The 72,089-nt window shown below is 35.4% G+C and overlaps 2 long non-coding RNA genes, 1 other non-coding gene and 2 pseudogenes across 3 annotated transcripts; 2 read left to right on the top strand and 3 right to left on the bottom strand.

Annotated features, from left to right (window-relative positions):
- Nucleotides 1-46,976: 46,976 nt before the first annotated feature.
- On the bottom strand, nt 46,977-47,971 carry LOC149101025 (uncharacterized; annotated as a pseudogene).
- LOC149101024 (uncharacterized) lies at nt 47,923-52,168 on the bottom strand (annotated as a pseudogene).
- Nucleotides 52,169-58,135: 5,967 nt separating this feature from the next.
- Trnat-ggu (transfer RNA threonine (anticodon GGU)) lies at nt 58,136-58,208 on the top strand. The gene has a single exon. It is a non-coding gene; the product is annotated as a tRNA-Thr (tRNA).
- Nucleotides 58,209-64,399: 6,191 nt separating this feature from the next.
- On the bottom strand, nt 64,400-66,045 carry LOC149101022 (uncharacterized). The gene is made up of 2 exons (XR_016203092.1): nt 65,970-66,045; nt 64,400-65,523 (listed from the first exon to the last, which is right to left on the bottom strand). It is a non-coding gene; the product is annotated as an uncharacterized LOC149101022 (long non-coding RNA).
- LOC149101021 (uncharacterized) lies at nt 65,992-67,776 on the top strand. The gene is made up of 2 exons (XR_016203091.1): nt 65,992-66,564; nt 67,337-67,776. It is a non-coding gene; the product is annotated as an uncharacterized LOC149101021 (long non-coding RNA).
- Nucleotides 67,777-72,089: the final 4,313 nt, after the last annotated feature.

Genomic DNA, 72,089 nt, shown 5'->3' with positions numbered 1-72,089 from the left:
TATTGTAGACTTGTAGATTTGTAGTATTGTAGAGTAGTACTGCCAGCATCACCCTGCCGAATTTAGCAGCAGCTGGTCATAGCAGTTAAGCCACAACAGTGACAATGAAAGACTACCTGTAACATTTTTTACCATTTGTAGGGACAAGATCAGTAATAAATAGAGGATATTGCACGGTGGCATGAATATATGAAATTTATTTTAAGTATTAAAAACATTTTACAAACAAGCACAGTACAGTAAGTGCGTAAAATATTGCTCTCAACAGGAGAAAATAAAATGGATATCTTCAAGTCACTAAGTAAATTTCTTCTTGTTATATAGACAAACTGACTGCTCGGGCAAACAACCCTGAAAAAGTGGGAAATGACGTCATCAATATCCTCACTAGTGAGCACATGAAAAATATGTCACTTGGCTTCCAGATGTATTTTCATATGAATTTCACGAGTACTGTATTTTCCACTAAAACGCCTGTGTCTCTTTAACAAATAGATTTCATGTTGTTATGAATCAGTTAATTGATCACAGATGACATCAAAATGTGGTAAGACCAAAAAAAGTGGCACACAAGGTAATAGCCATGTAGTCATGAAGAATGGCTCCCATTTTTGGCTGTCGGTAACCTGTTGGTCAATTGTCGGCTAACAGGTTACCGACACATTACCGACTGTGTTAAGTAGACCAAAAATTGACCAAAAACAGAGTCAAAACTTTTCCAGTTGAACATCATCACCAAATGCCTCTTGATGGAGTTTACTCCAGTTGAACTCGTCAAGGTAACCTGGCAGTTTGGCTTTGGTTTTCCCATTCTCACCTTCATTGCGCACTAGTCTGGTTACCAAGGTCTCTCGCTGGCGATCTGGAATGCAAAAAACTAGACTTCTCCCAGTATCTTGCTTTACCATTCCAAACACCCACTGGCCCTCAGAAACATGTCCACGGGGCAAAAGCCGTAGTAGCTATCGGAAGTGCTGGGCAAGGTATCTTTTTAAATTGACTTTTCCCCTTTCTATGTAGTTTTAGAAGCAATAGATAAGTAAATGTTTAGGATCATTTCAGTTTATGACCCACCGACAGGTTACCGATAGGTTGCCGACAGTTGGCCCAAACTTTGGCCTGAAACATAATGAGAATTGTTGGCCGTCTGTCGGCAAACAGTTGGCTGACAGCCGCCCAACAATATCTCTTGGCAACTGTTCTTCACTTTTACCAACAGGTGAGTGAATCACTGATGTTTTTACTACATTTTTTCCTCTTCTGTGATTAATTGCTGAGAAAATGAACAGCAGAATCTATTTGTTTTATGTTACAAAGAAACAAAAAAGATCATAAGTAAGAACCAATCAAAATGCAAAAACAATTTGAATATTATAAAAGTGATAATTATTCTCTACCAAACAAATGGAAAAGTCATCTTACCCTTGACATTGATCTTCACAGAAGAGCGGACCACAATACCTGGTCTGTTATGTGCTTCACAAGAATATTCACCACTATCACCCTCAACAACTCCCTCAATAAAGAGTTTGCTCAATTTGCCATCTAACTGTGTATCAATCTGTGCTCTCGGGATTACTGCATCATTGTCTTTCTTCCATATGATCTTCACAGTAGCTTCATTGACTTGACAAGTTAATCTGAGCTCATCTCCTACTGAAAGTTTTGGATAAGGCCTTGGGCTTACTTCAGCACTGGGTTTTTCTTTAAAGACAAACACCACCAAGCAAACAGTAAAGTTTAACAGAAAACAGTCAAATTCCGATAAGTCATGGGCTTATATCAATTTTGTTCACATGGTGTTTTGGGGTATTTATTATCAGGAGTGCTTAATATTTTCATTCTCTATTTATCTTCACCAAATTTGAGCTTCATCTCCCCTACATGTAAATTTACTGAGAAAAGAGGTACAATTCACCTTTTTCTCAACATGGCAATGCAAGTACCAAACTCGCCATAAAAAGAATTTAAGCATGTGAGTTGATTCAGATTCGCCAATCAGCACAATCTGTGGCCATAAGCAGTTTATGGATATACATCCATTACAAATATTTGCCTCTGGAGATGGGTAAAAATGTTGACATGTTTATACAGTTGAGCCCGTCTCAAGATATGAGTTAAGGTGGCTGAACACAGTTTTTGATACCTGTTTCATTCACCTTTTACTCGAAAACCCTTGATCCCTTGATCGCCAGAAATGGCAGCAAGCAAGTTAACAACACAAACTTTGGTTTTTTGACAGTTAAGCTGATGTGTGTACCGTTGCCATGGCAACATGAATAAATATAAACAGGTCTTTAAAATCGGTTTTGTTGATTTGTAGAAAATCTAGTCATTAGATTTTCTTTATAATTTGCATGCAATAAGCTTGTAGCGATTCTCACAAGTTAACACCACTTTACTAATAATTTAACAGAGAGATTTTTAATTATCCCTTGTTGAAGGTTCCCTGGAATATCTAGAATTTCCTTTGTTAAAGTTCAATTATTTTCAATACTCCAGTTGCTTATTTCCTAAAGTATTTTCCTACCAAATTTCATGAAATTCTAAAGAGTGGTTCTCGAGAAATAGGCATATTCCCGAGAGTGCAATTTTTCATTCAATCACAATTTTTTGACTTACTATGCATGCGCTGCATTTAACTGGGTTCTTTCGGTAACAAAGAAAAAGCTGAGAATTGCTGGGTTCTTTGCATCGTTACCTTTTCTAACATATCGTTGTAATAAAGGACTAAAGCCATCAATACACTGCACTCAATTATAGGGAAAAATAGTTCAGATAGCGCGGGCATTCAGTAAATAAAATGATCGCTCTATTCACGGCATGTTTGTTTCTTGCAATCCTTGTGTGCGCACTGAATTGTATCAGCAAAAGCACGCACGAAGACTGTGTTCGGCCACCTTAAACAAGATATTCAAGAGAAAATTATTGGAATTCAAGATACTAGGAAGCTGGAGATCATAAGTGAGGTTCAAATGTGGCACAAGGTCACAAATGCAGTTGTCTTTATGGTGAGAGTACTAAACCGACTCCCAAGAGGTCAAGGTTTCAAATCCCTTTTAAGCCTGACTTTCTTTAGGATTTATGTTTGCAGCTCTCAGAAACAGCTTGAGTTGCATTCATAACTGTGATGATCTTTATTAAAGTATACTATGTATTGTTCTATCCTTACCAAAAACATGAAGATAAGCAGAGGAAGTCGTTGAGTTAGCTCTATTTTCTGCTGTGCACTTGTAGCTGCCTTCCATTTGCTTCGTAGTGTCAGGCAACTCCAGAAATGATCCTTCACCAAGACTGTTTTGATTGACACCTGATGGGAGGTCCCCATCATTAAATGTCCAGGACAATGTTGGCTTGGGAACACCTGTGGCTTTGCAGCTGAAGTTTGCTGGGTAGCCCTCAGTAACAGACTTGTTTCTTGGAGAAACATAAATCTGAGGAGAGACTTTTTACCAACAGATTCTCTTTTAAACTGGTGGTCTCAGCTAGCGCAATCAAACAATAAAATAAATCACGCAGTCATTAACCCTTTATTTGGCCTGAATGTGCTGTTTTGTGAGAACGGAGAATTTTAGCTTGAACAACTTTAAACAATCTAAAATCTCACAAAACAAAAATTGAAACTCAACTTTGAACAAAACTTCCTTTGAAAACAAGATTGTCAAAGAAGCGTCAAGGATCATAAACAAATCATTAGCCCACCTTACTTTTCACGGAAAGTCTCCAGGCTTGACCACGATAACTTCAACATCTTTCAAGTTAGTTTGAAATCAGCGCATGCGCTTTAGGACCCCTCCAAGCTCAATAAGAATACTGAATGATAGGGGTAAGGTCAAAATATTTGCTTATAGCCTCGACCCTAGGTTCAGCATTTTGTACTGTGTATTTTCCACGTTTAATATAATAATTTATTTCAAGACTGAAAGCAATACTTCTAACAGTTATTTATTACTTACATGTAACCTAAATCTTATGAGTTTTAACAAAAACAGTGCATCCATGCACTATAAAGTTCAGAGGGTACGCATAGCCCCCATAAAAATAATATTGATCCTCAGAGAGTAGACATCTGATTTCCATAACTTGTTCCAACAGTTCAAAGCACTATCTTTTGCCAACTGCTAAAAAACAGCTTCCCCTTAAACTTAACCGTAAGAGTATAAAGAGTGAAAAAGGGAACAGATTCTTCAGAATTTCCATGAAAACAAAAAGGACTCGAAACAAAATCAATCCAAGATGTCCTTTTCGCTAATTCCTTAAAGTAGCAATTCCCTGAAAGTAGGGAGAAAAGGTTCCTTTATTCAAAGTTGTGAGGATAGTTGCTTTTATTATTTTTATAGGAAATTAAAGTTAGTCTTGCTCGGTATAACACAATAGTTACAAGTTTAAAATGTTAAATATCCAACAGAAGGCAAAAATGTGAAAAACTATTGATGCCATTACTTGATTGAGAAGTGCACCAACTTTGAACAACTGAACCAAACGTGTCATTAAACCGGTTCGGTTATTGATTGGAAACCATGGTTTTAATAATTTGATACCTTACCTGTTACGTCAATCCAAAATAAAGCATGTGTCTTTCCCGCCCAGTTTTTGGCCATACATCCATACAAGCCTGTGTGGTTAAAAGTCATGTGATCAACAGTGTATGTGTTATTGTTTCTGTTACCAAGATCCACACCATTCCTTGTCCAGTTAATCAGTAGCGGCCGATCACCTCTCACAGTGCATGTCAAGTGCAGTGTGGAGTTCAATTCAACAGAACGATTCCTGAGTTCCGGATTCAGTGTAGGTGGAGCTTGAAAAGCAAAAAAAGTAAAGGAGTGAATTTGCTGTTTTCATGTAATTTCCAATCATTTGTTACTTTTAAGGACTAAATAAGTACATGTATACTGAGTTAAATTCAAAAGAGCATAGCCAGAAGACATAGATTACAATGAGGTGGATGTTTTTCACTTAGTAAAACCCTTGGATATAAAAGTTGTATGCATGCAATTGTACATGTACTTTCCAGTTAAAACAAATGTGCACTGAGTGGAGGTATCAGCTAGTGCATGGCTATATAGAATATTTCTGTACTACATTCAAACCTGTACAAAGTAGCCACCTTTGGGAAATGTAAAGGTTGCTTAAAACAAATCTCAAAAATTGGCAGTTTCTAGTGTAACTTACGAGAAAATAAAATGATCATCATTAATTTTAGTGACATAGGAATCACATCAAGACAACAATAAAGATGTGACAGTTTTCATCATCTTCGTCTTAGATTCTCCAGACCCTTGCCTGTCGTCATCTTTTTAAAACCAAGCCCGAACTACAAGTATTAAATTATTGTCGGCTGCTTAAAACAGAGATAAAAACAATTTAAGAACCCTGACTTTATTGACCACAACAACTCAATGTGTTTTTTCCAGAAAATATTCATATTCCTCCCATGGAAGACATTTTGGTTTGGACCACCCTCCCCTTCCCCCACCACCTCTCCTTTTGGCTTTTGAAACTCTCAACCCCTCAGAATGTCCAGTGACTTGTGCATAACATAGGTATACTTGGATTAAATTTTCTGGAGTCAAACAACAGAGATGGCTGATTTACAGGGTTTCTATATTTACAGTATTGATAATGACAATAATTTCAAGACTATATCACAACTCATCCTTTAATAGGAAGCCCAACTTTATACTGTCATCAATAAGCAATATCTTATTGAAGAAAGTTAGCAAAATAAATTCTGATGCTTTCAATTGTTGGTATATTCATGACAATTTTTATTAACTTACTTTTAACCGTGATATATATGCTGCCAGTGAAACTACCACCAGCATTTTGTGCTTTGCAGGTGTACCTTCCCTCGTCACTGTCTGTTACATTTGTTAAGATCAAAGTTGTCTTCATATCCTGAGACAGACGTTTTCCATCTTTAGACCAGAATATTTGTGGTTCAGGAAAACCTTCAATAATTTTACAAGTCAGGTTGACACTATCTCCTTCTAGCATGTGCCTTCTTGCTTTTAACAAAACCTTTGGGCGAGCTATTGAAAAGAACAAACAATTAAACAGCATTAAAAGATAAAGTTTCATAATTTTTATAAACCCTCCCCCTGCTGAACAAGGTTTAATATGGGGAGCCTTCCCCCAAGGTCTTAACTGTACCCTTTTTATATGCCAATTCAATTCAATTGCCATTCATGTCAGAAAAAGGACCCCTCTCATGTACCTCTGTAATTCAAAATGGTGCTCTTTTCACACATACCTACATTAATATTATGCACACTACATTCCTTTTCTATAATCATGGATTGAGTAACCTCTTAACATACTTTTTAAAGGGCTTTTAAAATACTTGTTCATGGGAGTTCTTCTTACCCTTCCATACCATTGAGCTCACCAAATCCCAGCCCAGAAAAGGTATCCCTCTCATCGTTGCCTCACTCATTAGAGGCAAGGCCTGAGAAGGGTGTTACGAAAACTAAGACCCTTGAAAACTAAGACCTAAGACCCGAAGCCCAGTTTTAGACACCATCATACTACGAAAACTAGGAAACCCGATGTAAACCGGTCAATTTGAATGCTGTGTAAAAGTTTACTTACGTGAGGACCAAGGGTTGTGTGAAGGAACATAATACTAAGGATAAGGTTATCTTTGCAAATCCTTAAATAATGCTTGAGTTATATATTCTATATTCAGCAAAGCATTTTTGGTGAGAAATTGCTGTGAATACTAAGTGGCTCTTGATCTTATAGGAAAACCGAATAATAAAACAATCCGGGATTATTTTATTTTTGTCATTTAGTGTTTATCTCAGTTGAGTGCTCTTATTTTACTAGCTTTGACTGACAGGAAGTCATGCCAACATTGCAAATTCTTGTCACGTGATGGCCGCGCGTCACAGCGAGATGGCGTGATGGCCCTGTCACAACAGCCATAGGGATGTTTTGGCAGGAAAAATAACCGCAAGGCATCTTTCTTGTAAGACTGGGCCACTGACAATCTTGAAGAATGTTGATGCTTTGGTAGTTCAACCTACCTGAGCTTGTAAGGACTGACAACAGAATTAACGAAAACATCCCACACTTCAATTGCAGCCAATTGGCCTTTACACAGCAGTAAAATGTTGCATAACCCAGAATTTGATGGTTTACATTGGTTAGACTTCAAGTAGTCCTTCTTGCTCAGTCTGTCGTGCATGACGTGAAAGAAAACTGTGAGGAAAAAATCGCTGTGTGAACTCCTGGGGATAAGAAGCACGCGAAAGGGGGTCTACCACCTAAGCCAGAGAATTTGACCTCTCACGGGCAAGTGATTTTTCAGTGTAAATTTTTAATCTCACCACACGTATCCAATAGGATTCCTTATCTTGACATGCTCTCATTATTGCCTCTTGCCAATGGCCCTGGGAGATGTCTTGAATAAAATCGCTCTTCTCTTCAAGTAGGAAAACAAAACCATGCCGTGAAAAATGTAACTTCGTTATGGCGTTCATCAAGTGAAACTGCTTAAAAAGTTTTGAAAGAAGATGGCAAAGGAGGCATCTTGTAACAATTTTTTGTCATCTGTAGGTTTAAATTTTAAAAGTCATTGCGAAATTTTCAAATGCAGGGTTCAACTGGAATTTACATTATGTATTTGACATAGGAGATCATCGAGTCTATCTTTTTGTCGAGGGTTGAGGGTCCCATATCAAGGGTCGAGGGTCAAGGGTCGAGGGTTATATTTTTTCTGGGTTTGTTGTTTTACTCCTTGTTTTAGGCTTGATTTCCGCCGCTCAGTCGAGTCTGGTCTACATGTTCTTCCCCGATTTGGTTAAATGTAGTCTTCTCGATTCAGATATCTTTTTGGGTCCCATGTCGAGAGTTTAAAAATATATCACAGACCTGATTATTTATCTATAACCTTCTATAACATTCAAAGTCCGGTTTTTCATGTGACTTCATCACGCTGGATGCTTTGGCCGATGTACTAATGCCATCAACTTTTGAATGGCTATCCGCATAGAAATAAATCTAAACATTAAGTTTTGCAGTTGTTATTTCTTCAACAAAAAGATAACACATAGGGATAACAGAATGTGGTTCGCGTTAATATTTGTATTGATAGTGACAATGTTGTGTCAAAGTGCCTCACTCGCTTCGAATTTCACATTTTTAGCTTCAAATTTTTCACTGTGGAAAACAAATAACAACGCCTTCCTTGGCTTCATTTGTGTACCTTTTTTTCTGTCGCTGTACTGAATCGTTTAGGTCGTGTTACTACCAATGCGATTTCGTGGAGTGTTGGCTTCATTGTTTTCCAGTGTTATCGACGGGCCGCGATGAGAAATATTTCTTTGCCATCTATCAAACAGGAAATGTACCGGTAGGTGAAATCTGGAGGCGATGGAAGCTTTGGAAGCAAATTTACGGCTATTTTCTTCCTTTGGTAAATTTGCTGTCGAAAAAAATATCTCTAAGTTTTGCAATCTAAATTACACTCTCCTTCGGTAAACTTACAGGGCTTTGCGATTGGTCGCAATGAAAAACATCTGTGAGATTTGCGAGCTTATTGACCACGTTTAAAGGATGTAGCTTGGCTAGAAGACACTCGGTTTATTTTTCTAATTTTCCATACATTTGTCTGTAAATTTGGCCGGGTGGACGCAATTTGTGGGAAAAAAAATACAGACAAATGTGTGGAAAATTAGAAAAATTAACTGAGTGTCCTGTCCTGTCTTCCACCTGGAATTTTATACCTGGTCAGAATGAATGATAGGAAATAAATAGAGGAATTTCAAACATATTAAACGTATTCATGGAGAAACTTTTCAAGCAAAATTTCCTCTACGTGTCTACTCAAAGAACTACTTTCACTTGGGAGAAAGCCAGTTCAAATCCAGTTCTATTTTCACAGCAGCCATTTCTAATGCTGCTATTTCCCTTTTTTTTTTCTTGAAAATCCTGTTTTTCATCTGGATGCCTACCCAACCATCCAAAGAAAAACACTGACTCACATTTTGCCATTCGGCAGGTGCGAACTGTGTGAATTCTTTCATGACAATTATGCTTACATAGCGTTGACCGGTATTTCCAAGCGCAGAAGCTGCGTCTCTTATCTTGGCAGAGGTTTCTTCAAGTTCTTATCTTTTAGCGCTTGCTTCCTTATTAAGGCTGGATTTCACTAGAACATAAGCACAAGCACAAGCATAAGCATAAGCACAAGTGAAAACAGCCGCAACAAACATAAGCATAAGCAGAAACAGAAGAAGAACGAACCCACTTATTTGTCTTATGCAGTTTTCAGTAGTGACGCGCTCGACATAAGCACAAGCATAAGGATAAGAAAAACGAACAGTTCCGTTTTTCTTGTGCTTATGCTTATGCTTATGTCGAGCGCGTCACTAGTGAAAACTGCACAAGACAAATAAGTGGGTTCGTTCTTATGTTTCTGCTTATGCTTATGTTTATGTTGCGGCTGTTTTCACTTGTGCTTATGCTTATGCTTGTGCTTGTGCTTATGCTCTAGTGAAAACCAGCCTCTTGCCTATTTTCAGGGGCAGCCAACGACCGTTTTCTCTCAAATGCTTTTAAATGCTGTTTTAGGCTATCTGGGGTACTTTTAATTTTAAGCTCTGTAGGTTAATTTTAGGTTGAGCTAAAGAGATTTTATCTGTTCGGTTATTCTAGGGGAACTTGAGTATTCTCGAATTTATTAGGGCTTTTTTGTCCATTCCCCTAAAACCTTACGTCTTGTCGCCTTTCTGAAAATGATAGCTGACCTTTTTTTGGTACCCAAAACGACATTTTTTACAATTCGAAAACAACTTACATGATATTTCTCATATCAGGAAAGCTCGAGGTGACAATTCTCTTCAGAAAATCAGAGGGGATTAAAGGCCTCCCGAACAGATAATTTACCGAAACAATCCGTAGGGTGCCCCTGTCTTTTCCTCAATGAACCTTTCACATGGGCTGAGTAACTGACACCTGTTTATCGGAAGAGAAACGTCGCTCGTTTTCGGTAGTCAATACTCGTCTGCATCGTTGTTCAGTTCAGCCCGACGTGGAGACCTTTTTTCGTGCAGATTTTAAATTTGATTCAGGGCTTTGTAACTGCTGTGTTGATGCTGTTTGACGCTTCAAACTTCTTTTTACTCTCTTAGGCATTGTTAGCCGTACAATCATGTTCAAGACTAGTCTTTTGTTACCTTTTGTGGCCTTCAGGGAGAAAATGAAGATCATCTTCAGCTAGATACTGCGCGGACAATGTTGAGGTGAACCCTGGCCTTTCTTCCTTAATTCCCCTGCATATTGTAAAAGATCACAGTCGATATCCGACAGAAATTCCTCTATAAATTTCCTATAATTCATTCTGATTTTCAAAACTGCTAAAGACAAAATGCCCGTACGCGTTGCTGATTTTCCTCCTCTTCACGTGTTTGCGGAGAGGCGCCAAACCGTTCCCAAGTGGGCGGGTAAACTTTGAGGTTTGATTGTCAAAACTTTAAATTTTGATTGATCGGCAGTTGCAAGCGACGGTAAGACCTTTTTGAACGTTTCCTCCACCGGGCTCTTCCCTTGTAATAGCTACAATCATGGACAAAAGTCTTGGGACAAATTTGCACTTGTGGCCCTTTTTCACACGCGCCAAACAAACAGTCACGCGTGAATTCAACTACACTTGCTCGGCCCCTCCCCCCCCTCCCCATACAATGTTGGACATTTCTCAAGAGTTTCAACATAGTATGGGGTCGAGGGGGGGAGGGGCTGAAACGAATTTCGAAAAGAATAACAGCGCTTTTTCAAACTCCGTTTTAAAAACACAGATAATTCACGCAATGACCCAAGTGTCCCAAGGAATTTTGTCCACCATTGTCTGAATTTCACGTATATGCGCGTCTCGAGGGAAAATTCACAACTGGGGTGTTTTACAGGCCTATATGTTATTGGAACACGACTATATGAACATGGCAGATTAAAATGACATTTCTGAGACCTGTTTTGCAGCTTTTCGCAATTTTTTTTGGAATGTTTCTGGTTCCACCGGTAAAGGAGTTGATTTCGGAAGAAATAAAAGGTCTTGTACAGTGTATGTAATCTCAGTGATTATGGCGTCACTTGATTTGCAAACTCAGCGAATGGTGTACATGATAACGTACAGTCGAGCTGACACATCAAAGTTTCCAAGTTAGAACGAGAGAGAGCTTTAGTCAAGCCATCATAGAAGCGTGGAAGTTCTATGGCATTAATATACTGCACTGGGTAGTATGCGTAGAGGCTCATGCTAATTTACACTCTGAAAGCGGTGATGATCTTAACTATTATCATTTCCACATGGCTGTGAAATTAGAAAAGAGAGGTCGGTGGCTGCAGGTCAAGAAGTACTTGAATGAAAACTTCGGCATTCAAGTCCATTTCAGTGATCACCATAACGGTTACTATGGCGCATATAAGTACGTCACCAAAGAAGATACTGAGGCACTACACTTTCCGGGGCACCCTGACTTGACCACAGTACCTAAAACACAGGCAGCTATGGCAGGAAAAAAGCGAAAGGGGAAAGAAGTTTCTGCTGGGATAAAGAGGAAACGAGACGAAGAACGATTGACTGTCTACGACGTCTCTGAAATCATCGAAGCAAAATCGATCACGAGCAGGCTTCAGTTGGTTTGCCTCGCGACGGCTCAAGAAAGAGAAGGGAAGCTGTGTTTGGCGCAGTTCATTGCTAATCATGGCCATAAAGCTGTGGACGAAGCCCTAGCTTTAGCGAAAGAATTTTCTACAGCTCAATCGCTAATGGCACATTCTAAGAAAACGAGAGTGCAACTCTTGGAAGAAGCCAAAGATGGCGAATGTGTTATGGGGTGTGCGGGACAATGGTTCGAGGCAGCTGTCCAGGTTCTGGCAAACCAAGAAATTATGCCATCAGTTTTTTGCGGAGCCGTGTAAGAGGCTCTCTCCAAGGGAAGAGGAAAATTCCGCAACATTTATGTCCACGGAGGCTCAAATTGTGGTAAGAGCTTTATTTTCTCGCCGCTGAAAGTCATTTCCAACACACTTTCGAATCCAGCCACGGGCTCTTTCACCTGGATAGGGGCAGAGCAAGCCGAAGTAATTTTCTTAGATGACTTTAGGTGGGACCCAAAACTTATTGCCTGGGCCGATCTTTTGCAGGCGCTTGAGGGAGGCGTAGTTCACCTCCCAGCCCCTAAAACATTTTGTCAGAGGGATTTAGAGTTTACAGCGGACACACCTTTCTTCGCAACGGCTGACGCTCCTATGGTGTTAATTCGCGGGGGATCAGTAGATCGAACGAATACAGAAATGATGGATGTCCGTTGGCGTTTTTTTCATTTTTGGAAAAAAATCCCGCAGGAACAACAACGTCAGTTTTCTCCATGCAGACACTGCTTTGCTCGTTTCATCTTGACAAATGTAACAATGACACCCAGTGACGTCAACATTTCTCTGGCTTCACCCATCAGTTCTCGGCGACAAAAAGAGACTGTTTTGTCAATGTTAAGAAAGTATAACTAGTAAAACCTAACTAAAATACCTCTGTCAACGCGAAATGTATCGTATTTCTTCGAAATTGGTCTGCGAAAGGCACGCTGATAGTGAATACGACATTTCTCAGTTGATTCAAGGTGGAAGAGTTAACTATAAAACACTACTTAAGGAATGCAAAGTGAGAACTGTGCTTGTAGAGCTTCAAGTTAAGATTTTTCGCGCAGTAATAGTGTAGAAAGATCGAATGGCAAATACATTTGTCTTCAACGTGTCTTTAATGTGAGGTTTAGCAACTACATAGACAGATTTTAAAGTTTTAAGCTGAAAACTGTCACTGAGAACTGTAGGTTATGCTAATACAGCAAGTGCACTACGCGTCACAAGTGTCACGCAACATGATTTCATGAATAAAGAACAGGAAATGACTTCCAATACCTGGACACAATTTTCTAATACTTGGTTCGGTAACCTTTGGAATAAATTATGGCATCAATCCTATTGTTCATGCTTTCAATAGTGCGATCAATAAGATCTACAGGAAGTCTCTCGAGAGACCTGAAGACGCGGTCACAAAATTGTTCAAATGTCTCCGATGTAATGTTTTCACAAATTGCTTCGTCCTCGAGGTCCATCCTTAAGAGGTGGAAAATAGATTGAATGACGATATCCGGTGAACGGGGAGGTATCTCGTGCAACACCACCTCAATGTCCTCAAGGGCCTTCTCTGCAACCTTGCTCCGTTGATTGGGATCATTGTCCATGATGAAAAGTCGTTGCCCGTTTCTTTTTGGCCCAGATCGTGCAAACGCGATGTTAAAATGTTCCCGAATAACCTGCCCATTCATTTTTTCGTAGGCCTCTTTAAGAGCTACACCTTTACCGCAAGCGATAGCTACTATTAAATGTAACTGACGTCCACAGCCAAGTCTTTGCTGCCTTTCGCCGTAAATTTCAGGCCCTCCCCTTTTTTCCTCCATACTCTGCTTTTCGTGCCGGTTGCCGCCTGAAGGGGATTTTGTTTATGTACGAAAGAGACACCATCTAAATAGAACGCAACTTCATCTCTGAAGAACTCCGAATTTCTCGCTAGTTCACGTTTCATTTTTCGAGCGTATTTCAGGCGTTGCTTTCGGTCTTTTCCAGAAACGATTCCTTTCCTTCTGACTACAAAATAGCCGTATCCTCTTTCGTTGAGAAAGCGAGAAAACGTTCGGCGATGTGCCATTTGCAAAGAGGACCCGCTTTCTTTCACTACATTTTTCACGGCAATGTTCGCGCCTCTCGCACGTAATCTTTCTAATGCACGACAAAGGGCACGGCCATCTCTCTCGGTTATTTTTCTTGGCCGACCTACTTTTCTGGATGAGCTGTTGGTCCTAAGCGAGGTCCGTGTCGTGGATAAATGACATATTCGTGCTACAGAGGACTTTGAGATGTGACATATCGGCACGATTTCCCGGTGTGAAAATCTTGTGTTTTCCTTGAGAAAGCGGGCTTTTACTCGCTTTTCGGCAGAGATTTTTCTCGAAAACACCATGATCTTAACTGCCCTTTATTCCCTTTACCGTTAAGCACGTTTATCCTTTCAAATACTGCACGCGCGAGTAAACAGAACGAGTTTGGATGTACACCACGCGTTTTTCCAGCCTTCCGAAAAAAAACCGTTAACAAACCCCAAAATAGTTCAAAAATAGTTACTGTAATACGATCTATTAACAAAGCTGAGGAAAAAACCATCTAAACTGTAGAAAAACACTGAAAAGTGACATTTTCTTTTCTAACTAAAATTCAGACAATCATGGACAAAAGTCTTGGGACTAATTTGCACTTGTGGCGCTTTTCCACACGCGCCAAACAAACAGTCACGCGTGAATTCAACTACACTTGCTCGGCCCCTCCCCCCCTCCCCATACAATGTTGGACATTTCTCAAGAGTTTCAACATTGTATGGGGTGGGGGGGGAGGGGCTGAAACGAATTTCGAAAAGGATAACAGTGCTTTTTTAAACTCCGTTTTAAAAGTACAGATAATGCATGCAATGACGCAAGTGTCCCAAGGAATTTTGTCCACCATTGTAGTAGTTACAGTGTAGTTACGGCATGTATTTCAGAAAATTTATTGAAAAGTTCGACTGATCGTGTGACAGGAAGTCACACCAACATTTTACCAAATTAGGTTTGATGTTGTGATAAATTAATAAAGATGGTAAATTTTAAGCTCAGTAATGAAACGTGAAGATGAATTAATCAACATGATACGAGCCTTACCTGTCATATATGAACTCAGTTAAATGACCTCGCTCTCCATGAGTTCTGGCAGCTCAGTGGATAGAGCGCCTGCCTGGTGTTCGGGAGGTCATGGGTTTGATTCCTGTCGGGGACTCAGAATTTTTCTTTGTCCCACGCTCGTGTCATGTTGATTAATTCATCTTCACATAGGTTTGATGTTAATGACAAAGCAAACACACTTCAATGTAGTGAATAGGGTTGGCAAGCCTCCGATTCACAACTCCTACGATTTGTGTCATTTGCAAAAAAAAAAAAAACTCAGAAAAAAATATCACCCTGGACCCTCGACATGGGACCCTCGACAAAAAGATAGACTCAAGATCATCCAACTGTAGTGACATGTTTGCCGATAGCAGTGGAGAGTTTCAAGTGAATGTCCGTTTTAAGTGAAAGTCCAGTTCAATCTTTCAAATGAACAGCAGAAAGGCCAAGCTCAATCAATTCATATTTAAGGAATTGTTCTTCGACGATGCAGTTGACCTGGTGTTGAGCGGCAAAATCACTAAGATGTTCGCATTAAGATTCGATGCAAAAAGCTTTGCCAAACAAAACAATTGATAAATTTAACTCTTTCCATAGCCTGTTTATTGGCAGAATCTCTAGCCCATAACAGTCTGTGAGACGCAGTTCCAATGCTTTGATTTGCTCCAGTTCCAAAACGTCCTCTTTTAAGAGAACGAAATAAACATTCCTGCAGGACGTCACACGTATCTCAAATGGTGACAACCTGTTGTCAATGCTCCTAACATTATTTTAAAAAAAGCCAGTCATATTTTTGCGTTGTGAGGGCAACCCATAATTCAAATTTCATGGCTTACGCGTAGTCACTCCTTTCGCTCGCAGCTCGCCCCCAGGATTTTACATGGCCATTTTCTCCTCATGATTTATTTATGGTCTCACTTGACAGACTAAGTGAAAGAGGGACTTCTCATAGTCTATACATCGCTTTACATTGGGATCTTTTGTCACAGGACAAAAACTAAGATGGGTCTTAGGTCTTATGTCTTAGTTTTCAAGGGTCTAGCTGCATAGCAATAAAAATGTCCGCTCCCTAATAAATTGGTTAACTCGGAGGTAATTAGCAAGTACTGTTCACCTCTGAACAGTCGGCACGAGAGATTATAATATTTCCAACCGCTTGTCACACGTAAAATAACGTTTTGGTCCGCTAATTATTCAGCTAGTGTGGTATATACTAAAACAATTATTCACCTCAGTGTCTGTGAAAGTGATGGATATTTACCCCGCCGCTTCGTGGCTTGGTAAATATCCACCACTATTCACCTCCACTTCAGTGAATAATTGTTAATCATTTCAAAAACAAACGATTCCTATCAAGTTATCACAAAAAATTTTCATAAATCTCAGTCTAAGCAAACGTTGCATGGAAGCTAGTGCCTTCTAAATACAGCTGTTTATTAATATTATTAATAAATTTGTCTGATAAATTTCTTTGGTTAATTTTGTTACTCACTTATGACTGAAACATTGATGGCTTCTTCTTTTGTTGTAACCCTTTTACTTCCTTTACTTTGTCTGAAGGTACAGATGTATGTTCCACCGTCTTGTGGGCGAACTGGATTAATGTTTAAACTGCCACGAGAATGCTGTATAAATCTTCCCTCGTCCAGTGGTATTCCATCTTGTCTCTTCCACTCAATCTGTGGAGTTGGAGTTCCTTCGGCACTACAACTTATAGTCCCAGAAGAATCAGCAATAATACTTTGTTGAGGTTTCGAATCAGTAAATCTTGCTGTTGGAAGAATCAATAACATTGGTTTTTTTGTAAGTTAATTTTATATCATCTTTTGAGTGAGCTATTTGCACTTAATATAAAAAAGAACAATAAATGATATTGCTACCGCATGACTTTTACGTAAATATGGCTGCACTTTAAAAGCCTTCAATTACTGTCTATCTGCAAACAAGTCTATGAAGTTAAATTCTATCCCAGTGTTTATCAATTTTGGATTAAATTTTATTCATGGATTTACTGAATGCTTTACCTTAATTCTAATAATTAAAAACAAAAACTTCAAATTAATGTAAATTATTGAAATCACACTTGAGGACATCAAATCATCAGCTTTGTGGAATTCTGTTGAGAAAATGCAAATCTTTGGTGAAAATTTATTGTTTATCACAGGTGTCATTTTGTTACGAGAATTTATAGGTTCATTGAGGTTATAGTGTTCACATAAACTGCAAAAAGACAAAAGTATGATTTTTGGTGTTTTAGAAGTTATTTTTGCCGGAAACCTGTAAAAATAGTGCATTAAATATTGTACTTTCAGCGAACTTTAGATCTTACACCTGGATAACTAACAATTTGTATGTGCGTTAAATAGAATGAATTTATTGTCGCTGATTTCGCGAAAGAAAACGCAGCTGACCGTACACAGCTTTCTAAGCTGAACATATAAAATGAAAGCTGCCTTTACACAGCTTTCAAGGGTGAAAATACAAATCTACTAGCTGCCCTAACAAAGCTTTTTAGGCTGAGACTACAAATAGCAGGTGTATATGAGAAACTAGCTTGGTTGGGATCACCATTCATGAGCTGAATTTAGCTAGGCTTCAAGCTTGCTTTATGCACCTGAGTTTATTCAGGCTACTTTCAGGTTTCAAGCTGACTTTATTCAGCCTTCTTTCAATTGTCCCTAAGATGATACAATCTTGTTCCTCAATCACTAGTACATGTATAAGTGTAAAGTACTCTTATCATTGTGATGCGATTTACATCTCCATGATTTACAATTTACGTCAAAGTTGAAGAAAGAAGAATAGACGTGTGAAGCACAAGTTCTACGAGTGTCCTTATTTCCAGTTGTAGCAGATCCAATGGTAGAAATTGCTCAGAATGCAAAAAGTTGGTCCGTCAATTAGACTTCTGGACTAAAAGTGGATGAAACAAAAAAACTGTATGCATTTACATGCAACCATCAAGAAAAACACAGATGCATGGTGAAGCAGAATACTCAAAATTAATGATATTCTACCAAGTAAAAATAAGTTGGCCTACCATTGACATAGATGGTGTAGTATCGGATGTACTCTGCATTCCCTGCCCTACCCCTGCATTCATAGGTTCCTCCATCAGACAGCTGAATGTTTTCAATGGTCAGTGTACCTTTGTTTGCTTTCAGCCTTGTCCCAGATGTAGAATTTAACCTCTTGATGTTTGTTATTGAACCATCTTACATGTGTGTAGGTAGTTCCATTGTCAAGAGAGCACTCAATAGTTTCAGTGCTTTCAACACTGACTTCTTCTTTAACTGCATCCAACACTTTTTTGTCCCCTGAAAGATAAAGACTCATATGCGGACAATGTTTCCAAGACCCTCAAAAATCGACTTGTACTGCCAAGTGTCTCAACACTTGTGCCACCCATTGTAGATATGAAAAACAGGTAACAGTCATATTGACCATCTAATTTGCCATCTCACTGATTACCATGCTATGATTGGTTGAAAAATTCTGATTGACATCAATAACTGCACTTTTGCCATTTGAACTTTGACTGTACACAGATTTATCTTGTCCCAAAAAACTGTTGAAGGGTTGTGACAGGATTTGTATGTTAAGAACATATGGCTGGTAAGACAATGTCAGAATTAATAATAATGAATTAAGTGATATTTAACTTGGTGTCAAGTTATGGAGGTAATGCAGTGTGCACATGCAGCAACTAACACAGTTCCAAGTAAATACCTCCTACTCACTGTTGGTCTTATGCTTAGTTTTTGCATGTCTTTTGATCCTTAAAAAGCTCTTAGTTTTTACAGTTTGGTAAATTTAGGATAATGCATACTGGTACATATTTGCTTTCTTACAACAAACCAATATTTCAGAGATAACAATGATCTAGCTAGTGCAGTGTAGCATATTTTAGATAATGGATACATAAGTGGCTATATGACTTATATATACCATACTTAAAAAATGGATGGACCTCTTTAAGAAGTGGAAATTGTCATGCCACTGAATTCAAGCTGAGCTTTTAATCTCTAGATCATATTTCATTAATTTTAGATAATTTATCAACTACAGAGGCTAAAAATGAAGTCAAAGCCCACTAGTATTGTTAACAAATAGTGCAATGTACAACTGTAAGAGAATACATAAGGAGATGTGACACCGCAAAGGCAAGAGGTCAGCCTTGTCTGAGATGGTTACCACAAGGAAAGTTAACCACTTCTTATCCGACCATCAAGCTAAGCTTTAACTACTGGATGTGTAACCAAGTAATAAGACCACTGCATTTCTGGTTGTCATTTTCTTTCCTATTTTTATTACTATTATTGACTATTTTTTTTTGTTGTTTCTCATTTTCCCTGCCAATATAAGTGATTTCCTTCCCTCACATTTACTTTCTGACGGCTTCTTTATCTAAGAAGAGTTTGACCACTATTGATATAAGTTTGGGCGTAATTTATCGTGCAAATGACGTCAGTTGAAAGTGAAGCTATACCTGAGTCATGCCATCCCTAACATTTAAGGTCAGTTTTCCCAGGATTTAATTGGTTTTCAAGTTTCTTTTTACGGGTCTTAGTATTGGTAGATGTTGCTTTTCGAGGTCTTAAAATTTTGTATGTGAAGGTCTTAGAATGAGAACTTTAATTTGTTTTTAATTACCAGGTGTTGGATCGAAGGTCTTGGGTCTTCGATATAACAGTCTGTTAGAGTTTGTTGTTGAGGAAAAGGCACTTCATTTATGATAAGAACACTAGCTGCTACATGTGGATGGTATGGCATGGGGCTGAATGAAAACATTCACAACAGTTTTGCTTTCGATTTCTTTTGATCAGCATGCAACCATGAGACAAATTAATAATGGACCCTTATTAAACCCTCACTAAGGGATTTGAAATCTCCCAAAACCGGCAAAATTGACAATTTCTTTCAATTTACCTCACATGTACAGTACATTGTACACTAAAGACAATGATCAAGGCAAAATATAATTCTGTTTGATGATTGAGTTTGAATTTAGTTTATTTCCCACACATACAGAAATGCATGTAAACTTAAGATATGCATGTACAATTAAGAGACACTAGTGGCAAAGAGTGGTGACGAGGAAGAAACCATGCCTCAGAGGTTTACAATATTAGTTAGACCTCTTCGTTGCAATTCTAACTATAACAATACTTGACTATTAAGTAAGTTGATGGCTAAACTATGCTAAAAGATCACTTACTTTTTGGTTCACACAATGCCTGAGCACCTGTGTCATCATTTTGACAGTCAACATTAAGATTTCCATCAGTTCGCGGGCAGGATGCCAGCTTGGGCTCATCTCCATTACAGGCTACATTAGACATTATAAAAGGAATGTCTTCATCCTTGATATCGTCCGCAACAAATTCAGCCACTGCACGTTTAAAGCCAAGTTGACGACAGATAACCTTCACATCTTCAAAATTCCATTCTTTACGGCAGATCTTTCCCCACTTTCCCTGGTAAAAAACTTCCACTCTTCCACCATAATCTACTTTTGCACCATATAAGCGCACAGGAACTTGTGGAATTACAGAATTAGAAATTAAGGATAGGTTAGCAATAAGTTTAAAAAATATCAATTGGTTTTCTTTATTGCTTCACACATACAACATGGACTTTGTTGGAGAAACAAAGTTTAAGGCAACATTTGTCCTTGCAAATGTAGGGACAACATAATGTCCCTACGTCAAACCCTTTTAACCAAATAAATGAGCATTCTCTATCTCAAAACTTTGTTGTTCATAGCCAGTTTCACATATAAATACAGGATCAACATGAACTTTAAATCCAAATTACTGTTTGTTTCTCGGTCATTTTCAACATTAATTTGTAAATAATTTGAATAACGTCAATCTGTAACTTAACATTAGTAATGAAACAACAACAACAGAAAAGAACTTTGCAAGCTTATAGTTTCAATCAAGGGTTATTGCATGGCAATTGACTTTGGAAGAATCATTAGGCCAGGTGGGAAAACTAAGTCAAATGGGCTTTGGATTAACATCCCTTAGCTTGGTTATGGCTTATTCAATGAGACTTAGTATTGTCCAAAACTAAGAAAGGCAGAAGGGGGATAAGAATTTATACCAAATTAGAATACTTTTTACATAACACATTAGCTTTAAGGTTGGGCCAGACTAGGTCATACAAAAATTACCTGTACATAATTGTGTTTCCCTATCAATGGTACTTCCACATTCCGTCAGTGCTGTACAATTATAGTGGATTGTGTCAGAGGCATTGTTGCTGTCTGTGTACCACGTACCGTTACCATAACCAATAAAGTTAGAGTAACCCATGGCCGTGCAAGTCAAAGTTTCTTCATCTGTATCCCAACTTCTGGTACAAAGTTTTTGCCAGCTACCATTTTTGTAGATTTCCATTATGCCACGAGACGGGTTCTCTGCTGACTGAAAGCGTAGTGGAAATGCTGATGAAAGAAAGTAATAGAATATTTATATTTTTAGTCCAATTGATTCTCTTCCTTCTGGCAAATTCCATCCACATAATGAATTGCTCATCTTTGTCTACCTTCATGACAGCTGGACATGTTACTGCACTCCCTCACGACTGCTCTGGTTCCATTGCAATTCTTTCCACCATGTGCTGGCTTTGGATCAGCACATTCTCTTGTTCTTGTTTGTATGCCACTGAATGTCTTAGTACAGATACTCCAATGGTTCCACAGGCTCCAGCCACCATCAACTTACAAATAGGAGATCAAAACAAGCAGAAGCATTTTACAATACATGTGTATCTACTTTTAAAATACTTGCAGTACTTACTAAGGTTGTAATTTTCCTTTTGTGACTTATGTCTAATTTACCAAGAAGTAAATTTGCACTTTCTTTAAAATTTCCAGTAAATTTATCATCCAATCAATAAATTAATCATTAATCGATCCATCAGTTAGTCAGTGAGTCAGTCAGTGAGTCAGTCATTCAGTCAGTTAGTCGGTCAGTCAGTCCATTGGTCAGTCAGTCAGGCAGTCCATCCATCAATCAATGCAGAGTTTTATCCATTAACAGGACATGAAAAAAGTAACTGATATGGTGAGGGTTGCCCAATACACCCAAAACAAGTTGATTTGTTTTGACTAACTGATTTGACTGAAAGTCAATTTGAGGTTACCTCTCACGGGACAGCCTCTCCAAGGCTCTGGGCGTTAGTTTGCCCACACCTTTACTGGGCTAAAATGCTCTATTTATAGTTGTCCTTGTTGTTTCTTAAGATTCAACTTTTTTCAATAAATCAATGGCCTTGTATATACTCATGTACATAGCCGTTACACTGTAAGCCCAATTGTGGTATTTTATTTTGTACCAGGATTAGAACTGTTAGGGCCCAGTAAACAGAGTCCAGTCAAAAGAGATTACACAAGCTAGGGAAGGACATTTAAAAATGAATTATTTACTTGCGAATAAAGTGTTTATGTCACTTACTGTCAAATATTGTTGATCTCTCAATACAAATTTAATGCAGTAGAAGTTAGGTAATTAACTTAAGGTCACGCGTGTAATGGTATGAGGGAATGTATCACATGATTACACCTTCTTTTAATCTGTGTCGACCCTCTGCATTGCTTATAGTTTGCTGGTAAACAAATTCTGCTTTTGGTTTGGCATTTCAAAAGTTTGGCCCTCTTTCTCCCCTAACCATACCTCAATCATGATCTTCATACATCAGCTATATATGCTGGCATTAGTTGGCCCATGCCTTTACTGAGCTAAAATGCTATATTTAGTTGTACTTTTTGTTTCTTAAAATTCAACATTTTCAATAAATCAACGGAGTACATAGCCATTATACTGTAAGTCCAGTTGTGGTATTTTATTTTGTACTGGGATTAAAACTCTAAGGGCCTGGTAAACAGAGCTCAGTCAGAAGACATCACACAAGGGAGGGATGCAGAGTGAATTCATGTCTCATGATACTGCCAATCTGAACAATCTGTCCTTCTCGAGGTGGAAATGTCATGCGACAAGTCAAATTGCAGGACACATAGAAAGCATTGCGAAAGTTTGAGACAAATTTGCACTTTTGGTACTTTTGCACACAAGCCAGACGTGAATACAACTTCACCTGCTTAACCTTTTCCCCCACCCCACATACAATGTTGAAAACTAGTACCTGCAATTTTTCCTGATGTTCAACATTGCATTGGGTGGGGAGCAGAACAGCAATGCGTTCTTAAAAGGATAGCAGTACTTTCTTCAAACTTCAGTTGTAAGTGTCCCAAGGACTTTAGTCCAAAATTGTTGCTACAAGAGACCGTTGAAAAGATTGTCAAAAACATTACCAAAATTCCAAAGTCAATTTGCAAAAAATTTAAGACAAAAAGTTAAGAAAACATTATGCAAAATTTTACCAGTGAAGGTTGGGAGTGTTGTCAAATTGATTCAATTAAAATCTAATGATTCGCTAGACACTTAGAAGACACTTCACACCTTGCTATAAGGGAAAGTTGAAAATGTTAATTTGATTTTGTTTCGACTCAAATAGAAAAATTTATCTCAAGTGAAGTTATCCCATCATTTGCATGATGATATGATTGAGTATTTTGAAAACTATGGTGACTAGACTTTTCAGCTCGATCGATCTGTACATTGATCATTTGTATGTCTTAATACTTAAATTGGATAAACAAAAACCATCAAATTTGACACCATTTAGAATGGAGTACAAGGAGTGTTGATCATAAATTTTACTGCCAATACACTTTCAGAAATCGAAACATCTGGTTCTATTTTTTGGCACTGTCATAGAAGTGTGACACAACAAAACAGAAACAATAGATCACATTCCATGCTATTTATTATCGATTCATAAAGAAATAAATGTATCGCATTTATTGCAACCTGCAACGAGGGGTCTTAAGAGCTTCCACCTTATCAAGAGACCCAGCATTTCAATGAGAAAATATGGTACTTCATTCTCACTCAAAAATTATCCCAGTAGAGATAAGTATGAAAAAAATTATAAAAAATCAACTTTACAACTTCATGATCATGTAAGATTGAGCCCAATAATTACTGTACTCTTACTTAATAGACAACTGTACATATACATGTTCCTGTTGCCCACTGGCACATGTATCTGAGTTCTTAGCAATCACAGCCACCAAATCTAGATGTGGGGCACTGACTGACTGACTGACCGACTGACCAACTGATCTGTTGTATTGTAAACAGAAGGCTGCAGAACTTGAAGACTGAGTTAGGGTGCATTCCTTTGGGATGATCCAGATCATGGTAAATGTTTCAAGATCACTCGAACATTGTGCTTTGAAGGAACCCATGCCAGTGAATCCTACATTGTAGTTCAGGGTGGATTCAAGGGCTCCTTTGATGCACCATAATTCAAGTGACCTTCCATCATTGATCCCAAAGGAATGCACTGCAAGATCAACTGATTTATGACTGAGGCATGGAGGTCTTCTTACTTGGACAACTGTTTGCGTTGCATGACTGGGACTCAGAACGCATTCCTTGGCAATCACTGCCACCGTTACGTGGGGGAGGATTGGTACATAACCGCTGTCGAGTTTGAGATCCGCCACCACATGTCAAAGTACACGTGCTCCAGTCTCCCCAGGATGACCAACTACCATTAACTAGAAAATTAACATTTTACACAGATTAAAAAAGACATGAGGGAATCTTAAAGAAGCTAGATATACTCAACAATTATTCATTGATATCGAGGTAAATATTCTGCTGCTGTTCACCGAGATTGAAAAGAACAATTGTTTTAGTACATGTACTGTATAATGCACACAAAGGGATCTCAACAACAAATGGAAAGGAAACCATTAAAAGTTGATTTAATTGACCTCTCAATTCATGGGTGGAAAATGTGCATGTGGCAGGAGGCATGCATGAAACTATTTACAGAATCTTCAAACATGGCAAATCTAGTTAAACTTCAATAAAATCCTCATCACAACCTAGCAAAATGGTCTTTTAACACCTTTCAAATCAGCAATGTTAATTGAAAGGCTGCTTGCAGAACAAATTCACTGTGGTTACTGATGGGCTTATCTCTAACATAAATAGGATGGAGATGGGCCAGTTCCTTCTTCCTACACGTTTCAATTCTGCCTGGCTTTCTCAGACAGAGACTCTAGGTGACACCCTTTATATAGAAAGTGATCTACGTACTGAGCTTTATTTGCACATCTCAACCAGGAACTTGGAGGTTGAAACTCCAACATTCAACAAGTCACAACCCGTAACCCAAAACCAGCATACTGCAACCCGCAAACCTTATTTCCAACTTGCAATTTGCAACTCCAACTCCACACTACACACAGTATGCCTTAAGATCTTCACACATTATAAAAGACCTTAAATGTATTTATGACAGCTGCACTGTCTGTTTTCACATCACACTTCAAATTGCCGATAACTAAGTCAAATACAACAAATTCTAACTAGAAACATATGTAGTTTCTGGTTATTTCTAATATTTTTACATTGACATGCTCTGCTTTTAGTATTGGTGGTTAGAAAACATCTACCTTACAAGATAGCGTGAGCTAAGAGCTGTACTTGTATCATAACTATACAAATAATATTAACTGTTAAACCTGTGACAAACACAAAAGTAATGGGATGGTGAAAAATTTCACCTCCTTTTCAACATTGTGGCTTGACAAAAGGCCAAGTCACAGCATATTTTTAACACAGATATGGGGTAGAGGGGGAATATAAAACCTCATGGGTTAGGGTTAGCTTAGTTCAAATTAAAATATAATTACTGCAATTACAATCATCTTAACAACATTCCAACAACCCGTATCATTGGTTGTAGTCACTGAGTAATTTAGTTCAAAAGAAATTCATGTGATTCACTGAATAGATAGTTTTCCTCCCTCCACAAAAATTGGACATCTCCAAAATTCCAATTTGACCAGGATATAGGGGATGTGCCTTCCTCGGCTCACTAAATATAGTTTGTAATTTACTTATTTTTTGGAATTTTATTTGCATATTGCAGTTCGAAGCCAGCAAAAAATGCTTTTAGAGCGTCTAGGTTATTGTTAATAATTACTACATTATTGAGTTATTTCAGATTCAAAATAGTTATGAATCAAAAGATATGATTTTCTTTCTTATAATTAGCTTGTATTAACCGAGCAGGAGGTCTGTATGGGAGAATCGCGACCGAGATTGTGAGTACAGATCGAACGCAGTGAGGTCTGTACACACGACCGAGGTCAAGGTTCTCCCATACAGTCCGACTTAGCTCGGTAAGTAAGACGTTTATTATATGGCAGAGAAGAAAACTTTAATTCGTTTAATGTACCTGATTTGCTGACATTTTGCTTGCAAACGGAAATGAGCTTAACTTAAATCTGCCGAAATTTGCTTGTCCTCTTTCCTTTTTCTTTTTTTTTTTTGTCATGAGGCTTTTTGGCAAGTTCATACATGAATGAGAAGAAAATAAAAGAAAACGGTGAACATGTTTGTATTTTAGTTTGCTACTTTTTCAATGCAAAATGAAACTGGCCTAGATACTGGTTTAGATGGGAAAATCTAGACCGCGGTCAATATCGATTTCAGCCAATCAAATACGTTAATTCGGTAGTTCCCAGTCCTTGTGAGACAAAGCCATATAATAAAACATTTTATTAAAGAAAAAGAAAAACAAGATCACTTGCTTAGTTTACATTTATTTTAGAGTAAGTAGATAACCTAAGCTTAAGCATGATGTGATAAATTGAACAGGAAAAATAATTATACTTACCAGCTGATTTGTTCCCCGACATCAATCATAAGATGGAAAAGATGAAAATCAATTATTAACAGGAATCAATATTGATTTTATAGTTAATAGGAATCAATATTTGCATTATTTCAGATTTAAAAGGACTTTTAATTGAAAAACCACCAGGTGCAACAGAAAAGAAAAGATGAAAATCAATTAATAACAGGAATTAATAAGTTATTGTACATAAAAATTAATTAGTTATTGTGTTATCTCAGATTCAAAATAGCCTGCAGAAGAGGCAAATTAACGGGGCAGAGAGCGACACGCGATACATGAGTGCGGAGCGTGCCTATGAGCGCAGAGCATGCCCCCGAGCATAAAGCTCGAGACAAAAAAATATAAGCCTGTAGTCACACCATTAGTTGTGCTCTTCCAACTGTTCGCCTGGTGAACGGTTTTTACTGATTGGTTACTTCAAGCCATGTGACGTCAGACGCGACAAAAAAACAAAATGTGTTAAATTGGGGTGACAGGCCTACACGGACTTCTAAAGCTCATGACATTTCTACATTTGCATTCTTGTATAAATTCCAGCCTCTCAACCTTTTAGTTTGCTCCTCATTTGTTTCTGAAGGGTACTTTTTTTTTACCAGGAGGACTATGTTAAAAGTAGCTTAGAGCTGTCAGACCGTTAGAGGTCACAGCTCTGTATGGTTTCTACTGTCATCTATTCCTTTGTAGAGTTTGACACCTCTGAAATTTGCCATGTGCAGAAGTATAAAGTGTGGTTTGTCTTGCTTCTTTTCTATTGCAGATATGTGCTATGTTGTATCTCTTTTTAATTATTTGCTCTGGAGGAACAAAGTCGGTGATCACGTTGATTACTTGCATTCTATATTGTGATGCCCGGCCTGGTTGTTAGGTTAAAACTATGTTAAGTTACGTGGCTTGTTACCACAGATCATATTTAGCTTTGTCCGGCGTCAGCAGAGACTGCTGCAGTGTTTACCATTCTGAATCTGTTCGAACTTTTTGTCTCCTGAGTTCAATGTGTAAGTTTATGCCTCTGTTGTTCGTTCTGGCACCACATGATTTAAATTTAGGTAAATTTAGATGTTCATGTCTGTTGACTGTTTTGCATCATATATACATTTGTAAATTGGTTACTTGAGACATTTTTTTGCACCAATAGATTGAATTGGTTTGTTCTCTCTCATTCTTTCCTGCCAATCATGTCAAGGGGGCGGTAGAGCATAAACAATAGTGTGACTACAGGTGGATTTTTTTCGTCTCACGCTTCTCACTCGTGTATCGGATTTCGCTCTCTGCCCTGCTTATCCGCCTGTTCTGCAGCCTAGATTTAAAAAAAGTTTTCAATTAAAAGGAAATAATTTTCCCTTTGTTTTGAAGAAAGTTAGTAAATGAAAAGATACACAAGACTACTATATCTAGGTAGCGTAACACTATTAAGTCATTTGGTTCAAACTCTTCTGTTTTCTGTGGTTTCTGCAGTTGAAGATCTCGCTCATGACTGGTTATAACACAATAACATTCCAGTACATTGGTTCAAAAGAAGTTGTCATGATTTGAAAAATAAAGAAAATGATACCACCTGATTAGAAACCCGTAATGATAAAATAAAATGGAAAAGACGAAAATAGATTATTAACAGGTTAATATTAACAGAAAAAAAATATTATATTGTGTTATTTTAGATTCAAAACATTTAATTGGAAATAATATTTCAAAAATAAACACAAGACCACTCACTAACTTTACATTGAGTACATTAGTTCAAGAGAAATCGATGTGATGAGATTAAAAGTAGAAAATCAATATTTACATTAGCACACTGATTTGTTCACCAAGATGGTCAGTAACAGAAAAAGATGAAAATCCATTATTAATGGCAATTAACATTATTTTAATTGTTAATAGGAATTAATATTTTACTGTGTGTTATTTTAGATTCAAACTGCCTTTTAATTGCAAGATACTACTCTCGTCCTTTGCAGAAATTCATCAAAGAAAAAGAAACACAAGACCACTATGTAACTTTACATTAATTAAATTAGTTCAAAAGAAATTGAACATTAACAGGAAGTAATACTAAATTGCTAACAGGAATAAAATTTTATTGTATTATTTAAGATTCAAAATAATTTTTAACTGAAAGATAAAACTTTGTCCTTGGGAGAAATTCGCAATAAAAAACAAAAAACACAAGACCAACAGGTGCTGTAACTTTACATTATAAGTACAGTGAAACCGTTATTAAACACAGAGCGAGCCTATATAATGAGGCTGAGGTGTTCAGCCTGCCAAACACACATCCCAATGGGCCACCAATGCTCCTTAAGTATGTGACTGCATTGGTTTACTCACTCAGGTATAATTTTTGCACATACCGAGTTGCCACAAAATTCTGGCCAGCATTCAGGTGTAATATTTTGTTTTGCCTTAGAAGCACTGAATTCCGTTTGAATTAAATGAGTGATAGCTTCAGAAGAAGAGTTTAGAAAGACAATTAACTGTTTTTTAATTTTAAACTCATCAGTTTGTTTTCCCACTTACGAAAGCATATCATTTGTTTTCAAGCTCTTTACTTAACTTGAAATGCTGTCTTGTAATTTTGATGCCAGAAAAGAAACTGGAGTCTCTTTGCTCCTTCATGAATTAACGCGGTTAAGAAGTAAGTTTGGAAACTAAAACTTGTAAAAGTCGTAAGATGAAAGCTGACTGTAAAGGTACTAATGTGTAACATGATAATGTGGGCGGTAATTATAAACTTGGTTGGATTTGTACATCGCAAAAAAGTAAACAGATTTAAAAAAAGAAAGAATAAAAGACCACCTGATAACAAACAAGTAATGAACAAATAAAATGGTGTTCCCCAACATTAATAATGAAATGGAAAAAAGAAACTCTCAATATTTTATTGCTAACAGGATTAATATTTTATTGCATAATTTAACTTTGAAAAGAGATAACGTTTTCTTCCTTAAAAAAACAAATTATCTAAAAAAGAAACACAACACCACTAACTTTACATTAAGTAGATTGGGTGAAAAGAAATTGACACAGTGCATTACAGAATAGAAAGAATGATACTTAACACGCTGATTTGTTCTCCAACATTAATAATAAAACGGGAAAAAAGAGAAAATCTCAATATTTTATTGCTAACAGGAATTAATATTTCATTGCATAATTTCAGATTAAAAGAGAGAACGTTTCCTTCCTTGAAAAACATTATTTAAAAAACAAACAAAGGACCACCAACTAACTTTACATTAAGTAGATTGGTTGAAAAGAAATTGACACAATGCATTCAAAAGTAGAAAGAATGATACTTACGACCTGATTTGTTCCCCAGCATCGACAATAAAATGGAAAAAAAGAAAATCTCAATATTTTATTGCTAACAGGATTAATATTTTATTGCATAATTTCAGATTTAAAAGAGATAATGTTTTCTTCCTTAGAAAACAAATTATTTAAAAAAGAAACACAACACCACTAACTTTATATTAAGTAGATTGGGTGAAAAGAAATTGACACAGCGCATTACAGAGTAGAAAGAATGATACTTAACACGCTGATTTGTTCTCCAACATTAATAATAAAATGGGAAAAAAAGAAAGTCTCAATATTTTATTGCTAACAGGATTAATATTTTATTGCATAATTTCAGATTTAAAAGAGATAATGTTTTCTTCCTTAAAAAACAAATTATTTAAAAAAGAAACACAACACCACTAACTTTACATTAAGTAGATTGGGTGAAAAGAAATTGACACAGTGCATTACAGAGTAGAAAGAATGATACTTAACACGCTGATTTCTTCTCCAACATTAATAATAAAATGGGAAAAAAATCTCAATATTTTATTGCTAACAGGAATTAATATTTCATTGCATAATTTCAGATTAAAAGAGAGAACGTTTCCTTCCTTGAAAAACATTATTTAAAAAAGAAACACAACACCACCAACTAACTTTACATTAAGTAGACTGGTTGAAAAGAAATTGACACCATGCATTTAAAGGTAGAAAGAATGATACTTACTATCTGATTCGTTCCCCAGCATTGTTAATAAAATGGAAAAAAAGAAAATCTCAATATTTTATTGCCAACAGGATTAATATTTCATTGCATAATTTCAGATTTAAAAGAGATAATGTTTTCTTCCTTATAAAACAAATTATTTAAAAAAGAAACACAACACCACTAACTTTACATTAAGTAGATTGGGTGAAAAGAAATTGACACAGTGCATTACAGAGTAGAAAGAATGATACTTAACACGCTGATTTGTTCTTCAACATTAATAATAAAATGGGAAAAAAAGAAAATCTCAATATTTTATTGCTAACAGGAATTAATATTTCATTGCATAATTTCAGATTAAAAGAGAGAACGTTTCCTTCCTTGAAAAACATTATTTAAAAAAGAAACACAACACCACCAACTAACTTTACATTAAGTAGATTGGTTGAAAAGAAATTGACACAATGCATTCAAAAGTAGAAAGAATGATACTTACTAGCTGATTTGTTCCCCAGCATTGATAATAAAATGGAAAAAAAGAAAATCTCAATATTTTATTGTTAACAGGATTAATATTTCATTGTATAATTTCAGATTTAAAAGAGATAATGTTTTCTTCCTTAGAAACAAATTATTTAAAAAAGAAACACAACACCACTAACTTTACATTAAGTAGATTGGGTGAAAAGAAATTGACACAGTGCATTACAGAGTAGAAAAAATGATACTTAATATGATTTCTTCTCCAACATTAATAATAAAATGGGAAAAAAGAAAATCTCAATATTTTATTGCTAACAGGAATTAATATTTCATTGCATAATTTCAGATTAAAAGAGAGAACGTTTCCTTCCTTGAAAAACATTATTTAAAAAAGAAACTCCAGACCACCAACTAACTTTACATTTAGTAGATTGGTTGAAAAGAAATTGACACAATGCATTCAAAAGTAGAAAGAATGATACTTACCATCTGATTTGTTCCCCAGCATTGATAATACAATGCAAAAAAAGAAAATCTCAATATTTTATTGCTAACAGGATTAATATTTTATTGCATAATTTCAGATTAAAAGAGAGAACGTTTCCTTCCTTGAAAAACATTATTTAAAAAAGACACACAAGACCACCAACTAACTTTACATTAAGTAGATTGGTTGAAAGGAAATTGACACATCGCATTCAAAAGTAGAAAAAATGATACTTACAACCTGATTTGTTCCCCAGCAGTGATAATAAAATGGAAAAAAAGAAAATCTCAATATTTTATTACTAAGAGGATTAATATTTTATTGCATAATTTCAGATTTAAAAGAGATAATGTTTTCTTCCTTAAAAAACAAATTATTTAAAAAAGAAACACAACACCACTAACTTTACATTAAGTAGATTGGGTGAAAAGAAATTGACACAGTGCATTACAGAGTAGAAAGAATGATACTTAACACGCTGATTTCTTCTCCAACATTAATAATAAAATGGGAAAAAAAAGAAAATCTTAATATTTTATTGCTAACAGGAATTAATATTTCATTGCATAATTTCAGATTAAAAGAGAGAACGTTTCCTTCCTTGAAAAACATTATTTAAAAAAGAAACTCAAGACCACCAACTAACTTTACATTAAGTAGATTGGTTGAAAAGAAATTGACACAATGCATTCAAAAGTAGAAAGAATGATACTTACCAACTGATTCGTTCCCCAGCATTGATAATAAAATGGAAAAAAAGAAAATCTCAATATTTTATTGCTAACAGGATTAATATTTTATTGCATAATTTCAGATTTAAAAGAGATAATGTTTTCTTCCTTAGAAACAAATTATTTAAAAAAGAAACACAACACCACTAACTTTACATTAAGTAGATTGGGTGAAAAGAAATTGACACAGTGCATTACAGAGTAGAAAGAATGATACTTAACACGCTGATTTGTTCTTCAACATTAATAATAAAATGGGAAAAAAAGAAAATCTCAATATTTTATTGCTAACAGGAATTAATATTTCATTGCATAATTTCAGATTAAAAGAGAGAACGTTTCCTTCCTTGAAAAACATTATTTAAAAAAGAAACACAACACCACCAACTAACTTTACATTAAGTAGATTGGTTGAAAAGAAATTGACACAATGCATTCAAAAGTAGAAAGAATGATACTTACTAGCTGATTTGTTCGCCAGCATTGATAATAAAATGGAAAAAAAGAAAATCTCAATATTTTATTGTTAACAGGATTAATATTTCATTGTATAATTTCAGATTTAAAAGAGATAATGTTTTCTTCCTTAGAAACAAATTATTTAAAAAAGAAACACAACACCACTAACTTTACATTAAGTAGATTGGGTGAAAAGAAATTGACACAGTGCATTACAGAGTAGAAAAAATGATACTTAATATGATTTCTTCTCCAACATTAATAATAAAATGGGAAAAAAGAAAATCTCAATATTTTATTGCTAACAGGAATTAATATTTCATTGCATAATTTCAGATTAAAAGAGAGAACGTTTCCTTCCTTGAAAAACATTATTTAAAAAAGAAACTCCAGACCACCAACTAACTTTACATTTAGTAGATTGGTTGAAAAGAAATTGACACAATGCATTCAAAAGTAGAAAGAATGATACTTACCATCTGATTTGTTCCCCAGCATTGATAATACAATGCAAAAAAAGAAAATCTCAATATTTTATTGCTAACAGGATTAATATTTTATTGCATAATTTCAGATTAAAAGAGAGAACGTTTCCTTCCTTGAAAAACATTATTTAAAAAAGACGCACAAGACCACCAACTAACTTTACATTAAGTAGATTGGTTGAAAGGAAATTGACACATCGCATTCAAAAGTAGAAAAAATGATACTTACAACCTGATTTGTTCCCGAGCAGTGATAATAAAATGGAAAAAAAGAAAATCTCAATATTTTATTACTAAGAGGATTAATATTTTATTGCATAATTTCAGATTTAAAAGAGATAATGTTTTCTTCCTTAAAAAACAAATTATTTAAAAAAGAAACACAACACCACTAACTTTACATTAAGTAGATTGGGTGAAAAGAAATTGACACAGTGCATTACAGAGTAGAAAGAATGATACTTAACACGCTGATTTCTTCTCCAACATTAATAATAAAATGGGAAAAAAAAGAAAATCTCAATATTTTATTGCTAACAGGAATTAATATTTCATTGCATAATTTCAGATTAAAAGAGAGAACGTTTCCTTCCTTGAAAAACATTATTTAAAAAAGAAACTCAAGACCACCAACTAACTTTACATTAAGTAGATTGGTTGAAAAGAAATTGACACAATGCATTCAAAAGTAGAAAGAATGATACTTACCAACTGATTCGTTCCCCAGCATTGATAATAAAATGGAAAAAAAGAAAATCTCAATATTTTATTGCTAACAGGATTAATATTTTATTGCATAATTTCAGATTTAAAAGAGATAATGTTTTCTTCCTTAAAAAACAAATTATTTAAAAAAGAAACACAACACCACTAACTTTACATTAAGTAGATTGGGTGAAAAGAAATTGACACAGTGCATTACAGAGTAGAAAGAATGATACTTAACACGCTGATTTCTTCCCCAACATTAATAATAAAATGAGAAAAAAAAGAAAATCTCAATATTTTATTGCTAACAGGAATTAATATTTCATTGCATAATTTCAGATTAAAAAAGAGAACGTTTCCTTCCTTGAAAAACATTATTTAAAAAAGAAACACAAGACCACCAACTAACTTTACATTAAGTAGATTGGTTGAAAAGAAATTGACACAACGCATTCAAAAGTAGAAAAAATGATACTTACAACCTGATTTGTTCGCCAGCATTGATTATAAAATGGAAAAAAACAAAATGTCAATATTTTATTCCTAACAGGATTAATATATTATTGCAAATTTCAGATTTAAAAGAGATCATGTTTTCTTCCTTAAAAAACAAATTATTTAAAAAAGAAACAGAGCACCCCTAACTTTACATTAACTAGATTGGGTGAAAGAAAATTGACACAGTGCATTACAGAGGAGAAAGAATGATACTTAACACGTTGATTTCTTCTCCAACATTAATAATAAAATGTGAAAAAAAAAGAAAATCTCAATATTTTATTGCTAACAGGAATTAATATTTCCTTGCATAATTTCAGATTAAAAGAGAGAACGTTTCCTTCCTTGAAAAACATTATTTAAAAAAGAAACTCAAGACCACCAACTAACTTTACATTAAGTAGATTGGGTGAAAAGAAATTGACACAGTGCATTACAGAGGAGAAAGAATGATACTTAACACGTTGATTTCTTCTCCAACATTAATAATAAAATGTGAAAAAAAAAGAAAATCTCAATATTTTATTGCTAACAGGAATTTAATATTTCATTGCATAATTTCAGATTAAAAGAGAGAACGTTTCCTTCCTTGAAAAACATTATTTAAAAAAGAAACTCAAGACTACAAACGAACTTTACATTAAGTAGATTGGTTGAAAAGAAATTGACACAATGCATTCAAAAGTAGAAAGAATGATACTTACCATCTGATTTGTTCCCCAGCATTGATAATACAATGCAAAAAAAGAAAATCTCAATATTTTATTGCTAACAGGATTAATATTTTATTGCATAATTTCAGATTAAAAGAGAGAACGTTTCCTTCCTTGAAAAACATTATTTAAAAAAGACACACAAGACCACCAACTAACTTTACATTAAGTAGATTGGTTGAAAGGAAATTGACATATCGCATTCAAAAGTAGAAAAAATGATACTTACAACCTGATTTGTTCCCCAGCAGTGATAATAAAATGGAAAAAAAGAAAATCTCAATATTTTATTACTAAGAGGATTAATATTTTATTGCATAATTTCAGATTTAAAAGAGATAATGTTTTCTTCCTTAAAAAACAAATTATTTAAAAAAGAAACACAACACCACTAACTTTACATTAAGTAGATTAAGTGAAAAGAAATTGACACAGTGCATTACAGAGTAGAAAGAATGATACTTAACACGCTGATTTCTTCTCCAACATTAATAATAAAATGAGAAAAAAAAGAAAATCTCAATATTTTATTGCTAACAGGAATTAATATTTCCTTGCATAATTTCAGATTAAAAGAGAGAACGTTTCCTTCCTTGAAAAACATTATTTAAAAAAGAAACACAAGACCACCAACTAACTTTACATTAAGTAGATTGGGTGAAAAGAAATTGACACAGTGCATTACAGAGGAGAAAGAATGATACTTAACACGTTGATTTCTTCTCCAACATTAATAATAAAATGTGAAAAAAAAGAAAATCTCAATATTTTATTGCTAACAGGAATTAATATTTCCTTGCATAATTTCAGATTAAAAGAGAGAACGTTTCCTTCCTTGAAAAACATTATTTAAAAAAGAAACTCAAGACCACCAACTAACTTTACATTAAGTAGATTGGGTGAAAAGAAATTGACACAGTGCATTACAGAGTAGAAAGAATGATACTTAACACGCTGATTTCTTCTCCAACATTAATAATAAAATGGGAAAAAAATCTCAATATTTTATTGCTAACAGGAATTAATATTTCATTGCATAATTTCAGATTAAAAGAGAGAACGTTTCCTTCCTTGAAAAACATTATTTAAAAAAGAAACACAACACCACCAACTAACTTTACATTAAGTAGACTGGTTGAAAAGAAATTGACACCATGCATTTAAAGGTAGAAAGAATGATACTTACTATCTGATTCGTTCCCCAGCATTGTTAATAAAATGGAAAAAAAGAAAATCTCAATATTTTATTGCCAACAGGATTAATATTTCATTGCATAATTTCAGATTTAAAAGAGATAATGTTTTCTTCCTTATAAAACAAATTATTTAAAAAAGAAACACAACACCACTAACTTTACATTAAGTAGATTGGGTGAAAAGAAATTGACACAGTGCATTACAGAGTAGAAAGAATGATACTTAACACGCTGATTTGTTCTTCAACATTAATAATAAAATGGGAAAAAAAGAAAATCTCAATATTTTATTGCTAACAGGAATTAATATTTCATTGCATAATTTCAGATTAAAAGAGAGAACGTTTCCTTCCTTGAAAAACATTATTTAAAAAAGAAACACAACACCACCAACTAACTTTACATTAAGTAGATTGGTTGAAAAGAAATTGACACAATGCATTCAAAAGTAGAAAGAATGATACTTACTAGCTGATTTGTTCCCCAGCATTGATAATAAAATGGAAAAAAAGAAAATCTCAATATTTTATTGTTAACAGGATTAATATTTCATTGTATAATTTCAGATTTAAAAGAGATAATGTTTTCTTCCTTAGAAACAAATTATTTAAAAAAGAAACACAACACCACTAACTTTACATTAAGTAGATTGGGTGAAAAGAAATTGACACAGTGCATTACAGAGTAGAAAAAATGATACTTAATATGATTTCTTCTCCAACATTAATAATAAAATGGGAAAAAAGAAAATCTCAATATTTTATTGCTAACAGGAATTAATATTTCATTGCATAATTTCAGATTAAAAGAGAGAACGTTTCCTTCCTTGAAAAACATTATTTAAAAAAGAAACTCCAGACCACCAACTAACTTTACATTTAGTAGATTGGTTGAAAAGAAATTGACACAATGCATTCAAAAGTAGAAAGAATGATACTTACCATCTGATTTGTTCCCCAGCATTGATAATACAATGCAAAAAAAGAAAATCTCAATATTTTATTGCTAACAGGATTAATATTTTATTGCATAATTTCAGATTAAAAGAGAGAACGTTTCCTTCCTTGAAAAACATTATTTAAAAAAGACACACAAGACCACCAACTAACTTTACATTAAGTAGATTGGTTGAAAGGAAATTGACACATCGCATTCAAAAGTAGAAAAAATGATACTTACAACCTGATTTGTTCCCCAGCAGTGATAATAAAATGGAAAAAAAGAAAATCTCAATATTTTATTACTAAGAGGATTAATATTTTATTGCATAATTTCAGATTTAAAAGAGATAATGTTTTCTTCCTTAAAAAACAAATTATTTAAAAAAGAAACACAACACCACTAACTTTACATTAAGTAGATTGGGTGAAAAGAAATTGACACAGTGCATTACAGAGTAGAAAGAATGATACTTAACACGCTGATTTCTTCTCCAACATTAATAATAAAATGGGAAAAAAAAGAAAATCTTAATATTTTATTGCTAACAGGAATTAATATTTCATTGCATAATTTCAGATTAAAAGAGAGAACGTTTCCTTCCTTGAAAAACATTATTTAAAAAAGAAACTCAAGACCACCAACTAACTTTACATTAAGTAGATTGGTTGAAAAGAAATTGACACAATGCATTCAAAAGTAGAAAGAATGATACTTACCAACTGATTCGTTCCCCAGCATTGATAATAAAATGGAAAAAAAGAAAATCTCAATATTTTATTGCTAACAGGATTAATATTTTATTGCATAATTTCAGATTTAAAAGAGATAATGTTTTCTTCCTTAGAAACAAATTATTTAAAAAAGAAACACAACACCACTAGCTTTACATTAAGTAGATTGGGTGAAAAGAAATTGACACAGTGCATTACAGAGTAGAAAGAATGATACTTAACACGCTGATTTGTTCTTCAACATTAATAATAAAATGGGAAAAAAAGAAAATCTCAATATTTTATTGCTAACAGGAATTAATATTTCATTGCATAATTTCAGATTAAAAGAGAGAACGTTTCCTTCCTTGAAAAACATTATTTAAAAAAGAAACACAACACCACCAACTAACTTTACATTAAGTAGATTGGTTGAAAAGAAATTGACACAATGCATTCAAAAGTAGAAAGAATGATACTTACTAGCTGATTTGTTCGCCAGCATTGATAATAAAATGGAAAAAAAGAAAATCTCAATATTTTATTGTTAACAGGATTAATATTTCATTGTATAATTTCAGATTTAAAAGAGATAATGTTTTCTTCCTTAGAAACAAGTTATTTAAAAAAGAAACACAACACCACTAACTTTACATTAAGTAGATTGGGTGAAAAGAAATTGACACAGTGCATTACAGAGTAGAAAAAATGATACTTAATATGATTTCTTCTCCAACATTAATAATAAAATGGGAAAAAAGAAAATCTCAATATTTTATTGCTAACAGGAATTAATATTTCATTGCATAATTTCAGATTAAAAGAGAGAACGTTTCCTTCCTTGAAAAACATTATTTAAAAAAGAAACTCCAGACCACCAACTAACTTTACATTTAGTAGATTGGTTGAAAAGAAATTGACACAATGCATTCAAAAGTAGAAAGAATGATACTTACCATCTGATTTGTTCCCCAGCATTGATAATACAATGCAAAAAAAGAAAATCTCAATATTTTATTGCTAACAGGATTAATATTTTATTGCATAATTTCAGATTAAAAGAGAGAACGTTTCCTTCCTTGAAAAACATTATTTAAAAAAGACGCACAAGACCACCAACTAACTTTACATTAAGTAGATTGGTTGAAAGGAAATTGACACATCGCATTCAAAAGTAGAAAAAATGATACTTACAACCTGATTTGTTCCCCAGCAGTGATAATAAAATGGAAAAAAAGAAAATCTCAATATTTTATTACTAAGAGGATTAATATTTTATTGCATAATTTCAGATTTAAAAGAGATAATGTTTTCTTCCTTAAAAAACAAATTATTTAAAAAAGAAACACAACACCACTAACTTTACATTAAGTAGATTGGGTGAAAAGAAATTGACACAGTGCATTACAGAGTAGAAAGAATGATACTTAACACGCTGATTTCTTCTCCAACATTAATAATAAAATGGGAAAAAAAAGAAAATCTCAATATTTTATTGCTAACAGGAATTAATATTTCATTGCATAATTTCAGATTGAAAGAGAGAACGTTTCCTTCCTTGAAAAACATTATTTAAAAAAGAAACTCAAGACCACCAACTAACTTTACATTAAGTAGATTGGTTGAAAAGAAATTGACACAATGCATTCAAAAGTAGAAAGAATGATACTTACCAACTGATTCGTTCCCCAGCATTGATAATAAAATGGAAAAAAAGAAAATCTCAATATTTTATTGCTAACAGGATTAATATTTTATTGCATAATTTCAGATTTAAAAGAGATAATGTTTTCTTCCTTAAAAAACAAATTATTTAAAAAAGAAACACAACACCACTAACTTTACATTAAGTAGATTGGGTGAAAAGAAATTGACACAGTGCATTACAGAGTAGAAAGAATGATACTTAACACGCTGATTTCTTCCCCAACATTAATAATAAAATGAGAAAAAAAAGAAAATCTCAATATTTTATTGCTAACAGGAATTAATATTTCATTGCATAATTTCAGATTAAAAAAGAGAACGTTTCCTTCCTTGAAAAACATTATTTAAAAAAGAAACACAAGACCACCAACTAACTTTACATTAAGTAGATTGGTTGAAAAGAAATTGACACAACGCATTCAAAAGTAGAAAGAATGATACTTACTAGCTGATTTGTTCGCCAGCATTGATTATAAAATGGAAAAAAACAAAATGTCAATATTTTATTCCTAACAGGATTAATATATTATTGCAAATTTCAGATTTAAAAGAGATCATGTTTTCTTCCTTAAAAAACAAATTATTTAAAAAAGAAACAGAGCACCCCTAACTTTACATTAACTAGATTGGGTGAAAGAAAATTGACACAGTGCATTACAGAGGAGAAAGAATGATACTTAACACGTTGATTTCTTCTCCAACATTAATAATAAAATGTGAAAAAAAAGAAAATCTCAATATTTTATTGCTAACAGGAATTAATATTTCCTTGCATAATTTCAGATTAAAAGAGAGAACGTTTCCTTCCTTGAAAAACATTATTTAAAAAAGAAACTCAAGACCACCAACTAACTTTACATTAAGTAGATTGGGTGAAAAGAAATTGACACAGTGCATTACAGAGGAGAAAGAATGATACTTAACACGTTGATTTCTTCTCCAACATTAATAATAAAATGTGAAAAAAAAAGAAAATCTCAATATTTTATTGCTAACAGGATTAATGTTTCATTGCATAATTTCAGATTAAAAGAGAGAACGTTTCCTTCCTTGAAAAACATTATTTAAAAAAGAAACACAAGACCACCAACTAACTTAACATTAAGAAGGTTGGTTGAAAAGAAATTGACACAATGCATTCAAAAGTAGAAAGAATGATACTTACGATCTGATTTGTTCCCCAGCGTTAATAATAAAAGGCTAAAAAGGAAAATCTCAATATTTTATTCCTAACAGGAATTCATATTTCATTGCATAATTTCAGATTAAAAGAGAGAACGTTTCCTTCCTTGAGAAACATTATTTAAAAAAGAAACACAAGACCACCAACTAACTTTACATTAAGTAGATTGGTTGAAAAGAAATTGACACAATGCATTCAAAAGTAGAAAGAATGATACTTACCAGCTGATTTGTTCCCCAACATTGATAATAAAATGGAAAAAAACAAAATCTCAATATTTTATTGCTAACAGGATTAATATTTTATTGCATAATTTCAGATTTAAAAGAGATAATGTTTTCTTCCTTAGAAAACAAATTATTTAAAAAAGAAACACAACACCACTAACTTTACATTAAGTAGATTGGGTGAAAAGAAATTGACACAGTGCATTACAGAGTAGAAAGAATGATACTAAACACGCTGATTTGTTCTCCAACATTAATAATAAAATGGGAAAAAAAAGAAAATCTCAATATTTTATTGCTAACAGGAATTAATATTTCATTGCATAATTTCAGATTAAAAGAGAGAACGTTTCCTTCCTTGAAAAACATTATTTAAAAAAGACACACAAGACCACCAACTAACTTTACATTAAGTAGATTGGTTGAAAAGAAATTGACACAACGCATTCAAAAGTAGAAAAAATGATACTTACGACCTGATTTGTTCCCCAGCATTGATAATAAAATGGAAAAAAACAAAATCTCAATATTTTATTGCTAACAGGATTAATATTTTATTGCATAATTTCAGATTTAAAAGAGATAATGTTGTCTTCCTTAGAAAACAAATTATTTAAAAAAGAAACACAAGACCACTAACTTTACATTAAGTAGATTGGGTGAAAAGAAATTGACACAATGCATTCAAAAGTAGAAAGAATCATACTTACGAACTGATTTGTTCCCCAGCATTGATAATAAAATGGAAAAAAAGAAAATCTCAATATTTTATTGCTAACAGGATTAATGTTTCATTGCATAATTTCAGATTAAAAGAGAGAACGTTTCCTTCCTTGAAAAACATTATTTAAAAAAGAAACACAAGACCACCAACTAACTTAACATTAAGAAGATTGGTTGAAAAGAAATTGACACAATGCATTCAAAAGTAGAAAGAATGATACTTACGATCTGATTTGTTCCCCAGCATTGATAATAAAATGGAAAAAAAGAAAATCTCAATATTTTATTGCTAACAGGAATTCATATTTCATTGCATAATTTCAGATTAAAAGAGAGAACGTTTCCTTCCTTGAAAAACATTATTTAAAAAAGAAACACAAGACCACCAACTAACTTTACATTAAGTAGATTGGTTGAAAAGAAATTGACACCATGCATTCAAAAGTAGAAAGAATGATACTTACAACCTGATTTGTTCCCCAAGATTACAATAAAATGGAAAAAAAGAAAATCTCAACATTTTATTGCTAACAGGATTAATATTTCATTGCATAATTTCAGATTTAAAAGAGATAATGTGTTCTTCCTTAGAAAAGAAATTATTTAAAAAAGAAACACAAAACCACTAACTTTACATGAAGTAGATTGGGTGAAAAGAAATTGACACAGTGCATTACAGAGTAGAAAGAATGATACTTAACACGTTGATTTCTTCTCCAACATTAATAATAAAATGGGAAAAAAAGAAAATCTCAATATTTTATTGCTAACAGGAATTAATATTTCCTTGCATAATTTCAGATTAAAAGAGAGAACGTTTCCTTCCTTGAAAAACATTATTTAAAAAAGAAACACAAGACCACCAACTAACTTTACATTAAGTAGATTGGTTGAAAAGAAATTGACACAATGCATTCAAAAGTAGAAAGAATGATACTTACAACCTGATTTGTTCCCCAACATTATAATAAAATGGAAAAAAAGAAAATCTCAATATTTTATTGCTAACAGGATTAATATTTTATTGCATACTTTCAGATTTAAAAGACATAATCTTTTCTTCCTTAGAAAACAAATTATTTAAAAAAGAAACACAACACCACTAACTTTACATTAAGTAGATTGAGTGAAAAGAAATTGACACAGTGCATTACAGAGTAGAAAGAATGATACTTAACACGCTGATTTGTTCTCCAACATTAATAATAAAATGAGAAAAAAAAGAAAATCTCAATATTTTATTGCTAACAGGAATTCATATTTCTTTGCATAATTTCAGATTAAAAGAGAGAACGTTTCCTTCCTTGAAAAACATTATTTAAAAAAGAAACACAAGACCACCAACTAACTTTACATTAAGTAGATTGGTTGAAAAGAAATTGACACAATGCATTCAAAAGTAGAAAGAATGATACTTACCAGCTGATTTGTTCCCCAGCATTGATAATGACATGGAAAAAAAGAAAATCTCAATATTTTATTGCTAACAGGATTAATATTTTATTGCATAATTTTAAGATTTAAAAGAGATAATGTTTTCTTCCTTAGAAAACAAATTATTTAAAAAAGAAACACAACACCACTAACTTTACATTAAGTAGATTGGGTGAAAAGAAATTAACACAGTGCATTACAGAGTAGAAAGAATGATACTTAACACGCTGATTTGTTCTCCAACATTAATAATAAAATGGGAAAAAAAGAAAGTCTCAATATTTTATTGCTAACAGGATTAATATTTTATTGCATAATTTTAAGATTTAAAAGAGATAATGTTTTCTTCCTTAGAAAACAAATTATTTAAAAAAGAAACACAACACCACTAACTTTACATTAAGTAGATTGGGTGAAAAGAAATTAACACAGTGCATTACAGAGTAGAAAGAATGATACTTAACACGCTGATTTGTTCTCCAACATTAATAATAAAATGGGAAGAAAAAGAAAATCTCAATATTTTATTTGTAACAGGAATTAATATTTCATTGCATAATTTCAGATTAAAAGAGAGAACGTTTCCTTCCTTGAAAAACATTATTTAAAAAAGAAACACAACACCACCAACTAACTTTACATTAAGTAGATTGGTTGAAAAGAAATTGACACAATGCATTCAAAAGTAGAAAGAATGATACTTACCATCTGATTCGTTCCCCAGCATTGATAATAAAATGGAAAAAAAGGAAATCTCCATACTTTATTGCTAACAGGAATTAATATTGTATTGGATAATTTCAGATTAAAAGAGAGAACGTTTCCTTCCTTGGAAAACATTTAAAAAAGAAACACAAGACCACCAACTAACTTTACATTAAGTAGATTGGTTGAAAAGAAATTGACACAACGCATTCAAAAGTAGAAAGAAGGATACTTACGAGCTGATTTGTTCCCCAGCATTGATAATAAAATGGAAAAAAAAGAAAATCTCTATATTTTATTGCTAACAGGAATTAATATTTCATTGCATAATTTCAGATTAAAAGAGAGAACGTTTCCTTCCTTGAAAAACATTATTTAAAAAAGAAACACAACACCACCAACTAACTTTACATTAAGTAGATTGGTTGAAAAGAAATTGACACAATGCATTCAAAAGTAGAAAGAATGATACTTACATTCTGATTTGTTCCCCAGCATTGATAATAAAATGGAAAAAAAGAAAATCTCAATATTTTGTGGCTAACAGGAATTAATATTGTATTGCATAATTTCAGATTTAAGAGATAATGTTTTCTTCCTTAAAAAAACAAATTATTTCAAAAAGAAACAACACCACTAACTTTACATTAAGTAGATTGGTTGAAAAGAAATTGACACAATGCATTCAAAAGTAGAAGGAATGATACTTACGACCTGATTTGTTCCCCAGCATTGATAATAAAATGGGAAAAAAGAAAATCTCAATATTTTATTGCTAACAGGATTAATATTTTATTGGATAATTTCAGATTTTAAAGAGATAATGTTTTCTTCCTTAAAAAAAAAAAGTTTAAAAAAGAAACACAAGACCACTAAGTAACTTTACATTAAGTAGATTGGTTTAAAAGAAATTAACATGATGTATTAAAAAATAAAAAGAATGATACTAAGATGCTGATTTCTTTCCCAACATTGATAGTAAAATGGAAAAAAGAAAATCTCAATATTTTATTGCTAACAAGAGTTAATATTGCATTGCATAATTTATAAGTTAAATGAGACTTACCTGTAAGTTGAAGTTTGACTGTAATTCTATGAGATACCAGTCACGAATTAGGGAGTCACGTGAAATATGTGCAAGTAGCCCGAGCGATTAGTCTTTAAAGAAAGCGAGTAATTGCAAACAAATATGGTTGGGAAAATAAGTAGAAGAGTAAACTACAGAACCCAGTGAGGGGGTAGAGCACGTGACTCCCTAGTTCGTGAGTGGTATCTCATAGAATTACAGTCAAACTTCAACTTTTAGGTAAGTCTTGTTTAACTTATAAATTCTATTTCGACACTAGTCCTACTCACTAGTCAGTCACGTGAGACTTCAAAGCGTGCAATCATGTGCGGAAAAAATAAACAGAAACAGCTTTAATTGCCAAAATATTGGTGCAAACAGCTACAGTATATGGCTTGTCAGTCTATGGTACACAGAATGCGCATAAATAAAGACAGTAAACAATGAACTGCTGCCTATCTGAGGAAATCTGCCTATAGAGGGCAGCAAACAAAGACAACAACATCTGATAATAAGTACTGGTTTACAGTGCAAAAAACTGTAATAATCCTATGAGTGGAGGTTTTCCAACAGGAGCTGTCCATAAGCTTTATTTGCTGGGACAATGGGTTTCTTACATACATACATATACATACATACACTTCATTTAACCTCGAATTTACAGAGTAGCTTGTTAGCTAATATCTTCGAGAGAAATAAATATGAAGGAAAAAGTAAATAGACAAAATAAAATAAAATGAAATACAATTACAATTCTATATCATTTATACACTATATATATTTATACTGTGGAGAGGAGCCGAATGATTTTAAGGCAAACAACATAGCCAACATTTCAAGAAAATTCATGTGCTCTTTCGCTTCCTCAGCTGTCCAGAGTCCCCCAGTTGAAGAATCACTGGTTGCTGCACCCCCACCCTGTTGTGAGGCATCAGAAGTAATGGTAATATCTACGTCTCCTCGAGTTATCAGGTCGGATGCAGACTCGATTGAGTCAATCCACCACTTAAGCTCTTCCCCTGCTTGGCTGGATAGACACATTTTGGCATCAAAGTTCCATTCGCTAGTTTTAAGAGCTGTGGTTTTGTCTCGTTCTAAATAGCGGTAGTGGAGGGGTCCATAGGCAATGCGAGAGAAACTTGACACTATAAGCCCCAGGACCTTGGCTACATCTCTAATAGTAGTATTTTTGTAGTTAAACAGGTCAGTAGCTGCCTGTTTTAGCTCAAGAGCCTTCTCAGGGGTAAGGTAAACTAGCATGGAAACTGAGTCTAGAATGAATCTTAAAAATACCAGCTTTTGAGTTGGGATGAACACCGACTTTTCAGGGTGTACTACAAAACCTAAAGTATCCAGTAGTTTGACTGTGTCAACAACATTTTATGCACAATCATCCCAGATTGGCCCCACTAACCAAGGGTCATCTATATAACCTGAAGACAAGTAACCAAGCTGTCGCAGGGTGGCAAATACTGGTTTCATTAGCTTGGTAAATTTTCTGGGACAGAAAGCCAAACCATTGGGGAAACATGTAAACTTAAATAACACGTTGTTCCGTTCAAATTTGAGGTACTTTTGGAGTTGCTTTACAATAGAGACCGAACAATAAGCGTCCTTTTAATCAATGGATGCCATGTAGGAATTTCGGGTAATAAGCCTGATTGCTGTCCAGACTGAGTCCATTTTGAAATGTTGGTATTCAACATGCTGGTTAAAGCGTTTCCAATTTAAGATCATTCCATATGATCCATCTTTTTTATTCGCCACAAAAATTGGCAAAATATATTCCCCACTTTCATGATGGGTGGGTACAATGACACTTATGTCAAGCAATTTTTGGATTTCAGCTTCTATAGCCAATGAGTCACTGATGTTGAATGTTTTCCTTTTCGCGCCCAAGTTCTTTGTGGGCTGTGTGGAAAATTCAATATACTGACCCTTAACACAATTAAGGACTTCTAAGTCAGAAGTTATTTCCTTCCATTTGCCGAGGCAACGTACCAGTTAGCCACCCTTGAAGCTTTGCACCTTATTGGCAAAATAATGTTTCATGTGGGTCTCAAACAACAAAAGATTATTTACCTCTAAGTTATCAAGTATGTCAGCGGAAATCACTGCCGCTTCTTCCCCTGGTCCTGCGATTGGAAGAAGGACTTTTGGGGTGGTTTTGAGTTCCACTGACGACATGTCGATAAAAAAGGCTTGCTTCGCCGATCAGATTTTGGGTAGTTTCATGAAGGGTGTCCCTTAACGTCTTAGGGCCGACTACCAACTGCTGTGGTGCTTACCCTATTGGATGCTCGTATATTATTCAGCGGGGTTTGCAAGCCATTTCCAAACAGCAGAACCGTTACTGCAACATGCGAAGCACACAGGCCAGCATAATCTTTATTTAGATGTGGTTTGATCGACTCCCTGTGGCGGTGGGACAGGTTGACATGTGCGTGCCCCAGCAGAGCAACCGCATCTGTATTCAATTTTATAAGTTTCTAAATGTCAGAGTCTGAGTTCGGCTGCTTCGAATTCATTTCTAGCAGCAGCTCAATGGATTTGCACAGTACTGCACCAGCAGTACCAGCCATTTTCTCGGTTGAGCTGGACCTGAGGTCCTGTTGTTTTACTGAGTGGCTCAGTTTATCCCAGATTTCGGAATTAACCTGCCGTATTGCGAGAGTATCGCAGTTCGCTGGGCATAAATATTTCGCCGACTTATCCTTTAGTTTTGAGTCTGGCAATTTCTTAGACCACAGGTTGTTAATAAAGTCAGCCAGTTGTTTCTTAGCAGCCGGACCTGATTCATCTCCATTGAGCACAGGTAGACCACCCTATGTGTTCGTGGTTAATAATTGTTTACAGAAATGAAGAGAATCAAAGAGAATCTATGAGGGTTATGAATAATGCTCTAAAGGCTGCATATCTAATTTACATCTCGGTCTGAATGTCCCTCTAAAGTTAAATGAAACATTAATCGACTCATGTGCGGTGTTTTTTCGCCTTCCTGGCCGTCTGAAGGGTCTTTTTTACGAAATTACTTTTGGTCGATTACCGGTAAGACAAGAGAGGGAGACAACGCTTGCAACTTGGCGGCCACCAGCCGCAACCTCCTCCACTTTAAATTGGAATAAATGCCAAAATACTGAAAATCTTACCCGAATGGTGACGATGGTTGATCGATGAGATTTTTCTCTATCTCTTCGCTGAATTTGAGCTTCATCCCTCCAACATTTTCCGAGAAAATTGATGCTAAAATCACAAAAATAGCTTTCTCAATATGATTGGTGCCAAACTCAGCGACCAGAGGAATTCAAAGCATGCAGGCCGTTTCAAATCTGGCAATAAGCGCTTGGCATGCTATGTCAGCAACGGTATGCCAAGCGCTGATTCTCTTCGTTTCTGTAAACAATTATTAACCACGAACACATAGGGTGGTCTGCCTGTGCATTGAGAAGATCTTCTGCGATTTCCGACAACAATGGGTCATTGCCGCCTTCGCTTTGCTCGAGTCGAGCACGTGGTTTATCTTTGGAAGTCTTGTCGGCTTCAGTGCCACAAAGGGCCTGAAGTTCCACATCCGAGTCATCTGCATCATCATCTGAGCCATCAAAAGCACTTATTTGGTCTTTGGAACTGTATTTTTGCAGTTTAGGGATCGTCTGTGTTGCTGGGATGAAGCCACTTGAGCGAATGGTTCATGTTGAGGATCGAGTCTGCCATTGCTCCGAGAGTTTTGTTGACATTCTGAAGCATACTGAACATGGGATTCTGGTGGGCAGTTGTTCGGGTCTTCTCCTAAGAATCATGGTCATCGTTTACGAGGGCATCCTCTGCCTCAGTGGAAAGTGTTTGCTCGTTCGTATTTGCTATTACCAACAAACTTCAAAAGACGCGACTGACCGCTCTGAAATTACACACGCAACTGCTCGCTTGGGCTACTCGCACATATCTCACGTGACTCACTAGTGAGTAGGACTGCATGGTGTCAAAATAGAATTTCAGATCAAAAGAGATAACGTTTTCTTCCTTAGAAAAAAAATTATTTAAAAAAGAAATACAAGACCACTAAGTAACTTTACATTGAGTAGATTGGTTGAAAAGAAACTGACACGAAACATTAAAAAGTAGAAAGAATGATAATCACCCACTGATTTGCTCCCCAACATCGATGATAAAATGGGAAAAAAAGAAAATCTAAATATTTTATTGCTAACAGGAATTAATATTTTATTGCATAATTTCACATTTTCTTCCTTTAAGAACTCCAGTGAAGTTAAAGGGGCACGATACCACTTGGTAACTTGGAAGATAACATTTTCTTACTTGAAAAATAAAAAATTATTAAAAAAAGAAACAGAAGATCAGACTTCAAGGTAACTTTACATTGAGTAGATTGGTTCAAAAGAAGTTGTGATGATGCATCAAAAAGAAAGAATGATACTTAATGACTGCTTTGTTCCCCATCAATGATAATAAAATGGAAAAGGAAAAGAAAATCTCAATATTTTATTGCTAACAGGAATTAATATTTTATTGCATAACTTCAGATTCAAAACAGATAACATTTCCTTCCTTCAAGACTTTCACTAAAGAAAAAACCTGTTAAGATAACACAAATAGTTCGGTTTGGGTTGCATTCAAAATTTTCAAATTAACAAGTCTTTAAAAGTTTCAGTACGCACTGTGCAAATCTCAAGTCTCACCTTGAATTAACATAATTTCGCGCATAATGCAACACGTGGGTCGAAAGTGAGAGCTTTTCAAAAACAGTTTATGTCATTCAATGATATCTTTAGCGGTTTAAACAGCTAGCGTCACCCATTGGAAATTTTCCTTTAGCAGTTTGAACAGCTGGAATCACCAGTTCAAAATTTATCGTTAGCAGTTCGAATGCATGCCATCATCCATTCGAAATTTTTTGTTACCCATTTGAATGGCTGACATTGTCGGTTTGAAAATTTGTGAGGCTGTTTGAATGACTAGCATCATCCATTCAAATTGTTTATCAGGCCATTCAAACAGCTAGCATCATCTGTTCGAAATTTTTGTGAAGCCGTTCGAATAGCTGGCATGATCCGTGCAAAATTTTTGTAAGTCCAATTAAATGACTAGCAGCATCTGTTTGAAATTTTTCCCGTGTAGTTTGAATGTTCACCACATCCATTCGAAATTGCTCCATGGGTTGTTGGAATGGCATTTGAAACCATTCTAAACGGCTAGATCATCTGTTTTCCTTCTGTTCTTTAGCCATTCATTTTGACTATTTAACAGTTATCCTTTAGTGTAAATTTTCACGTAAGAGGTCACGTTTTATTTCAGATTTACTTCAGATTCAAAATCATTTAAAATTGAAAGAGAGTTTTTTTCTTCCTTTCCAGAAATTTGTTACCCATTGACTCCAGGAGCTTTTTGGAAAAAACACATTTTAGGACATTTTGGACATTTTCAGCCAGGATATGAGCGAAATTAGAAGATATCTACTCAAAAAAGCATTCAGAACATGACAGCATGCCTTTCTTTCTACTAACATCGAGTTTTACGTCATTTTTGTATCAGTATGCATAGAAATCAAAATCTCCAGAGTTTTTGGATGAGAAAGTGACCTACTTCTTTAGCCTTTTCGTTTTGCTTTTTAATTTCTTTTTTCACCTTAACACTTTGTCTCCTTTTCTTATCTCTTTGCTGCAGTGATTGACTTTCTATCGGGCTTATTAAAGAGTAGTTTGAAATGGATTGCATTCCAGTATGCGTGAAGTATGTAAATGTACTACTCATCAGAGAATAACTTTGCCTGCATCGTATCAGGCTGCACATCAAGTGTTGATTTTCGTGAAAAGCATTTCATAAAGGCGAATCTTTGCTTACACCATTGTTTTTGTTTCCTGGCAATGCATCATGGGAATTGTTTTGGCCATGTGGCAAAAAGCATGAAGCACATGGTTATTCTGTTGTGAAAAGCACTTTACTCAGTTGTTATTTTCATTGAAAAATGGTTAAATCTTGCTGCGTTATTGGGTGTACCACACATTGGAATGTGGAAGATAAAGGTCTTTTTCAGATACCGTCATTGAGTGCTCCAGAGAGACGAAAGAAGTGGTTAAATGCAATACAAAGTCAGATCCCAGAAATCTGAAGAAACCAATTGGATGCAGAGCCCCTTAGATAAAGTTTGCAGTGCTCATTTCTTGACTGGTAGGTCGCTGATCCATCTTGTGTAACCTTTTCCCAGATAAAGTACGGAATATTAACCAGCGCCTTGCATTAAAGCATATTTCTCTCGAAGATTTCACTGTAGTTCTAATAGGTTCTTTAGGTAAACCAAAGTCAGATTGTCTTCACCCAGAGTATAATTATCCGTAACCCTAAGTCAGAAAATGTGGACATGAACAACAGGGCTTTGCAGCAATATGAGTGAGTTAGAAAATGCCAAAAGACTGAAACAACCACTTGTGATTCTTCGCGGTTAGACAGTAATCAGGGTGAAGGTCCAGTAGCCTACAACTTCAATGCTGCAACCAATCACATAGAAGCTGAAACCACAATTCCTTTGGTTTTGGAAAGTAAAAAAGCTTCACCTTCTGATACTAATTGTGATGGCCTTCAGGCTACAATTCCTTTGGTTGGAGAAAACGAAAAAGCTATGGAAACAGACTTCTCCTGCTGCGACTGGAAAGAACACAGGCATCTAAGCACAGCAATGCAGCAACTGCTCCTTGAAGTTCAGAAAAAAAGGGATGCTGCAATCTTCTACAATCAGGAATGTGCCAGATTAAAAAAAAAGACAATTCTAAACTGTTCCAGCTATTAACTAAATCATGTTTCTCAGTATATCTCATCTTAGTGTAAAGGTGAGTTAACTACTCATTGAATTGAAGCGTAGGTGTTGCAAAAAAGGACAGAAAATGTTTTTTAGAATTTTTTTGGTCTTGTTACAAATAAAATTATCGGTAATTTGGACCAAATATCAAAGTCTACATCTTTCAATGTTGGGATGCCCTGGAGAGATTCTTATCAGCTTCTCATGTTGAGGGGTTGGGAGAGGGGGTGGCAAGTCACTGTCTTTCCCAACAGTGCTTAAGGGGGTAGTGATACCCACAGTTGGGCCTTCAAAGCCCACAAGACGAGAATCTGGTACCTTTAGGGATTTCTCTTCAAAATTTCTGACAAACACCCCTTTCATTTTTATATGGGGGTACCCAAGGGTATGCATGTGGCTGGAACCTACATGTAGGTTTACAGCAGGAGACATCCCATTTTTGGGCACACAAAAGGTTTGAAAGTGGAAAGTATTCAACTTGTCCTGGAAGTTATTTTTAATAACACCCTTTAATTGATTCAGACAATTGTTTCATATCTGATGATCCGCTACTTTGATTGTCATATTGCAGGTCTTCGCAGTTGCAAAATATTTCATTGGATAGTGAGGGTGGTAACTCGTCAACATCTTCCAACATTATGTGCAAAGCTGAGTCCTGGAGATAAGATTTTGCTCATTTTGATGAGGCTGTGATAAGGGTTACAAAACAAGGATTTAGCGTACAAATGAGATGTTACCCGGAAAAAATATTTGATTTACACCATTTCAAATGGAGACGATTGTGGCTACATTATTGTTAAACACTATTGAAGTAATAATAGTCGTACATATTTTTTCAGAATTGACATCAGTGAAGATCAAACTTCAACAATTATTAAGCTTGGTGTAGCAGCAATGGCAAATGCTCTGAGGTTCCTCATTGCGTGGCCTCAAAAGGGTGCAATCATGAGGAATGCACTAAAGACAATGAAGAGGACAAGGAGTTACAAGAACACACATGCAATTATTGACTGTTCAGAGATTTTTATCTCATGCCCTACCAATTTACTGTTACGTAACATAACTTATTCAAATTATAAGCACCACAATACAATAAAGGCGTTGATTGGTACATGTATCACTCCCATCAACTGCAATTTCTTTTCTCTCAAAATGTTGGGGTGGGAGGGTTTCAGATAAGGAACTTACCATTCACAGTGGCTTTCTAGACCAACTGGAACATGGTGGTTAGATAAAATGTTCTTTTCAGAACAGAGTAGTTTACTTATCAAATATGCTGTCCTGAAGTGCTCATTTTATTGATTTGGTTAATTTGCTTTGTTTTAAACTGTAAATTGCACATCAGTCTGTTATGAAGCATGTATGAGTGGTGTCAGAGCATAAGGAAATTTTAAGGGCCCATTAACCAATTCATACCCCCGCTCTTGCAGGTTGAAAACGAGGTGAAATTTCGCTCTCATCAGCCTGAGCACGCAAAATTTAAACAATTCAAAAACTTTCAAATTTGATTACATTTTAGACATTTTTTCTTTGGGTGTCACAAAATTGAAAGTAACAAAGTACAAGCAAAAACAACCTAAAAGAAAAACAGAAAAACAAACGCAAAAAACAAAAAAGAGAAAAATCATCTTTATGTGGCTTTTGTGTGCTTCGTTTGATCCCATTGAGCTGCTGGTAGTGTAAACTGCATATGCACTGATAGGGTAACTTCCAATAGATATCGCAGGCACTTCCAGTTTCTTTAAATTCTAAAGGAAATGTGGTTTCCATTAAATCCAGCCTTTTTTGACGAGTTCCGATTGAAGTCAATCTTGGAAACGTAGCTATGCATGCTTTTTGTAAAATCATACTTTTCCCCGAAAATCATGTATTTTTAATGTTTTAAAATTCTGACTTTTTAGAAATGAAACAAAATAGCATAGCATAATAGAGATTAAAGTTAAAATAATAAATCAAGGGGAAAAATCCCAATAAAGTAATATGCTTGGGAACCTTAACAATTTTTCAGATTGAGTCACATGACCATAGGCATGGCCTGATGATGTCATCACTGGTGTTACTGATGATGGAAAAGTTTAAACACGAAAGTTTAAAATGGCAGGGTTATGAGAGAATACATTTTCTTAGCAATGGCTTAAAAAGATCAGTTAACGAACCCTTAAGGACGTTCACGCTAATTGTTTCTACGCATCCTTACTGAGCACGTAAATTCAAACACTGTGTCATGCATCAAAGTGCACGCTAAGTAATCAAATGAACAATGATAGGGCCGATGACCATTGCTATAACATTGCCTGGATTTAACGATCTTGGAAGTTCGGTCACCCCTCTTTGCCTTTTGATGGATCATTTTCTCTACCAATTTTCTACGTTTAGCGAAAAATTGAAGAAAATTTATAAATTAGAAGTTTGAATTTTTTGAAAAATGCACAATCGAATTCCGTTATTTTTAGCTCTGCGTTTATCTCTGCGGTGGTTTCAAATGCCTCTTGTAGAGTTAAGTTTTGTGAAAACGTTAGCAACATTTGGAATTATTTATGCAAAAGACCCACTTCCACAAAATATGACTAAGATCGTTTGCCAACGTTGACTCACCTTCGATATCTTTAACTATAAACCCCCGAGGACCATGCTGAATTACGTGTGCCAGTTTTTCAAAATCAGGGTAGTTTTCCACACGCTTTAACTCTGAAACGAAGTCGGTGACTCCCAATTTTTTTTTTTTTTTGCATTTCTGACACAAGTAACTCATTATCTGACTGCAGTAAAAATTTTAAAAAACTCTATTGACTGGAAGATTTTAGCAGGAACGGCCTTAAGGAAAACATCTCTTGGAGATTAGGGTTTTCCAATTTTTATCATTTTCATATCACTTTCAAGTTAATTAATCGTCTGTCAGTTTTTAGGGTACTCCAAAAAGAGTTTTAAAATCAGTACTTATTTGCCCACGATTTTGTTCAAAACAAGGAAGTTAATTTTATACATCATTTTCATTTTCACAAGGTCATGGCTGACAGGAGATTCCTGATCAAGGATAAACTTTGATGTAAACGTGCTAACCTTGTCATTTCAGCTTTTACTAAAGGAAAAAACAAGCTGAAGAGAACAAAAGTACTAACATCAAGGCAAATAGCCAATGTCAGAATCCATGTGAGAAATACCAGCTTCTCTTTAGTTTACATAGTTTAACTGTGTGCCATTTTGGAGTTAAGATCAGTAATTTCATGCATGGGAGGTTCAGTAGTGGGTCTTCAGTACTTGCTCCCAGTAGTAGAAAATTGAAAGATCTGCTAAAAACAAACACTTATAGTCTGTCTACTGCCTCATATGTCTGGATGCAGAATCATGAACGGCAACATATTTGGGCAAAAAAAAAATTTGTATTAGAACTGATTCAAATAACATACAGCAGTTTTCCAGAGGTTGGGATCGAAATAAATTCGCTCAACAGGCACACCAGCTATTGCGTAGATGACAAAGTCACACCATTTGGCTTCACTTACTGCCATCTGACCCTGGACTTGAAAATAGTGCTTGTGTGTGTGTTTGAGTGTCAAAGTTCCTGTTCTTCACCTACTTTGCTCATAAAATTGCTCGCTGATGCTGCTGCTTCACTGGGTTTTTGTTCCTTGTTGTGTATGGACATTTTACTTCCACAATACCCCATGGGTCTTTTTCCTTGCTAACATAACACACCCTGTCCGGAGTTACAGCTAAAAAGAATCTTCTGGACTAATAAACAGTCCACATTCGTATGTAAAAACATGCTTCCTTTGAGGCAGCCCTTCACAAACTTGCACAGCTGTGCTTTCATTTTTCCTGCCCCATTTCAATATGCGATCTACAAAGGCACTGAGGGCTTTGGTTGAGGGAGATCTTGAGCAACCACCTCAGGTTTAGCTCTTTTGTTCTGCATCTTCAAACAAATTTTCCCAAAGTTAGAAGCAGTCAGTCGAGGGTATTTCAATTCAAATCACTCTGGACATTTGGCTTGTTTTTGTGTTTCACACTAAACTTTGTGACATTGATCATAAATGTAGGTCACATTGAGTAATTTACCATAATCTAGTAGTTTGGCTGTTGTGTCAGATGATAACATTTCTACCCATTTTTGTAATTTATCTCCTGTTAGTGTACTGAAGGTACATTTGGATGTCCAAGATGAGGGCCAGTGGAAGCTCTTGGTGCACTAGCCAATATCCCAAATCTGCTGCTGGAACTGTCTTCTGGTTGTGAATGTTCCTCATCTAAAAGAATGGACAATAATAAATATTTATCATTATTATTATTATTATTATAATTGTTATTATAACAGTTACAGTTGTAATTTTTTATAAGCCACTAATAAACATTATACATAATTGTTATTATTATTATTATTATTATTATTACTACTACTACTACTACTACTATTATTATTACCTGGATTAACAATGTAACTTGTGAAATTAATTTTTTGAAATGCAGAATAAAGGATTAGTTTCTCAACTGCATACATTGGTAAGTTGAGTAACCACTACAAGTTGACCAGATTAATTGACCACCATGGTGAAATGAGACATTTTAATATGGAATTTCCAATAGAAAGCTTGGTCAGTGGGCATGAAGAACTCTTGAAATTTCGACTTTCCAGATTTGCTATAGGATCAATTTATTTTGCCAATTCCTAGTCGATTCCCATTTTGTAAAGCTAGTTTTGATTTTCTGTGCAACCATCTCCTTGGATTTAAAGCATGCCATTAAAGCATAGTTTAAAGCTTAATATTGAAACAAAATTATCACGACCAAACAATGCAAAATATTAAAAATAGGTATTTACCTTCAATTTCGCTGTAGTCTCTCTGGCTGTTTGCTGTACATTTTGCACTCATCAGCCTGAGCTGACGAGCTGAGCTGTATCAGTTTCTTCGGGATCAAGTCTTGGCAAGGACTCGAAAACACAAGCATTTGAGCAGATTTTTGCAAGGTCTAGTTTACTCTGGCTGCACGTTTTCGGGATGGAAAAATTATTTGTAATAGATGGTTTTTCGACTGCGTGTTGTCCTTTCATGTGCTTTCCAATCGAAGATCTTGAGCTGGCAAGTTTGTTAACAAGTTGGTAAAGGTATTGATTGTAAAATCAATATTAGATAATCCATTTCACAAAGACCACGTTTAACATCATAAACAACGCACTGTTTGTTGATGACCTTCGATTTTGGTTCACTGGTTTTGGTGATGTTGCCGACTTTCTTGCTCGTGAAAACAGGTTGCAAAGAAACGCAAAAGAATATAACACAGGGGCTGCCATCTTGAATTTGAACACTTTAATACCCTGGAAATGAGTTGAAATTACCCATGACGCAATGCTCTGAGAAACATGCAGTTGATTTCAACGGTCAATCAATTACAAGTGTGAAGATATTCTGACTGTTTAAAGGCAACTAAATCTGGATCTTTTGGCTCTAGGAACAATTCTATGTATCAAGAATCACAAGCCTTCCGGATTAAGACTATATAGTTTTTTGATCATCACTATTGTAATGATATATACTAGAACTTGGGAAATACAGTGAAATGTACTAGTATGCTGCAACCAATTTTCAATCTTTGTCTTTCTTCTAGTCCATTTCAGTTCTTATAGCAAGCCTTACTACAATCATAACTTAAACCAAAAAGAATTTCAAACTTGTCATAGAACTTAATCTGAAATCATGTTTCTGTTGTGAGCAGTTGCTTTTAATTTACAAGTGACCTTCAGTGGTAAAACTGAACAAAACGTAAACTTATCTGCTGATTTTAGTCACATGTTGCTGTGTATTTTCGTTCTAGTTATTGAAGCAGAAAAGCTTAAAGTATCCATTCACAAACCGAACTACATCATGTACCTGGTTGAAAAACAAAGTGAAAATCATATGAAGACATGATTGACCATCGCGGTTATAAACACAACTTAAGCAGTTGTGAAATTAAAGCCTGAGAAAAATTCAGGCCTGAACAGGATTCGAACCCATGACCTCAGCGATACCGGTGCAGTGCTCTACCAGCTGAGCTATCAAGCCACTGGGAGCTGGTCATGTTGTGAGTTCGTAATATACCCGTAGATGATGACGAATGCAAGTGACTATATGAAAGAACATATATTTGAACTGCGGAGAAAGATTCAGGCCTGAATTTTTTTCAGGCTTTAATTTTACAACTGCTTATTGTAAGTTGTGTTTATTACTGCGATGATCAATCATGTCTTCATATCTTTCTCCGCAGTTCAAATATATGATCTTTCATATATTCACTTGCATTCGTCATCATCTATGGGTATATTACAAACTCACCACGTGACCAGCTCCCAGTGGCTTGATAGCTCAGTTGGTAGAGCACTGCACTGGTATCGCAGAGGTCATGGGTTCAAATCCCGTTCAGGCCTGAATTTCTTTCAGGCTTTAATTTCACAACTGCTTAAATTGTGTTTACAACTGCGATGATTAATCATGTCTTCACATCTTTCTCCGCAGTTCAAATATATGATCTTTCGTATATTCACTTGCAAAGTGAAAATCAATTCACAAACATGAGTGATGATATTGTCAGCATTTCCATCATAATCTGAAAATACACAGTTTGTCTTCAAGGCAAAAATTTGAATTTGAATTTGAAGCTTGATCTTTGAAAAATCTCAGTAAGCTTTATACATATGCATGCCATATTAGAAACACCTTCAAATCTACCAAATAAAATAAATTTGTACAGAAATAAGATGTTTCAACTGGTCTTTAATCTGGTGTGGGCTCCTCGTTTGGACACTGGACAAAAATGATATTGGCAAGTTGTTGTAATTCAATGCAATCTCTTTATTTCAATTTCAGTCTCATTAATTATGGACTTTTGACAGGGGCTTTTATGTATTACAGATTAAATATTGGTACTTGATTGTACATGCCACATTTGCAATTTTGTAAAACTCACTGTTAAGTGGCTAATTATATATATATATATATATATATATATATATATATATATATATGGCTCCCACATGCTCTATTTTATTGCTTTTTATTACCATTTTTAATTTGGGGTGATCTAAATCGGGATCAGTAATCCAAGATCACTCACATTGCAATGATATCAAAATGTAGTTTCCTGGGTACATGGACTATTAATGGGATTTTCATGGGTTGCAGTAGTAATCATTTATCCCATGATATTAACAGGGAGTCAAATTTCATGGACCATAAAAATGCTGTGAAAAGGTAATTAAAGTAGTGACGAAATTCTCATGGGCCATTAAAAATGGTTTTTGTGGGTCGTGATTTTTGCATCCATTAACATCCTATGAAATAAACATTATGAAAATCTGGTGGCAGGTTTCATGGTTTGTTTTCCAATACCATGAAAATCTCATTAAATCATATTTCATGACCCCATTAAATTTAATGGCATTTTCATAGTTTTTTTAATGTTTTTATTTTCGGAATGGAAATTTCATGGGCCATTAATTGGGAAATTTTAAGAGGATTCTCGTAGCTTTTTTTAATGCTTTTTCCATGAAAAACCCATTAAAACTGCATGAAAACCTTGTGATTTTCCCATTAAAATTTTCACAAGATTTCAATGAGTTTTGGTTTCAAAGTGTCTTTACCTTATAAAAAATAAATTGAAAAAGTAAGAAACCAATGCAAAGACCATCACTTACATGTAGCAACTGGAAATTAAGAGGTAGATAAAAAGATACTTACTGCCAGTTATTGTGGCAGAAAGGTTCCCCCCCCCCCTCCTGATAGCTTTGTCACCAAGGCACCAAATCTCTGTTGTTTGTTGCCTGGGAATTATGACCCCAGGGAGAGGATAAGGACCTCTCAGTAGCCTGGGGACTACAGGGACTCCTGGAAAGGAGAGAGAGGATTATGACCTCTCAGGACCTGGGGATTAGGACCCCAGAAAGAGGATTAGGACCTCTCTACAGTGCAGTTGTTGTTGCTTAATAATATTCCTACTATCTACATGTAGATCCTCTCGTTGCCAACCACCTGAACCGTGTCATCCCGTAAGATTCCTATTGCCAACTTGAGTACTTCATCCCATGCCCCTTTTCTGCCATCAAAAGCTGTTATTGTCTTGTTTGATTTCATGGGCTGGGAGCATTAATGGGTCATTACAACCACTCTTTATGTGTTGATGCAAAAATCATGGTGTAAAAAAACTGCCCAATCATTGGTGAACATGTTGCTGTCAATTCTGTGGGACATAGCAACAATATGACCTGCCAAAAACAACCTTAATTTTAGCTTTTTATTCTAGACTGAGTTTAGAGCAACCTTAAATTTAAGGTGGCTCTGATCCCATACTACAGAATTTTTTTAAGCTTTGCAAAAAGTTGCATCTTACCATGCTTATCATATTTCGATATAAAAAATGGGGGTCAACAAGATTGTTTTTGAGTTACAAGCACTTAAAGCTAAAATTAGGGGTCTTTTTAGCAGGTCATGTTGTTGCTATGGTAACCTGTTATATATAAAGATGCCCAAGGTGAGGTTGTTTTCTGGCAGAAAAAGTTTCATAATACAGGCTATCCGATTTGATCTCCCAGTCATAAGCCTGAAATTTTGATTTACTCAGATGCTAGTGATTCTGGTTAGGGTGGATTTGCTGTTCAGTTTGGGGGACAAGCAGCAGTAGGAAGTTGGTGAGTTGATGAGAGTAACAAGAGTTTCACCTTTGAATTTTATTGCTGACCAGCTGTTGCGGATCGAAGATTCGAATGACTATATACTCGATCCTTCCAGTTTTGCTTACTTGGACAGGTGTTTGGGTCCTCACACAGTCGACCGGTTTGCGAGTGTAAAGACTAGACAATTGGACAGGTTTTGTGGCAGATTTCTCAACCCTGGTTGAGAAGCTGTTGATGCCTTCACTGTCTCATGGACAGGGGAGTGCAACTGAGTGTTTCCTCCAACATACCTGGTTCCTGGTGTTTTGCTCCACACGTTTTTGCGTGAAAGGTCGCATATTCTGCGCTCTTTGTGTTGTACATTTGCGTACTTCATGTGTGAGAGGTGTGGTTTTCCACCGGCAGACGAACGAAACAAGTGTAAAACATTCACACACACCTGGGAGTCTGAGTACAGTTGTGCGGGGGGGGGGGGGGGGGGGGGTTCGGGTCTCCTGGCTTGTGCATGTTTCAGTTTTTGTTTTGCCATCTGCCATTGCCTGACATGCCCCACCCACCCACCTGTGAAGTATTTTTAGAATGTATAGGTTGAAGTGAAATTATTTTCTAGCCACTTTTGTGTCGTTGTAAGACAACTATGTTGCTATGTCAATAAAGGTTGGGCTGCATGGTATGGCTTGGCATGGCTTCCAGCAGTGTGTGAGAACTTTACAAGTACTTTGAAAAATTAAATCCAACCTCTTGTTCACTTTCATTACCACTGTCCCCTATCCTCACATAAACTATCAAGCCCAGATGTTTACAGGAGTCGACTGACCAATCGAGAGATCGAGGGATGGAGTGACTGAGTGATCCCCACCATCCATTGTAACTTGTATTCATGAGTTAAAAGAGAGATCTGGAGGAGTCTTAAATAAGCAGGGCTGACACTACTACCTGTAGAAAGCAAAGTAATGGGGAGAGTCACCATTCAGAGGAATTAAAATGGAATAGACATTTCCCTTAGAGGGGAACAAGCTAGTTTTCAAAAGAACAGGCGTACAGTGCAAAAAATATCCCTCCTCTTCAACATCATGGAACAGGTCAATGAGTGGCAGGCGACATTAAACACACATTTCATTGACTTCAAATGGCCTTCGACTCAATATACCACGAAAAACTGTGGAGAATCATGAAGGCCTATGGCATCCCTGGCAAGCTCATAAGAATGACAAAGATCATGTAAACAACTTGGAGTGTTCAGTAGTACTGTAGATGAGGAAGATCAGAGAAGATGGTTCAAGATCACCACTGGCTTTAACCAAGCTTGTTCCTGTTCTTGCTCATTCTTGACTGGATGATGTAAGGAAAAACAGACGGGCAGAAAAATAGGATCAGATGGACCTTCACAGCTACTGCGTGCATGCCCTCTTGCCATGGTATCGCCAGTGACCCATAAGAAAAAAAATTGTAAAAAAATTGCATTACATTTGATTTGCTCCATATTTGGAGTCCAGAAAGTTAATAAACTTTCTTGTTTAATGATCAGTTTTGGGTAGGACACTTGAATTTGGCCTACATGAGGAATTTTGCGACATCAAGTAATTTCACTTTGAAATGGTGGAGCTAAAATCATTTCAAAGGTCCTTACGATGGTTTTTAGGGAAGGAAAGCGATTCAAAAGTTATTTTAAGTAAATATGTGAGAGTAATTTCCTAAATTATATCAAAATGCAAGAATTTTAGGTAAAAAAATGTTGGTGTCTCTTTCCACAAGTTTGCGATACCAAGACATGTTGTTCAAATGCCAGTTTACGCTTAGAATCTCACCTTTTCTATTGCATTAGGTGTATTAGTCAGTTAACGAAGAGTTCAGCCCAATAACTTTGGATAAAAGCTCTGTTTTGTTGCATTTTGTTGCAGACTTGAATTTGCATATGTGGCAGTTGCCATGGTGACTAAAACACACACTTTCTGTTTATGCCTCGCAAAAAAACGTAGTTAATTCTAGATTTCCTCGATTTCTATGCAGTTTTCGGGATGCATTTGCTTATACAGCTGTACGTGTGTATATATAATTATCGGAAAAAAGTCTCATTCTGATCATGATCATGAAATTATAACAGCAGAGTAGTTTTACAACGTTTTGAGTTAATCTCAAATTTTTTACCTTTTTGCTAAGTTCTTCTTATTAAATTTTTTGTAAAAGTTCTATTACTTTCCATGAAGTCAGCCTATTTTTTCTCTGGAAAGTACTTCTTGTGCTCTTTCAAATGAGATATAGTAAACTGCTTTGCTGTAAATACTTAGCAAGATATTGAATAAAGAATACAATGTGTTATAGTGCATTTATTGAAACCGGGGCCACCCAGACAATGAACACCAATCAGAAGGCAGAACTGAAACAATAGATTACAACATTTTCAAATCCAGCCAATCAAACGTCTGGTACAAAACAATGAAATCTCAACTTGTTCATTGACAGGTGATGTTTATGCAACTACGGTGTCAGTTAAATTTCAAGCTCAAACCAGTATTAATTTCATGTGCTTGCAGCTTTAGGAAGAATTATATGTTGCAATCAGTTTATTTTAGGTCATTGGTTGATTTACTGAGAAAACAAGACTTGTGCAAGGGTACGGTGTCACTCGTAATTATATTGCCAGAGTGCAGAGTTGAATCAGTTGTCGCGAGGGTCTAAAAAGCCCTTAATTCAAATGGTTTGTGAGAAGTTTCAGTATTTAAATAAAGTCTACGAGTCCTCAGCTTCTACATTCACTATGAATGATCAACTGAAAGGTTTGAAGTGTAAATGGAGGAGTGCTTAGCAAATGATCAAGGGCTAGGTTTATTGGCTCAGTTGAGTTGCGGACAAAAATGTGTGAATGCAGGCTGAGCATGTTGCTAGCAGAAAAAGATCATATGTAAATTTCCTTCTGCTTTGAAAACAAACCTTTTGAAAGTGCTTCTTTGTTCACAATTTTTTATGATTGCGGCATGATTGAAGGAAGTTTTGCGCAGACTAAAATGTCCTTGTCATGAGTGATTTTTCCTTCTTGGAAGATACAATCGGTGGTTGGTTAAAGATATGTGCAAGTCTAGGCTGCCGTTGAATGACATGCCAGTGTTTCATGGGAATCTTTTTAAGATTCAGTATTGCCGCATTATAAGTGATAACAAACGGTAAAATTTCTTTCGCCTTCTTTGTTTTGTTACGAAGAGCTTCTACTCTGTCTGAGAACTGCACTTCAGTCAAGATTTTATGAACGAGCATCATGGGATAGCCTCTGTTACAGAGTCTTTGCTCAAAATCTCGTTTGCATTTATTAAAATTCTCTTTGACTGAGTTGGTTCTTAAAAGACATGTTTCTCCTTTGATAAAACCCTTTTTAGTATTGAACAGGTGGCAGGATGAGAAGTGTGTATACTGAAAAGTTTCAGTGGGCTTGAAGTGGGTTTGTGAATCGAGAATTTTGAGAGTTGAAAGGTGAGGTCCTTTGAATACCCCTGCGAAATAAATTCCCAGTAGTCTGGGAATTCCTAGGAATTCCTAAGAATTCCTAGGAATTCCAAGTTATTCCAAGACATGCAAATTATGCTTTATCCAAGACCTTGGAATTTCTGGGAATATTTGGGAACAGTGGAAGTATGACTGTGAATTATTGGGAATTCCTAGGAATTCCAAGTTATTCCAAGCCATGAAAATGATGCTTAATCCAAGACCTTGGAATTTCTGGGAATATTTGGGAATAGTGAAAAGTATGACTGGGAATTAATGGGAATTGCTAGGAACTCCTATTATTTCCCAGACTGTTTTAAAAAATGTGTTTGGAATATCTAGGAATTTTTGGGAATAGCTAAAACACATAAAATATTGTTGGAAATTTCTATAAATTTCCCAAAATGTCAAAATTAAAGATGAACTCAGTGCATGAATCAGTTTCTGTAAATTAGTAAAAATCAACACGATCATTTCTCTGGAGTTCCATACCTTTTTATTGTTCTCAAGCTCCAAGATAATTATTTCCAAACAAATGTACATTAATTCCAGTTTAAGTCTGACAACTCAACATAAAACTATAGCACTGATAACATTGCTTTTTAGATCCAACATGATTTGTTAGTGTGTATGTGCCCGTATGGACCCTTAAATCAAACACCCAGAGTTTAACTGATAGAAAAATGGATGCTCTTAGGTTTGATAAATAGATTAAGCAAAAAATTCTGTCAGCATAAATGAATATATATTATTTACAATTTCAATAAAACCAAAAGTATATATATGCATGTATATATTTAATATAATTGTAGATTCACACACATACCCATCACAGCCCACTGTTGAACAATTTTTGACTTGATCCTTTATGACTTTAGGAAAAAGAGGAAGACATCTCTCACAGATGTCATAAATGAAAAGCTCACAGTTTCCACACGCTTGCTGTACAAAACTGTACTGTGAGATTCTCTGGACAAATTACTGGTAGTTTCATTAAAACAAGGATATGTCTAGCAGCCTCTCATTGTCATACAATGTCTTGAAATTAAGGCCAGAATAGCCATACAGGCATATTCTTTGGCAGAAAATGTTTTTTTCTTGGGAACCATTAGTTTCACTTTCATCACGGGAGTCCAGTGAATGGCCATCAGTGTCAGAGTTCTCAATTTCTTCAGAGGAGTCAGAACTGAAACTTCAACATCATTATCTGAATCACTGTCTGTGGACTAATCAGAGTTGTTGTGTATTACATCAATTGGTATTTCTGAAGTCTTTTCAGGTATAGGCAACTCAATTTCCTCAAATGCTTCTGTGAAGCTTCAATTCTTGCATAAAGGTTCACTCCATAATCCAGCAAAGTCATCCACAACATTTTTGCCAACAGCCATCTCACTCAGGTGAGCCGAAAAACTCTGAGGTGTTCTGTTCATGGTGCTGGAAATGATCTCCAGGAAAAAGGGATGCAAGAGAGGGAGATGACGTCAACTGACCTGTGAAGACTGCTATAAGCGATTTATGTGGTCGAATCTTGTAGATTTTGGTATGGGTATAGTGAGATCATCAATATGTTTCTTGTATTTCCTTGTCCTCGCTGTCACTTTAATTCATGACACAACAAAATCAAAAGAATAAAAAAGATTATGAGTCAATGGGAAACAAATAAATAACTGACATAAATAAATGACAATGCAAATAAAAAAACCTACATCTTGATGTATTGAAAACACTATAGATCTCATATCATGTTAATCCTTATAAATAATTCAAAAGCAAAAATGACAAGCATTGCAAATTTATACTTGCTGCATTGTGCTGACTGGGTGTTAAAACACGTGGGCTCTCAAAATAGACTTGGTGGACTAATGCAACAAGCTTAAGCTTATTTTGCAGAATTTATCTCGTTTCCTCAGGTCGATCTGAAACCTTTTAGGTGAATTTCGGCTTTTGGGGTTTTTAAAGAGCACACAATGCATTGCTTCGTTTGATTTATTTACAAGTATAGCTTATCATAACAGAAAATCCCTATAAAATTGGATTGCTTACCTTTGCAGTGAACTTGATTTAAGTGCCTCACGATCCTTTGTTATCTGGACAACCGTTGGGAACAGATCAACCAGTTAAAGTACGTTCCATTTTCCTCCTTGATTTCTTCGTAAAAAGTTTGTGTAGTTTTTTCCTCTTGAAGCAAGACCCATCTTTCAAAAGACCACCAAAACAGCGTGGAAAGGGAAACAGACTTGCCATCGAAAGCGACTGGTTCGCCAACCTCGTTGCCAGTCTCTCTCTCCTTCTTCTCCAGTTTCCATTCTCTCCTCAACTGATCAACTGAACCAATCACAGCACGCGAATTTTCACGTGACTGTCCTCGTGACTGAACGTGACAAAGATCGCGTTATTCATTCTCTTTTGGCGCCCATCTTTGAATTCAGCGTTAACGGTTGATCGCTCGTGCGTTTTAGTAGATTTCAGTTCCAAAATTATATCAAAATGGTTTTTGCTGCGGTCCTGTGACCAGAAGAAAACAGCATGAGTGTCATTAACGAGAAACAAGTTATTCTTGGCGAAGATTTGGAGCTAAAAGAAAGTCTTACTGTGGATGTTTCAACGGGGAAAAATTCAAAGGGCACAAAAATATTTGGTGAGTAATCGAATTCAAGTAACCTTATATTATACAAAGTAAATTCTTGTATTGAGACAAAAGCTTTTGAATGAACTTTATCATCACGTATCATACACGAGTGGGTCACTCAGTCATGGCATGAAACGAATTCTGGCTAAAGCAAAGTTGAAACAATTTAGGTTACCGTTGCCCAGAGTGCGTGCCTAAACAATTTGATTTGCGAATAACAAGTCGTTTCTCTCGCCACACTTGTTCAAACGAAACAAATATAGCAGTTCTCTCTGATCCCAGTCAAAGTTCTTGACAAAAACTCCAATGAGGCAGCCACAGTGTGCATGAGTTTGATATGTCTCGTGTGTGTTTCAGCCAGACTCTATGGCAATCCGTGTTGATCTTCAATTCTTGTCCATCCGTATATTCTTTTGTGTGTACTCTATTATTTAAATGTTCCTTTAATGTTTTAAGTGTCTTTTAATATTTCTAATGTCTAAATTTGGCTATTAAAGCCGTGATATATATCCTCCAATTCGAGAGTTGTTGATACACTTATAGAAGAAGGAAAACCTTGATTTAATCTACTGTAAGCTCGAGATTTATGTAACATATTTATCAATAGTATACAAGCACCTTCACAATTATCAAGTCTTCTCTTTTAACATTTCAACCAGCTTACAGTCAGGTCTTAATTAGCTGCATGTATTAAATTTTGAGCACATAAATATTTGGAACTCTGAGTCTTCAGTACCTCGTATATATCACAATGTAATGTATTTTTTTAATTTTGTTTTAGGTGTCACACAACAAAGATGAAGATGAACAGGCTAGCTGTTGACACCCTAATTAGAGGGCAACAAAAGAAGCTGCAGAATCCACAGAAATAACTGAACAGCAGCTAAGTTTGTCCAACTCAGCCTCTTTAAATTTTAAGGAATGTTTCAGTTTTGTTCTTATCATTGATTCCTTACAATCATGAAAATCCAGATTTGTTCCACATAATAACAATAATTTAAGCTAAAATCTTGTGTATGGAAAATTGTTGGATTTGTAAACCAAAAAAGTAGATAAATTATCTGAAAAAGTTCTCTTTTTATCAAACATGTAAAAGTTTGACCTTCATATCTGTTTTCAGTTTTACTTTTGATTCTTGATGTAATGAAAAAGAAACAGGATAATTATTCTTATGTTTAAATTCATGAAAGCCAATGTAATAAACCATTAATTTAAAACCTGTTTGATGTGCTATCAGTGACTTTATTTGTTATTTTAATGCTGGGCATTAATCATCAAAACTTTGTCTGGCCTACAAATGATACAAAATTCCCAGTTTTTCTCATATTTTCCAAAAAATTCCAACCTATTCTCAAAAAATCCTACAAATTCCATGTTATTCTCAGAAATTCCTAGGAATTTTTGGGAATTTTAAGGAATTTTCAAGGTGAGTATATTTCAGTTGGAATTCCTAGGAATTCCTAGGAATTCCAAGTCAGCTCTATGTAAACTTGGAATTCCTAGGAATTCCTAGGAATTCCGAGTCCGAATTACCGTGAAAATTCACACCTTAGATTCCTAGGAATTCCTAGGAATTCTTAGGAATTCCTAGGAATTTTTTCCTAGGAATTCTTAGGAAATTCCTAGGAATTCCTAGGAATTCTTAAAGTTTTCTCACAAGGGTACCTCTGTGTCGAGAAAAACAGCGCGTTCAGATGACAAATGTAATAGTTTTTCCGAGAACTGTGTGGCGGATTCACGGTCACAGCTGCAATAAATGACACCAAAAAGCTGTGTATAAATTAAAGAAACATGTACAAAGAACAGGAGTAGAATTTATTTTCACGTGATACACTACTGTACAATTTTTAAACCACAACAGGAACGATGATATTTTATGTGGCTGTTTCAGTTTCAGTTTCAGTTTCTGTGCCATACGCGAATGGAAAACAGTTTTTGTAAGATTATCACAGTCCAAAGTTAGTAACAAAATATCTTGCGGGCCGGCTACCTAGAAATTCAAAAGTTAGATTTACATGTAACGATAAATATTTTGCATGTCAGTCTGTTTTTACAATTTGACCGGTCCGCTTGTCAAAAACCTCTTGCAGCGGTGATACCATGCTGTTCTTGTAACCTTCGATGATCATTGGTAATTTCCAGTCTTCATTTTCATTAACTGGGATCTTGTTTCACAGTGCCTTCCTCAAGGTTAACAGATCACGATCCAGAACAATTCGATCAGTACCAGTATATTTCATAGCATTCTGTTTTTTAAGCCTGGCTCTCATGACCACAAAGAAGCTATTGGCTGCCTTTTCACGAGCTGTTTTAAAGCTTAGGACGTCATTCTTTGACTTCTGTTGCCGTTTCTCCAGATCTCTTACAAGACCTTGTAGTTCTGCCCTCTCACTTGGTGTTTGCTATGAAGGCTACAGCTACTAATTCCTGTGCAGGGTGGGTTTCTCCAGTTTCCTTTTGTGTGCCCTGGGAGATGGCAATTGGAACACGATTTTCCTCATTTGGGTGCCTTTTCCTCATATTCAATTCCTTTATGCTTCAACTTTGTAAGCTCATTCTTGGCACTTCTGATTCTTGTTTGGAGGAACTCCATGTCTCCAGTGAGGTCTTCTTTTCTGTGTAAGAAGCCAGTCAGCAGAGTGGCTTGCAGTAAATATTCCACTGCTGGTTTGTTGGTGGTATGGTTCGCAACAGGTGTTTCAACTGAAATTGTTGAAGAATTCTCTGCCTACGTTGTCGTGTTCTTTGGTAGTCATTCTATCTCTTTCAAGAGTGTTTTCTTCTGTGCGTATGAAAGTTTACAAGGAAAGGAGAAAAACACATCCAAATCAGAAACTTCGACATACTTCGTTGAATCAATTGTTGTAAAACCTCAGGCTTCGAAATCGTCAGCAAACTGCTGGAGGTTTAGCCCACTAGAAATAGAGCCAAGCCAGCGAGAAACTTTGTTTTCTTCCATACTGTGCTCGAAGGACAGAAAACTCTCTGTGAACGTTTCTGAGAGCGGGGAAATAACTCGTACAAATAGTACAAATGGCGGGAAAACTGACCAGCGAAACCTCAACTGTCAAACTTGTAACCAATCAAAGAATACTGAGCATTCTGACTGCGAGGGATTTGTTTAGCAATGCAAGAAGATTTTAGACATCAGGATAGAGAAGACCGTCCATATGGCTAAGATCTCAGTGGAAAACGCAGAGGTAAAAGGTCACCATGTTTTTTGGTCAGAAGTAAACATTGGAGACATTTACGATTGTTTTCCAGACGCTAGCAATGCACATGATCCTCATGCAGTATCAGTGATTACTATGCAGTCTCGAAGCATAGTCAGACATCTCCTTGCTGGATTTGCTGATTACATTTACAGCCTTTTCGAGGATTTGAAAGAAAACTTTACTGTTCTTTGGTATGTTTATAATGCAACAATGCTATTCACTCTTCATGTTGAAGTTACCGCTTCATGCATTCTTGAAACATCGAACGTCACAAAATATGTAAATTGATATCGGTATAACTAGTGTAAAGTTCGTCGTGGAACTGACACGACTGATTCACCTTTAATTTTTTTCCGTTTTTTAATAAAGCATTGAAAAAAAACAGATTTTAGAAAATATCATTAGACAGAAGTATTCAGTTCTTGTGTTGTTTATTCTATAGCGAGATTACGTGGATTCCTGAGTCAAGTTGAGCACCATGGCCGTTTATGTAGCATAGAGGTGGAGGAATTATCATGCCATGCCGATATATTAATTGTTTTCTTTGAAAAGCAACATATTCCAGGCGAACGCTTTTGGCTACAGCAATCTATAGAATTTATCCCGCGAGGTTCCATTTATCAAGATTATGCAGATGATTGCCGATAAAGTTTTCTACAGTATGAGAGCTGGCCAGTTAAACGCTGTAAAGGACAGTATCAACATAGAAAACAAACACTGTCATTTGTTCAAATATGTTGCTTTTAATTAATATTCATTACAGCACTTTGGGTTCTTCATTATGATATAACTTATCGCTACACCGTACAATCAAGATTTTCTCATTTTAGAAAACTAGCCAAGTCTGTCAAAGCTTTAAGTCGTAGAGAATACTCGCAATTACTTTGCAACCGACTCAAAGAAATAAAAAAAACCTTGATCACAGGTATAGTATGTGACTAGTACATGAAATGAGAGAAAGCCAAAACTATTTGCCAGTTCTTGGTTAAATTAAAGTCAGAACATGAGGTTTTCATGATTACAAATAACCACAGTGTCGAAAGTAAGCTGCAGAGGTTTCATCAGAAATTTCAGAGCAGGCATCGAAAATAGCAATTTCAGTCTCATGTTGAGCCAGACGCTGATTGCGCCACAAGAAACATTTGACTTGATGGAAACAAAGTTCGCATGTATTTAGGTGTGGAGAATACGGGGGTTGAAAAAGGAGATGAATTCCATACTTGTTTAGCATGGTGGTTAACAAGGACTCAACAAAGTGTCTGTGATGAAATCCGCAGTTGTCCATCACCACTGTATCTCCTCTTTCCAGAACTTGTGTTCCATCTCTTCTTACCAGCTCAACGGCCTCATCAAAAGCAGAAGTAATCCATTACCATTTGAGGGACCTTCCAGGATATTCACATGATCCAAACCTCTCATAGAATGTAGTAAGTTCACTGTAAAATTTGCATTGGATGCATATTTCTGACATTCAAACGCTGGTGTTCCTATATAGCTGTTTTCAAACATATGATTGCTGGTCATTTTTCTAACACTGCACTCATCAAAAAAGTGAAGCGTTGCCAGATTAAGGTCACTTACTTGTTCAAGGTAACCATCAACTAGAGCGATATTTCCTGCTGTAGTTGATTCCAGCAAGATTACTTGGACCTTCTTATATGACATACAGAGATCGTTTTTGATGCATTTGGAGATTGCCGCTTTACTTGGAACATCCCCTGGCATAACCACTCTATCTAGAATCATTTGTTCTTGAAGTTCCGACAAATTTACATTAGGTTTTAGCAATTTTTCCATCTCAATGAATTCGATAACATCGGGAGTTACCTTTATCCATGGATGGACTGCTCTGGGTGTAGGAATCGAAGAGTTTGTGTGGTCATTATCACAAAGAACATTAGAAAGGAAACTAGTTCTCGTCCGTTCTGAAATTTGTCGTTGCAATAAATTGACGTGGTTCAAGTCAAGGACTCTTTCCCGGAACAACGATGGCAACCTTCTGCCGTTAACGTACAATCTACCACGTCTGTTTACCGCAAGGTTAACAACTGGCAGCATAACAAGTTCTCTATCTTACACTCAACCAATTTCATACAAGCACTTCTCAAATGCGAAGGTTCTGCTGCAGGCTATTCAAATTCACCACTTTTTAACGAACCACTTTCAAAAGACATTTGTTCAAGGGTTTTTTTTTTAAGACACGAAAATATTCAAACCCTGCACCAGGCACTCTGACGATATATATTTACGAGTGGCACTCTTACACAGCTTTTGTTTTCTAAATCAACCAACAAACTAAAACAAACTGACTGCAGCATA

Source organism: Orbicella faveolata, unplaced genomic scaffold, assembly GCF_042242905.1.
Source record: "Orbicella faveolata isolate gen_17 unplaced genomic scaffold, um_ofav_v1 contig_4, whole genome shotgun sequence".
In the NCBI taxonomy this organism is placed as follows: Eukaryota; Metazoa; Cnidaria; class Anthozoa; order Scleractinia; family Merulinidae; genus Orbicella; species Orbicella faveolata.
The sequence above is the reverse complement of the archived record's forward strand: the minus strand, read 5'-3'. Positions and strand labels throughout refer to the sequence as shown.